We start from the raw sequence: 68,862 nt of genomic DNA, 5'->3' as shown, positions 1-68,862 counted from the left end.
CCCCTCCCCTGACCCCGCGACCTGTCCTCGGTCCACTGGAGAATTTCAGGTGATGGGGAGCTTTCGATGCTAACAAAGGGTTTAGGTACCTTCTGGCTGGACAACATCAAAAAGGAAGTTATTATTCTGAAGTGTCCATCTCTCTGGCCAACCACTGGAGTTCCCTGACCCTGACCCCAGGAGGGCAGGGCAGCGTCCCAGGGTCCTCAGCGCCTGTAGCTGCCCTGCCTCTGTCTGCCCTCATAGCCAGGCTTAGCTCCCAGAAATTGTGAGACTGCCTTGTTCTCTCCCCCTTCTCTTCTCCCTTTCCCTCTGGGGCCCCCTGTGACCCAGCTCCCGCCCCTCACCCCCCTGCAACCACACTGCCTGGGGTCAGCCACAGCTGCTGCTCTGTGGCTCGATCCCCTGGACATTTGTCATCCCTGTCTTCTCTCCTGTGGCCTCCTGGCAACATCAGGCTGACCGAGGAGAACCCCTCCCGGGAAGCCCAGAACCCCTTAGGAGGCCTCTTCCTGTGGCCTTTTTGATGCGAAGGCTCCTTGGGGTGCTAGGTGGCTTTCTTCTCATCCTATACACAACATCCTACTCTGAGCCTCAGTTTCCTCACCAGTGAAATGGGCATAATAGTTGCTTTTCCAAGGGATTGATGAAGGCATTACATGAGTTAATATACATTAGGCACTTAGGGCCTGATGCAGAGCGTGTTCAGTAAGTAAGCGCCAGCTGAGTATTACCAGATCCTGCAACATCTCCATGGATACGTAATAGGTTTCTCCAACATAAATTGGCCAAACTGAACTCTTGACTCCCCGCCCGCCCACCCCCGCAGTGGGCTCCTACCAGGCTTCCCGGTCTCCGTGAAGGACAGCTCCATCCACCTAACCCGAAAGCCTGGGAACCAATCTTGTTTCCACCTCTCTCTACACCCACACCCCTGGTCCAAGCGAGAACTGTGGTGCTTCCTCCTCCAAAGGTGCTTGAATCATGCTCTCCTCACCACCTCCCCAGCCGGGGCTGAGACACTTCCACCTGGAGGACTTTCTGCCTCCTTGCTGGCCTTCCTGCCTCCACCTGCCCCCTGAACCCTCCTCCATTCAGGTGCCAGTGGGATCTTTGCAAACCGTACATCGGATCACGTCACCCCTCCTTGCTCACCATCCACGGAAGCTTCTCAGCGCACTTAAGTAAAGAGCATGTTCCTCACCACCGCCCAGGAGGCTCCGGACCCTCTTGTGGGGTCCAGCTTCATCTCCCACTGCTCTTCTCGCACCCAGTGCGCCACCCAGACCAGCGCGAGCCGGTTCTCACCCCAGGGCCTTTCCCTGATCCCTCTTCCCCCCACATCTTCCTGCAGCTACACTTCCATCCTTCCAGCTTCAGCTATAATTCATCTCCTCTGAGAAGCCCTCCTGGACCCCCTGACTTTGGTGCATCCCCCTCGATCCTGACTCCTACTCACTCGCATCTTAGCATGTAGCCCAGTCTGCATTTCTGCATCAACAGCTTCGTCCTCTGCAGTATCAACCCCCTCTCACGCCAGCCCGTGAATTTCCCCAAGGCAGGAGCTGGGTGTGTTTTATCACCCAGGGTGCGCCCACCAGACAGTAACTGTTTCATTAGCTCCCTAGGCCTCAGCCAGACCTCCAGACCTCGGCTCTGCACCTCGTAGAAGTCTCTCGCCCTTTCTGGGCCCTGAGTTTGCAGTGCCGGCAGGCGGAGGGGTCTGGCGGGTGATGGATGGACTCCTCCTCGCCCCGAACCAGGGCGCAGCAGGGAGGGGAGGCTGCCCAGACTGGCCCTGCTCCCGCTGTGCGCTTCTTGGGCATGTTTCTTCTTGCTGACACAGACAGTGATCTGCAGGTATTCGCCCGTTTGCTGAGCTGAATTGAGTCAAACAGCCCCGTCCCAAGGCCCTGGAAACACAGATGCCGGCCCCTCCAGGTATGAGAAGGCTGCAGGGGAGCCCGTTCAAGGTTCCCCTGACTGGGGGTTTAACAGTTGGATGATTAAATGTATTTAATTATTGGGAGGTAGCCCCAGTGGGAAGTCAAGCACAGACTGCAAGTGGCAAGAGGCCTGGTTCAAATTCAAGTTGTGGGGAGGTGCTTTCCGGCCAACCCTGGGCCTTCCCCAGATCCAGCCATCTGGATGGGAGAGGTCTCAGCCAGGGCCTGCGGCCCCAGGGGGCTGAGGCCTGGGCCAGCAGGGAGGCTGGGCTCCTTCCGGCTCCACCGGGGATCCCCACCCCACTGAGGGCCTCCCAGCTGGCAGCGGTTTGTGGAGAAGGTGAGGCCAGACTCAGGGCGTGACCTGGGCAGGATGGCTGGCTCAGTTCCTGGTCTGGAAGCTTGAGCTCATGTGCTTGCCTCAGGCAGGGCTGGGAGAGGCTTGGCATTGCTCCAGGGAGCCCGGGGAATCCAGGCCTGACACTCCTGTCCCAACAAGCATGGGGCCTGTTCAGTGCCAAGCCCTGGCCTGGGCAGTGCTGGGGCCCAAGAATGACCCAGGCCCAGACTCCACCTGCTGGAGCTCTTGGCTAGCGGTGGGAGTGGGCGGGTGACAATGAGCATTCTTTCTGAGAAGGGCAGATGGGGTCCTTGAAGCTTTGACCCAGGCTGGAGGGTCAGGGGAGCGACCAAAGAATGAACAGGATCAACCAGGGAGGAGAGGTGGGGAGAAGCACAACCCGAGTGGAGGAGAAGCAGGAGCAAAGGCCTGGCGGTGAGACTGTGGCTCAGGTGGGGAGGGAGCAGCGGTCCAGCTCCAGGGGAAGATGCAGATGCGATCGGAGAGGCTGGCAGAGCCCTTTGCGGCCTCCTAAGCCCTGGCTTTGGCCTGAGGCCACAGGGGAGCCACGGAAGGACCAGATGTGTTTTGGAAAGAGGAACACAAGGGCTGTTATGGGCTGAATCAGGGACAGAAAACCAGAGGCCTGAATAATGTCTAGATGAGCCAGGCCCCACCTGCGTGTGGGGGAGGGGACACCAGGAAGGGGTGGCTGGGTTGGTAGAGGCAGTATGTCCTGGGTGTGGGGGTGCAGGAGGCTGGGAATGCCCACTTTCTGGCTAAAGTGACCCAGAGGATAGAAAAGCTCTTTCTAAGCTGGGGACCTAGGAGGGGGGCCAGTTTCAAGGGACAGAGGTTGAGTTCTGCTTAGGATGAGCAGAATATCCTGGGTGGCAGGGTAGGGGCTGGGGGCTGTGCCAGGGAAGGGTCTGGAGGATGAGGGACAGACGGGTCCGGAGCTGAGAGAGGCCAGGGCTGGGGGCGGCAGTGAAGCTGGGTGGGTGGTGCCTTCTCAGGCCTTTCCCCCCTGCTTTCAGGAGCCAGGGAACAGGCTTGGTTGGAAAGGTGGGGGGCAGGGGTGGGCAAGGGGAGCGAACAGCCCTGGGGGCATCCTGAAGCCCAAGAAGGACAGGAGTGGGGGACACAGGCTGCAGCCTCCCTCTCGGGGTGGACGTTTCTGGGGGGCATGCTGAGACTCCTTCCTCCTTCTGCAGCAGCGACCGGATGACCCTCCTTAGGTTAGCCTCTCTCCTGCCCTGTCCCTTCCTGTCCCTCACTGGGGTGTGGGGTTGTGCCCCAAAGCAGGACTTGTCTCAGGCTCTGCCTTGGAGATCCAACCTAAAGTCTAGTTGAAGCCGTGAGACTGGGGGCTCCTCCTGGGCGAGCGCTGGCTGGGAGCTGGGCCCTGAAGACCTGCCCGGGGCCGAGAAGCGCCCCCGCCCCCCATTACCTGCCTCTGCCCACCCTGCCCACCCTGGGGAGGGTTTGTGGACATACACTGGGTGAGCCGAGGCTGAGGGGAAGGAGAAGAGCAGGGTCCCAGGACATGTGCAAGAGAACTGGGCACTTTCCTTGGGAGTCTTGCTTTTTCTCATCGGGTGCAGCCAGGAGCAAAATGAACAGTAAGATCCCAGGCCGACGCACCTCAAAGGCCAGTGCAGAGTGGGCGGGGCGAGGTCAAGGGCATGACCAGCTCCTCCTGGAGGACTCTGGCCCCCGGCAGCCCTGGGAGCTCTGTGACCGGGCCTTGTACGGGGCATGCAGAGCAGCCGGGGAACAAAGGCCGCTGTGATCCAGAGTCACAGCTGATCTATATTGCTCTCTATTGCCCAGAAACATGAGCTCACTGCAGACAACCTAACAAATACAGACAAGCACGAAGGAAAAGATGACTAAGGTCATGTGTGCGCCCTCAGTCCCCGGGACAACTGCTGGAAACATGGAAGTGTTTATCCCTTCTATTTTTCCTATGCTCACATGTAAAACAAAACAAAACAGAAATGGGATTATATGGGTAATACTGTAACATTTTAATCACCTATCATAGCCTGACTTTTTTTCATGGCAAAGTGTGTAGACCCACACCATTCACTTGAAGGCCGCCGTAGTTGTCCACGTTGTTAACGGAACCTCAGGTCGGCCACAGCGGTGAGAGGTCTGTCGGGTCATCTCCGGTTTCCAGCCCAGAGGAGCCAGGGTGAGAGGGGGCAGGGGACTTGCCCGAGGCCACAGAGCTACAGAGGGACTCACAGCCAGGTCTCCGGAGCTGCTCTTAACCTTGATGTTGGGCCACCGGGTGGGTGCCCTTCCTGGGCCCCTCTGTGTGTTTCCACTCAGAAATTCTGCTGATTGGAGCCCCGTGGATTCATTTTACTGGTTCCTTTCAGGGGAAAACTTTCTGTTGGGGTTGGCGGGATAGGGCCGGGGCCATCCTCACCACTCCTTCTGCCCCTCCCCCACAAGGTCACTGAACCTCTTCCCTTAGCAGCTATGGGACGTTGGCCCGAGAGGGGAAGCGACTTGCCCAAGGCCCCCCTCCACAGAGGCCGCACCTGACTTGAGTCCTAGGGTCCGATTCCCCACCCAGGCCGAGGACAAAGCACATGGGATGCACGGACCATGGGGCTTAGAGGCTCAAGCTCCAAAGGACAGGGCCACGGCGGTCTTGGCCGCTGCTGCATCTGTCTCCAGCCCTGGCGCAGGGCCTGCCTCGCAGGAGGCATGAATGGATAAAGAGGATGAAGAGGCCCAGACAGGGAGGGAAGACTTCTAAATGGGGCCCAGGTGCACTGGGGAGGCAGCGTGGGTTTGGAAAAGCAGAGAGAGGAGCCGGCGGGCTGTACCGCGTGGGCAGATGCGGGGCAGCAGGGAGGAGAGAGGGTGTGTTGGAGGCAAGAACGAGCACCATGAGGGGACTGAACGGACAAAGGGTCCGGGAGGCTTTGAGTGGCCAGAGTAGAACCGAGGAGGCTCTCGCTCCAGCCTTTGGGGCAGTGCCCCAGCCACCAAGAGCCCTGCCTGGGTAATTCCTGAACGGGAACAGAAGGAGGAAGTCGCTTAAGGGACACTCAGCCAGCCGGTGAGTGGGCGGTGGGGCTTGGTTTCATTTCCAGAAGAGTCCTGGAGTTGCTGGGTTCTGCCACCAGCCCCCACCCCGGCCCATCCCCTGTTGCCTTGGCCCTTGGCTCAAGGGGTGGTGAACCCCACAGTTAGCGGCGGCCAGGAGGAAGGCAGTGAGGCCAGAACATGGGCAAGTCCCATCACATGGGAAAGCCCAGGGAGAGGGGCCCGATACGTCTCCTCCTCTAACAGGCCAGACTGTGAACTCCGGAGGCTGGTGGCTGCAGCTTCCACATCCTTCCTGGAAAACTCCTTCCCAGCCACGGCCCAACCTAAATGTCCCTTGTCGGGAAGCTCCCCAAGAAACCCCTGCCAGAGCAAACTTACCGATCGCTCCCTCTCTGAGCCCCTCAGGCGTGCAGACTGCACTTGCAGACAAAGGTAAAGAATACTGTTTATCGAGCCCTTACAGTGAGCCAGGCACTGTGCTGGATGCCTCACTGCCTTGACACCTTCCTGGACCCTCTCAGCGTCACCTACAGTCCACTGCACCCAGCAGCACAGTGAGGCTGAGCAAGTTCTCACGGGTGGCAGCTGGTGGGGCTGTACCTTCTGGATATGGAAGCTCTCTGTCCCTCCCTCTCAGGGTGCTTGCTTAAGCACCTGCTTCCCCTTCTGGTTTGAAAGCCCCCAGGGGGCAGGGTCTGCACCCCTGGACAGCTGGCCCAGAGGCAGTATGGATCTATGGACGCACCTTTGAACCCTTCCATCTGCCTTCACCGTGACGGTGACCCAGTCTGGTGCCTTGCATACAGCAGGTGTTTAATAAATCCCTGTGACATCGAGGAACCTTGATCCTAGTCCAGGCTGCCATACATTTGCAGTGTGACTTTGGGCAAGTTACTTCCCTTCCTCCGGTCCTCAGTTTCCTCACCTTTAGAAGGAAATGTTTAGGGATGGCTCTCTTGCCTTCCTGCTTGTCCTCAAATTCTCTTTTGCTCTGGAACAAAAATGGCATCTGCCCCATGACCAGTTTCCCCTACTATTAGCCTCTTACATGACAACTGATGAACCAGTATCGATATTGCAATTAACTGAAGTCCATACTTTATTCAGAGTTCCTTTGTTTTCCCCTAATGTCCATCTTCTGTCACGGGATCCCAACCAGGAAGCCACGTTGCATTTCATCATCACGTCTCCTCTGTCTCCTCTCGGCTGTGACAATGTCTCAGGCTTGCCTTGCTTTTGATGACCTTGACCACTCTGAGAACTGTCGGCTATTTTGCAGAATGATTCTCTATAGGAATTTGTTGGTTTTTCTCATGATTACCCTGGGCTGATGCACTCTGGAGAGGGAGACACAGAGGCAAGTGCTATTCTCATCGCATCGCATCAAGGGGATGTACTGTCACCGTGTTGTGCCCCTGTTGACCTTGGTCACCTGCTGAGGCAGTGTTTGTCAGAGTGAAGAACCACTCTGTACAGGTGCCCACCCCTGCACCCCCCATGCTGTCCTCTCTGGCAGGAAGGAAGTCATCACGAGCAGTCCATACCTGACTGGTGGGGAGTTCAGCTCCCCTTCTTGAGGGCAGAGTATACGATTAGCATTTTTTCTTCTTTAACGTCTATTTTTGGAAGTACTCCCACAAAACATTGCTTCATTCCGTCTTCCCAACAGGCCTGGGAAGTGTGGGAGATGGACACAGCCCATGAGGTGGGAGAGGAGGCTGGGGGATCACAGATTGGGTGGGGCTCTGTGGGTCCCGCCTCCCCCCCCCCCCCCCGCCCCGGACGTGAGATACGTGTGGACTGAGGCTCCTGGAAAGCCTGGGCAGGGCAGCACGGGGGAGCCTGAGTTTCAGACTCAGGAGGGCTTGACTTCTGCCTGGGTCTGAACCTGAGGTCCCGCCCGCCCTCCCTGTGGCTTGTCACCTGGCCTCCCCTCCGCTCCCTCCCCTGTACAATGGGGATACAGTAGCACTGACGTGTCGTGCTGGGGAGAACGACTGAGACGCTGCACACAGAGCCCCCGGAGCAGGGCACTGCCCAGGAAACTCTGCACGTGGTGGCCGGGAGCCGTGGCTACGATGGCTATTTTTACAACTGTTCTTTGAAGCTCTCCCGTGGAAGACTGTCTGCTCTCTGCTCAGCAGGTTTCTAACCCTCTCTGATCTGCGGGGTCACAGCCCCGGCTGCAGATTTCCGCCCTGCCCTCTGCCCTTCTGCCGGGCCAGGCAGATCAAGGGCACTGGCTGCTTTTATCTCTCTTCACAGACGCCCTGAGATCTGGTGGAAGGAGGCCTGGGCTGGAGCAGGCCTGGCTCTGCCAGCCAGTGACTCTTCTGGTGGCACTGGGCGAGTGTCACACCTATTTTCCTATACGCAGGTCTTTTTTTTTTTTAAATAAAGATTTTATCTGTTTATTTTTAGAGAGAGAGGAAAGAGAAAGAGAAGGAGAGAAACAGATGTGAGAGAGAAACATCAGTTGGTTGCCTCTCGTCAGCCCTCTGACTGGGGACCAAACCAGCAACCCAGGCCTGTGTCTTGACCAGGAAGCCAGCCGGTGCCCTTTCACTTTTGCAGGACGACACCCACCCAACCCAACCACACTAGTCGGGGCCAGTCAGGCCTTTTCTGCATATGCCATCCCCTGTTTTGTCTCCAGAATCTGGGGTGGGTAGAAAAATGTTTGGGCCTCAAGCTTCCCCTCTGTGAATTGGCCATGCAGCGCCAGGTGAGGCTGTGCTTGGGAGCTAGCGCTATCATCTGTACGTCATCACTTGGGCTTTACCTGCTCAGGTGCCCACTGTCTTTCTCCCTTTCCCGGTGAGCGGGCAGACGCTAGAGAACCCCTCTGGCAGCTGGCTACCCCTTCCGGCGGCCGGCCTCGGAGGGAGAACCTGCTTGCCCGCTGCTCCTGGCCCCGCCTGACCCTCAGGGGTCAAGGGATGGAGGCTTCTCCCGTGTCCTGCGTTTCAGGCCTTTGAGCGAGTGTGTCCTCACTTCCTGGAGCCTAGGTATGTGGCCACATTCTCACCCGCTGATGTAAGCCGGGACTCTGCTTCAGCTGGGCCCCAGCTGCGGCTGCCGTCAGTGAAGGGGCCTCCACTCGGCCCCTCCCTGACCCTGCATCTGCTTCCCACTCCGAGTAACACGTATCCCCAGGCCCTTCTCTGCTCGCAACCCTCTACGGCCCCCCCCCCCCCCACCCCGCCGCTGCCTCCAGCGCAGAAGCCAGGCCTGGCGTTTAAAGGACCTTCAGGGCTCACCCCTGCCACACTTCCCACCTCACCGCCCCCACTCCGGTCACCCATCAGGTTGTGCTCCTTTAGCACTGCTCTGGGTGTAGCTCCAAACACGGCTGTGTTTTTGGCCTCTGTGCCTTTGCTCATGCTGTTCCCTCTGCCTGGAATAACTGCTCCGACCGTTGTCACCAGAAACCACCTCTTCAGGCTTCTCTGCTCTCCACAGCCAGCCTCCTTTCCTCACCAGCCCCCTACTCCAACACACGTGCTCGGTCAGGGCCCCTCCTCTGGCGCCCCCGGCCCCCGTGCTTGCCACATCACTGCCCAGGACACTGGTCATGCTTCCCGGCTCCTCCGGGCTGCGAGCCACTCCAGCAGAGACCAGGTCTGGTTTGTTTGCTGCTGCTGTGTCCCTAGCACAGGCCCTCGCACATAGTAGATGCTCAGTGGGTGCCGGCTGAGCAGAAGAAAGAAGAGTAAGGCTTCGTCAGAGGCCCTGGGGGTGGGGAGAGTTCCAAGTGGAGGGACCAGCAAGTACAGAGGCCTCAGGATGGCAGCTGCTGTGACGGAGCGACGGCACAGAGGCAGGCTTGACAGAGCCGGGAAGGTGGCTGGGGCGTGCAGGGGAGGCCTGAGAGGCGGGCAGGGGCCAGGCCAGCTGATGCACTCCCGAGCCAGACCTCTCTCTGTGAGCCCTAAAGTGCAGTGCCTTGGAGGCGGCAAGCCCACTCCGTAGCCCCAGGCCAGAGCCTGCACATTCCTCCACTCCGCCCCATAGCCCTGAGCCAGGTGGCTGTGAATGCACAGCTCCCAGCGAATCATCTGCGGAATGGTAGGGCTGGGCTGGAATTTGCTGCTGAGTGCCTGGGGTGGGTCCAGCTTTCTGGTCACCGTTCCAAGGGCTTGGGGGTGAGCACAGCAGACAGACCACCGTCAAGCCAGAGCCCCCAGGGCCCTGGGTGAGGGGTAAGCGGCACCCCGGTTCCACGTCATGGGAACACACTTGCCGTAGGGTCTGCTGGCAGGTGTGGGGTCAGGCCTCACTGCCCACTCTCCGCCCTGCCCTCAGGCGTGGCTCTGATCCAGATGGGGGGAAGGAGGGAAGAGGTTTCTAGAGACAGACTACCGTGCACGACAGGTGTTCGCAATCCCTACAACGTTGACATTAGTATCTGTCATCTCCTGGGTGCTCTGGGTTGGGAAATTGTCCTTCCTGGCGTTCCAGGCCTGCGGGGGCTGTGTACCGCATTGGCGGTCGACAAGTGTTTGCTAGCTATTAATGATGATGAGTGATTCGCGGGTACTAAGCCATGAACTGCTATTTTACTACCCATGTTTTAAGCAAAATAATGCAGAGTCACTTCTTTATCAGGCCAGGCCACCAACTCTTGCATCTGCACGAGCCTGGGAGTTAACGGGGTTGGTGCCCCACTTTGTTGATGAGTAAACGGAGGCTCAGAGAAGGCAGGGTCACACAGTCAATGGATGAGAGTTGGAACTTGAACTCCTGTGTGTGGATCCCTGGTCAGAGTGTTCTCCCCAGCCGGCTGGGCAGCATGTGCTCTGTGCTGGGCATGGGCCAGGCCGTAGTCCCTGCCTTCAGGGTGAGGACAGACACACCCTGAATGGATGGGGACCCCTTGAATGGATGGGGTGTGCCTCCATTGGGGGTTTTTGCAGGAAGCACGTCCTGGAAGACGTGGCATTTACTCAGGACCTCGAGGGACAAGGGAGGGTTGGTAAGCTAGAGACAAGGGGTGAGCATTCCTGGCAGGGCAAAGGCCCAGAGGGATGGTTGAAAATAATGAGTATTTCCAAGGCTCAATAATAAAACCATTGTACTGGCCACATCCTCCTGGAGCGCGTCCTGAGAGCCTCAGCAGCTGAGACAAGCCCTCGGAGCCAGTGGTGGCTCCAGACAGAAGGCCGCATCTGTGCTTGCAAAGCCAAGACTTGTGCAGACGGCTCCCGCTGCTCCCGGGGAGTGCGCAGGGGGAAGAATGATAAAGAGGGCGCACACAGACTGCGCTCACAGACCTCGTTTCATCCTACGTGAGTCTTCTGAGGGCAGCACCGTGTGTGGCCCATTTTGCAGGCTGGCATACCAAGGCTCAGAGAAATGGCAGGCTCGAGGTCATGTATTCAAGAAGTGGCAGAGTTGGGACTTGAACTCAGGTCTGTGGGCCCAAAGTCTCTGCTTTTAAGCCCTCTGTCATCCCTGCTCTAGGAAACTGGGACTTTCGGTTGAACTCCTGGGCATAAATCTAGCGATGTGCAGGCAAATATTTAACAACCAGCTCACCGGAAGGGAAAAAACCCTTGGTTTGTGGTGTTTGCCGATTTCCAAGGTGTAAATACTCCCACAGCAGCTGATATCCAGCTACCGATCATGGAGGCCAGAGCTGGGAAAAGATGAACACGGTCCGCCCTTTTAAGTGGTAAGAGCCGGCTCCACCGCACCACCGGTGAGCATCTCAGACCCAGCGGCGGTGCGGCCAGTGAAGACCTTCAGGCATGTCTGAAGAGTGAATAAGGGTTGAGAAACCTGCTTCTCCAGCCAGGGGCCTGCCCAGAATCCTGGGAAGCTGAGGTTAATCTTTAAGCCAGCCTTACAAACCTGTCAGCCATGTCACCAGGTGAGGGTGGCCTGCACTGCTGCTGGCGGCTCTGGGACTTCCAGCAGCCCCTCCCCCCACCCTCGGTTGACTGAGCATCGTTCATTGAACGCAACCTCACATCTTGGGTCTGAACCTCCCCAGGAATCCTTCGTGACCACGTTCACTCCCGTGACTTGTACAGGGTGCAGCGGGCGGGCAACGAGCCTACCCGTGAATCCGGATCAGATGGCCCAAGGCCTCGCTGCTCTTCCCGGTCTCCTGGATGCTGCTTTATACCCCGAGGCCTTTGCCTCCCCTGTGCTAGGGTTCTCCTCCCAGCTCCTCTCAGGAGGTGTCCAGGCCTGGTGCCATTTGCCCTGCTGGGCCTTCCTTCGTTCCCCGTCGTCGGTGAAATGGGAGAACTTTCAGAGAAGGAAAGTGGAGGCAGGTGTGCATTTAAAGCTGGATTCAGGCCAGCCCTCCCGGGTGCCATGATTCCACGAGGACAGGGGAAGAACCGAGGGTGGTGGGGTGCTTACCCCCAGTACAGCAGCCTGGGGCAGGAGGCAGTGGTGTTACCTGGGAGACCCAAGTGAAGGGAAATCCCCACCCCCATCTTCTTCCCAGGTGGAGTCAGGTAGTGGGGGCGGAGGCCTTGTTGCTGAAGCAGCCTTTCCTCAGTGCCCACCCACTTCCTCTGATCAGCTCTGGGCCCCCTGCCTCCTGAGGTACTTGCCTCTTCATTTACTTAAAAGGGCAACTGTCTCTAAATGCCCACTTCAGCCCCCTCCTCCGCAATAATTTCCAGATCTTGCTGACTTGGATGGGCTGCCTTAGTGACTTAAAAAAAAAAACAACATTAAAATGAACACGTATCTAATAAAATAAATGTTTCTCTTCCCCACACTGGCCCTCAGGCTCCAGTCCCCAGTTTGGGAAACTAACGTCAAGGCCAGGTCCAAGGCCAAGGTCCTTGTAGGGGACCCCCTTTTCCACGCTTCAGTTTTCTTGTCTGTAATATGGAGGTAATTATTCCCTAGCCCAGCTGGTTGTTAGAAATAGATCCTAAAGTCTACCAGAGCTAGGTAGTATTGCACCTGGAAAGGAGTGAGTGCTCCATTAGCGCTGATATTATGATTACTATTACTAATAATTGCAGGAGAGGTGGATTTGGAGTAAACAGGGTGGGTGGGTTGGGGAGTTAGGAAGTGCATTTCGGCTTTAGGACGGATAGGGGTCCCCCAGGTATGGCTCTCTTACCCGGAGAGGTGGGGGGCGGGGCTCCTGCACACGGTGCCTCCGTCCCCCAATCCCTGGCCGCGCCTGGACCCCGGGCTCGAGTGTCAGGCCCGCGTGGGTCCCTTCCGAGTCACCGACGGGGAATCTGTCCCCCCAGCGCACGCTTCCTCCTCCCTCCTCCTCCCGGAGGCCTGCCGGGCCCCTCCTCCCTGCTCGTGCTCTCCCTCCCTCCAGTCCCTCCCTCCCCGGGCCACCGCCTCCTCCTCCTCCTCCTCCTCCTCCACCACCACCTCCTCCTCCTCCTCCCTTTCTCTCTCGATCTGTCTTTCCCCGCCCGGAATCCATTCCGGCCTGAGAGCCGGAGCGGCCTGGCCGCTGTCTGCTCGACCCCCGGCTGTCCCGCGGTCCGCCCTCCTGTGCCTCCTGTGCGCCTGTCTGTTGGTGCGCCCGCTTGCCCGCCGGCCCAGGTGAGTGCCCCCCTCCCGACGCCCCTCCCGCCCCTCCCGGGCCCCCTGTCCTGGGTGGCGTTGGGGAGCCCCGGCCGGGGGACCACCCTGGCGTCAGGTCGCGGGGCCGCAGGGGCTCCCGTCCACCTCTCCAACCCCCAGTTCCCCGGGCCGAGCCGCGATCCCGAGCCGCGATCCCGGAGTGCTGGGCGGGCGCACGGGGTTTTGCCCAGCGAGGCCTTTTGTTGTGATGCTGGGGAGGGGGAGGGGGCTGGGCGGGGGGCTCGGGGGTCCTGTCCGCGCGGGGACCTCCTCCGGCTCGCCCATCCCCTACGATCCCCCTGAGAGTAGCCAGCCCGGCCCAAACCCTCAGGCCGGGTCTAGGCCAAATCTGAAATCTGAGCCAGTCGGGCGCCACCTCTGGCCGCGGCAGCCGGGCCTGGTGCCCCTGGCCCGGGAGGGGAGGTGGAGAGGGGTCCCGCAGGACCCGGGCCTGGGGGCACTGGTGTGAGGATGCACGGCTGGGCACCAGAACCTCTGTCCTCGTGGGGCTTTGGGTAGGGCCTGGTGCCGCCGGCCTGGAAGCGGCTAGCCCACACTGTGCTTGGTTGCTCCTGCCCACAGCCCCCAGGCTCACCCCTGGGTAGGCCCAGCCGCCTACCTGCTCAGAAGTTGGCAAAAGTTTTGGGTTTTCGCCACCAGGCTGGGTCCACCTGCCTGCCTGGACTGGGGTTGGGGGTGGGTGTCCCTGCTGTGTGTCAGACAACTGCCTTCCGTCTCTGGGCTGGGAGCTGGCAGGTGGGCCCGGCTGGGGTTGGGGGGCTGGTGGAAGGGCGGGGTGATCAAAAGGAGCTCACCTGTGGGGCATCGGTTAAACCTCTGGGGCCTTCATGCCGACTTGAGCGTGGGCAGAGCATGTGTGGCCCGGGTGAGGCTTTCTGAGCTTCAGGGACTCTGTACAATCGGAACAGTGGTCCCTGGGTGACCTGCGGTGGGTCCAGGCCCAGCCACAGTGCATGGAGATCAGACTTGGTTTCAGCAGTGGGCCGGGCCAGTCCTGGTGCTGACTGGCCTCTTCTTGGCCTCCTGGCCGGGGAGACAAGACAGACACCTAGGCTTCTCAGCTCACTGGGTGACTCGGGCCAAGGGACTGTCCTCGGAGTCCCCATATGTGGAGCGGGAATCCTCAGGGAAAGAATGTATGTATTTCTGCATGTAGGGGCCTCACATGTAGCAGGTGCCTAATAATTGAGCGCTTCCCTGGATAAATTGCCTACACTGGGTGGGCGGTGAGGTTGCTGGCCCTGGTGGGGCTCACCTCCAGAAGAGGATGCATTGGTGCTGGAAAAGCCACCTCGGAACTCCTTCAGAGACAAATGGCTCCAGCACAGCCTTGCCACCCAGCAGCTGTGTGGCCTTTGGCAACCTGCTGGTGCAGACTCTGGCTGCAGTTTAAAATGCGCCGATGAGAATGACAGGTGCTAACATTTCCTGAGCATCTCAGGAACACTCGGGACCCCTGTTTATCCTCGTTTTGCTGATGGAGAAATGGAGGTGCAGGGAGGGGAAGTGACTTGACCAAGGCCACACAGTTTGAAGCTGGAACTAGAACCTAGACCTCAGAGACCCTATTCAGGCTGCCTTTGCACCCATCCAGTGTCGGGCGGGCGGCAAGTTTGCCCAGTGCGGGGCACCGGCACATGGTCGGAAAAGACTGTGCTGATGAGTGACTGCATGGGAGCCACGAGGCCGTTTTGGCGATGTGGTGGTGTGGTGTGCCTCAGTGATGTGGTCTTTCCATCCAGGGAAGTGATTTATAGTGTGTCACCTCTCTCGGCTGCCTGGCTGCCTGCCCGCCCGCCCGCCTGGCTGCCCAGGCCCTCCTGTGTGGCCCCTGGGCCTTTGCTCCTGAAGGTCCCTGCCAGGGGTGCCCTCTCCTCTAGGAGCTGCTTATCTGCTCTTGCTCTTTAAGGCTTGGCTTAGGGCTCACCTCTCCCAGGAAGGCCCTCCTCCACACCCCCACCCCACCCCCACCTCCATCCCTACCCCCAGCTTTCTCCTCCTCTACCCTAGTCTCTTCCTGGAGCACGGATTCTCCCTAACTCAGTTCCTGCCTTTGCTTCTTCCCTGATTGTGCCTTGGGAGCCAGCGGGGAGATGACAGCTCAGTGACCTGCTGACAGAACCCCCCTCCCCAATCTCCCTGGCCCTCGCTTGGCCCTGTTGTCCCAAACCTGCCTAGATACAAGCGCCCATGTCCATTGAGCACCAGGAGCTTATCTTTGAAAAAGATTTTATTTCCAGAGAGAGGGGAAAGGAGAAAGAGAGGGAGAGAAACATCAGTGTGTGGTTGCCTGTCCCATGCTCCCTACTGGGGACCTGGCCTGCAATGCAGGCATGTGCACTGACTGGGAATTGAACCAGGGACCTTTTGGTTCATAATCCAGCACCCAGTCCACTGAGCCATGCCAGCCAGGGCTGTCTGTACCAGGAACTTTCCACTCAGGCTGAGCAGTGTGGTGATGGGGTGAGCAGTGGGAGCTGCCAGGAGATGTCGGGAGGCTTCCAGGAGGTGGTGCCGAGGGGAGCAGCTGTTCGCAGAACAGAGAAGGGGGCAGGGTGCTCTCTCTTCCCTTCTGCTGAGATACTTCCCAGAGCCCCTGGCATTGTTGGCCTGGGTGACTCCTTGCTGGGGAACTGTGAACAGATCCCTGGCTTCCCAGAAATTTGGGCCTAGAGGGTGAGCCAGATAGCAAACAAGTTGCCAAATAAATGGCTATATAATCACAGATGTGATAAGGGCTCCGAGAAGGAGGTGTGGGATAGGAGGAATCTTGAAGGAAGCGCGGAGGAGCTGGCCGGGCATGGAGCTAGGGGAAGGGCTTGCCGGCCAGCGGGGACTGCACGTGCAAAGGCCCCGAGGTAGAGGAGAATGTGCTGTTGTAATGGGAAAGCCTGTGAGTCTGGAGGACGGAGTTGGGGGGCTTGGGTGAGAGGTGAGATGAGGGGTGTTGGCAGCAGGGCTGGACCATGTGGGGCCAGGTGGGCCATGAGGAGGAGTTTGGCCTTCGTTGCACACAGGGGGCTTATTGGTGACCCCTGTACAGACAACTCTGTGCTGGAGGCCAGGGGTACAGAGCTGGCTGAGGAATCTGGTAGAACTAGATCTGTGGGCTTGGGGGCCTAGATCAGGTGTCAAGAGGCAGAGGAGGCATTGGAGGCTGGGCTTTGAAAGTGGAGTAGGAGTTCACTAGCAGGAAGGCAGAAGAGGGCCAGAGCCAGGGGCCGGGGAAGTGCAATGCAGGGTGGCTGGAAGCTGGGAGTGAGGCGGGGAGCAGGGAGAGGTCAGCTGGAGACCAAAGGTGTGGGAAGGGCTCAGAGCCAGACAGGTCAGGGTTCAAGCTCTGACTGTCTTCACTTGCTGTGAGTCTTTGGGTCCTTCATCATATCTGTCTGAGACATAGCTTCCTTCTTAAAAATGGGGACAGTAAATACCTCCGCATCACATGAGGGCTGATGGAGGGCTGCATGCCCAGTGCCTGGCACCGGTAGGCACTCAGCAAATGGGACCTGGGTCAGGTCGCTGGCCCCGTGGATCTGGCTTCACCAGCCGTGTGGCGAAGGCTCTGAGTCGGTGCTCTGATGGTCTGAGGGTGCTGGTCTGGGCAGGACTGGCCTGGGAGAGGATGTGGGCAGCCAAGGCCACGCATGTGCTGGGTGACTTTAGTTCTGCCCTGCCCTCTCTGTGTGAGGAGGCTGTGCTGGGGAGGTGCGTCTAGCTCTTCCCAGCTTCCTGAAAGCCTGCCTTAGATGAGATCGGTCCATTTTTCAGATGTCAGTGGACCCAGAGAGGAGAAGCCACTTGACTGGTGTCTCCCAGTTGCCCAGTGACAGGGCTGAACCTAGGCTGTAGGGCTCTGGACTCCCAGTCCGGCCCTGGCAGCCCCCAGGAGCCCTGCATGTCCCTGTAGGCCTTGCAGCCGCAGCGCAGCGCCTCCACCCCCTGCTCCGGGCCATTTGATGGAGCCTCATTTCCTGCCCCTGTCGTGTGGCCCCCACACCTCTATCTCCCTTTGGGTTCCCATAGCCCTCTACTTCCCTCCCATGGTCCCCACCCCCTTATCTCCATGGTATACTGTTCTGGTTTCCACTTGAGCCCCAGAGGGAGGCACTTCCTCCGGACACCTCAGTTCCCTCATCTCTGAAGTGGGATAGGATGAGTCATGGCTCCCACGATGCCCCGGGAGGACTGAAACAAAGCACTAAGTGCATTAACTGCGTACCTAGGGGTGGGGAAGCACCAGACACGCACTCCGGTCCTTCTTCCTCTGGCAGCTGACACCCCCTTCCTGTGACTCAGTTTTGAACCTGTGTAATGGGCATGAGGTTTGCACCTAGTATGAGCAAGGGGAGAAGGGAGTGACTGTACCTTAGTGGCTGGTGGCTGGCCCTGTATCACTGTTCTGGGGGAGGGTGGTCCTGTAGATACCTCCCCTGTGTTCAAGACCCTGTTCCAGCTCAATGCCCAAAGGCAAATTACGTAGCCTCCCTGAACCTCAGCCCAGCCCCTCTCCCTCTGAAGATTAAATCAGCTAACGTCTCCCAGCAGCTTGATTCTACTGGATACTCAGGAAATGTTACTTCTTTTTTTCTCCCTTCCCCTCCCTCATGGGGGCTCACATATCCAGTATTGGGATAGCCTGGGGCTCAGATTCTTTAGGCCAGGTTGCTGTGTTGAGAAACATTCGGAGATCCAGCTGTGGCTTCACGGGACAGAGTGCTGTGATAGATTAGTAATGTCTGCCTTGGGCAGAGGACTAGAGAGCATCCTATGTGTGCCATAAGTTTGTTATTCCTGATTTATTCTGACCTTCTCCTCACATGGGGGAAATGAGGCCAGAAAGACCCAGGACACATTTTCAAAGCTGGGAGAAAATGCACATATCTTGCCTTTTGATCCTGGGCTCTCCGCACCCAGCCAGCCTGCGCCTGCCCCCAGTTCAGCCAGGGCGGGGTGGAGGCAAGGGGTCAGTGGCTGGGGAGGATCCTAGCCCTGGAAGCCAGAACCTCCATTTCCCCTCCAACCTGGGCCCCAGCTCCTCCCCTCCCCCTGGAACCACCCCGAGAAATTCCAGAGTAAAATGAGAAGCCAGAGGGAAGGAGAACTGGATGATCTCGGCCAAGTCCCTTCCTACTTTGTTCCTCAGTTTCCTCATCTGCACGGTGAGGACCCTTCCCTCACTGAGGCTCTGTGGTGGGGACCCTAGCCGTGGCCTTCTCCAGGGGCAGCCTGGCTGAGTCCTCTTCTTGGATGCCACTCTGGGGCTGCTGGCAAACTGGGCAATGGGTCCTTTGAACCCTCAAGCTCCTGGGGCTGGGGGATGGAAGCTGGGGTCGGGTGGTGTCGGGAAGCTCAGCTTCCACATTCAGGGCTGATTATCTTCTCCTGCGCTTTGTGCAAGTCTGTGGCCTTGACTTTTACTGTCTGATGTCAGTGTCTTTGCATTGTGCTCTCCCGGCCCAGTCATAGCAAGGTAACTCATTCTGTCCCATTGGGTGGGCAGAACTTTTGTTCCTGTTACGTAGAAGAGGAAACAGAGGCTCAGAGAGGCCAAGGGCCGGGACTGTGGTCACCCAGCATGGTGAAGTGTGAACCCAGACTTCTAGCTTCTTGGTGATTTGTGACAGCCGATCCCCACTGAGCACGCACCAGCTCGGCTGAAATGTGTCCCCAGGTAAGGGTGGGTGTGTTGCTAGGAGCAGGTATCCTGACTCTCGGGGCTTCCAGCTCTGGCTGCTGGATCCCCACTTGGATCTGGAGTACTCCGATCTCCAGGGACCCCTCCGGTCTCAGGACGGCATATCAGGGTGCTCAGTGGATGGTTGTGGCATAAAAGGAGTTTGGAACTAGCAAGGCCTTGGGAGCTGGTTGGATCTAGGTTTGAATCCTGGCTCTGCCACTTGTTTGCTGTGTCTGGTTGTGGGAGAGTGATTGCTCTGAGCCGTAGTCTCCCCATTTGTGAAGTGGGGGTGACGGTACCAACACCAGCTTTGCCAGGTGGTGAGAGGGCCAGACGAGCGAGCGTGCGTGCGTCGGCTCTGCCGCAGAGCCTGTACAGGTAAGTGCTTAATATTCCTGAGTGCCTGTGACTATGAAGGTGACCCCCTGATAAGGTGGAAGCGCTGGGCCTCTGCAGGCCAGCAGGTCCCAAGGACTGAGCCTGGACACCTCTGTCCATGGCGGGCTTGTCTTAGGGGGCAGGGCAGAGGGAAGGTTAACTAGAGACAGACAAGTTCGGTGGCCGCATGGATTGGAAGCCACCAGCTCCATCTAGCCTCTCTGGGCCCAGCTGCCGCCTCAGCCCTTGGCCCCTGTGACTTTTCAAGGCCTCCCAGTGCCTCCATCCTCAGCCTTCAATCGCCTCCCCGCACTGCATGCGCCCATCTCTCTCAAGGGGCCACTGATTGAGCACTGGGTACTTTGCATCTTCACCCACTTGGCTTGGGAGGCAGCCGAGGCTCTGAGAGAGGCCAGGACGGGCCCAGGCTCCAGAGCCAGGGCTCCTGGAGGTGCTGCTGGTCTGGGCCAGGGCTCTGCCCTGTGCCCTGCCCCCCATCATCTCCCACGTTTCCCTCTCCCCAGGTGACCCATTAGCCTTTCCGGACTCTGGCTGTCTTCCTGCGTGTCCTGGGATGTCTAGCCTCCAGGTCTTTGCCTCTGGGGGCCCCACAGCCTGTGTGCCCTTCCTCTCCATGCCCTGCTGGCGACTAAGCTGCCTCTGCTCCCAGCAATTACCGACCACACTCTGCCCCAACCTGGGCCTGCACTGCCCTCCTCTGCCCCCCACATTGCCCCTCCTCTGCCCTCCCTCATGGCTGCAACATGCTCTGCCTGAGGTGGTCAGCCATAGGGTTCCTTGGGTTCTGCGGGAGTGTGGCGATAATCCTCACTCCGAAGGGTGCCACACTTTAGAGTTTATGAAGCATTTTCTATAGTCATCTCTGAGTATCTGCAAGCAGGGCAGAGAGGGAGACAGAACCGTCATAACAGCCTTCACCGGGCAGATGAGGAAACCGAGGCCCCAAGTCAGGGTCCTGCCAGGTGTCCTCCTTGCTGGGACAGACGGAACCAAACCTTCCGCTCCCACCCCCGTGAGCCCTCAGCCTCTACAGGCAGCAGCCCCTCTCTCAGTCTCAGGAAGCCTCAACTTGTTGTGCAAAGGAGGGTCTGGGGGTTCAGAGAGGTGAACAGACTTGCCTGAGGTCACGCAGCCTGGAGGGCTGGCAGAGCTGGGAGGGTTCCTTGTAGGCATTCGAGAGGCAGGCTGTGCCCACATCCGCACTGCTTCCCAGTGTGGGATCAGATGCAACTCTCCCCCGCCCCTCCGAAGGAATAGCCCTGGGCTCCTTCACTAGTCACTGAGCACCTGGGGCCGACCCTCACAGCACAGCCTCCCCGCAAGGCAGCAGTCCGCCTCCAAGTCACCAAAGGGGAAACTGAGGCTCAGGAAGCAAAGGGGCCTGCCCAAGGTCACCCAGGGCATGGATGTGGACCCAGAGCCTTCCTGGCACCGCAGGCCTGCCCCACCTCCTCCAGGCTGTCTTTCTGTGCCTCCTGCCTGACCCTGGCCAGGCTTCCAGCCCCTCTTGGCATTTCCCTCAGGGCAGTGTGAAGGCCAGGAGACGTCTGGTAAGCTACCTCGGCTCCTAACCTCGGGGTCTTCTCCTCTACCTCCAGCTGCTGTCATCCACTAGCTGTGTGGCTTAGTGAATCAGCTCACTTTGCTGCACCTCGGTCTTCCCATCTGAAAAATGGGCTTAATGGCAGTCTCCATACCGTGGGCTTGTCCTAGGAATCAAGCGAGGTATGGTGCAAGGCCCTCCCAGCAATGCCAGTGTATAGTAAGCTCTGTCAAGTGGTGGTTGTTATTTTATTATAATTCAATCAACCCAAAGACGAGTGGAATGGTGAACCCATTCTCCAGATAGGAAAACTGAGATTCAGAGAAAGGGAAGAAGGGCCACCAGGCCACAGTAGGTGTCACAGCCAGAGGTTCCCGGGGCACACACACCCGACTTTCCAGATGGGGAGACTGTCCCCTCCAGGGACCTAGTTCTCTCATCTGCGCATTTTGTCAAGGAGACAGTTCCATCACGTTGTACCAGTGGCTCCTCACTCAGTAGCGCCCTAGGGTGGGGGTTGGGAGGAGTTAGTGGCTCCCGATCTGCCCAGGTGGGTGGGACCGTGCCCCGTGTACTTTGTCTCCAAGTCCCTGAGTCTGGGCCTGGTTGGGGGCTGAACTAGGCCCCGCTGGGCTGCTGGGTGCCCTGTGGCTGCTGGCACCCAGGTAGGTCACCTACCACGTCACCCGGTCCACCTGCCTCCTCTGCTGTGTGCCTTGGGCCAGTGGCCTCTCTTTTTGAGCCTCAGTTTCCTCATCTGTGAGATGGGCACAGGAGTCTTTCCCTTGCAGGGAGGTTGGGAAGGCTCGATAAGCTCATTCTGCTCACACGCTTGCCGATGCCAGGCAGTGGTCAGGGTACGAGGCTGGCAGGGTTCTGACTCGAAGGAGGGGACTAGCAGTCCAGGCAGAGGACCCACGTGAGCGAGGCCCGGCAGTGGGACAGTTTGGGGACCCCCCTGTGGTTGGGTGGAGGTAAGTGCGAGAGGACCCTGCACCTTCCGGGACGTGGCCTGACCCTGGGGGAAGTGGTCAGGGTCCCAGTGCCGGTGGCAGTGAGGCCGCCCTCCCTGCCCTCCAAACGGTGGATTTCCTTTCTATCCTTGCGAGTGGCCACCTGCCGTCCCCACCCCCATGCCCGCCAGGTGTTCCCGAAGGCCCTGGAACCAGATGAGCCACCGTTCTATTTGGGGACAATTCTGCTGTTCCCGTTTCTTTCCTGTGCCCTAGTTTTAGAAACGACGTGGGTTTGGTTACCAGTTGGCCATTTGCAGAGGCCCCCCCACTCTGCCCATACCTTAGGTCTGTGGGCGAAGCAGGACTCGGTACGGCCGCGGGCAGCCGATCCTGGCCTCTGCCCCTGGGTTCTCTGGGCAGGGAGCTGGCGGCTGCACTCGCCATGACCTGCTGGTGATGTCTGGTCCTTCTGCTGGGTACTGGGGATCCCAGAGGTGCACTCTGGGAGCAGCCTGCCCCGTGGGGAGCCTGACACAGATGCTGATCATTGCCCTGCCATGGGCAGGTGCCCTATGAACTGTGGCAGTCCATTACAGTGCCAGAAGGGCGTCCCAGAGGAGGTGATATTTGGCCTGGGACTTAAAAGGTGAACTGGAGCTCAGGAGGAAAAAAGAGTGAGGTCTTGCCGGGAGAACGGGCGGCAGGCGAAGATGTGGAGGTGGGAAGTAGTCTGGAATGAGCAGGCACAGCCTGGGGAGGGGGCGGTGCAGCTAGGAGATGACTAGGTTGATGGGCAAGGACTGCAGCCCTTGCCGGGGCTGCTGGGAGCTGGCCAGGCCTCCTGCTGAGGTCCCTGCTGAAGGTGTGAAGAGAGGACAGAGGGAAGGATCAGGCTGGGCTCAGATGCTCAACTACTGTTGCCAAGTGATGGCAGCCCATGGAGGGATCAAGAACCCCCACTTGGGCCCTGGCTGGTGTAGCTCAGTGGATTGAGTGCTGGCCGGAAACCAGAGGGTTGCTGGTTCAATTCCCGGTTGGGGCCCATGTCTGGGTTAAGGGCTGGGTCCCCTTGGGGAGTGAGAGGCAACCACACACTGCTGTTTTTCTCCCTCTCTTTCTCCTTCCCTTCCCCTCTCTCTAAAAATAAATAAATGAAGAAAGAAAGAAAGAAAGAAAGAAAGAAAGAAAGAAAGAAAGAATAGGATTTTTTTTTTTTTTTTAAAGAAGGACCTTCACTTGGGGCAGAAGGTAGGGCCTGGTCTGGGGATTTGGAGGGAGTGGGTCAGGGAAGACTTCCTGGAGGAAGTGGTACTTGTGACGTACCTGGAAGGATGGGATGACTCTCTGAGGGGAGGTGGAGCTTGAGCAAGGGCCTGAAGGCATGGCAGGAGCAGCTCCTGTGGGAGGAGTGGCAGGGATTTGACCTGAGAGGTGACCAGTGCCCGCCGGCGGAGGGCCTTGAGGGCCCTGAGGGCCTGCGGGGTCTACAAGCTGTCCCGGGGCAGCGAGAAGAGACTCCCAGGTAGGACTGATTTGCCTGACACCGTGGGCAGGGTAGCCACCCCACTGGCAGTGTGGCTTCGGTGAGGTGGCTGTGGCGGCTGCATGGAGAGCACACAGATGGGTCTGGAAAGAAGGTGGGTGCTAGCCAGCCAGACACATGGCAGGTCTGGGGTTGCAGGGCGAACAGCAGGGCGAGGGTGGGCTGCCCCTCCCCGCTCGTGTGTGGTGTGTCTGCCGGTATATTTTTTCCCCTGCAGATTCCCAGCCTAGCAGGAAGTGCTGGGGACTTGTTGGGGCTTGGCTGGCGGATTCCAAAAGCGCCTGGGACGTGGGCTGGGTGTGGGGCAGGGGCGCTGGGTTCGGGCTCAGCCTCCTCCCCTTGTTAGGTGACCTCGCCAAGGCAGGTGTCCCCCCGTTAGAGTGAAGGGCTGGGCATGGTTGCCCACTCCTGCCTCTAGGAAGGCCCCTCCGTCCTCTCAAACCCAGAGGGTTTGAGTCCAGACAAGGTGAGGTGAGAGCTATAGTTGAAGACTCTGGTGCCAGGTGGGCCTGGATTTGAATTCCAGGTTTGTTCTTTGCTGCTGGGAGATCTTGGCCAAGTAACTTTGCCCTTCCGAGCCTCGGGGTCCCCATCTGCAGAAGTGGGGGTCACCCCAGAGCCTTGCTCCTAGGGCTCCCAGGGAGGACTGTTGAGATTTCAGAGGGCTGTGCCCAGTACCATGCCAGCTCCTGTGATCGGGCTTTGGAACTATCGGTGCAGCTTATTGGGGGTTCTGGGGCTTGCCGCGCAGCTGAGGGTGGCTTCCTGTCTGCCCCAGGCTCTCAGCACTGAGGACAAAGCCCCTTTGTGGTGGGACAGATGGAGCCTGGAAGCCCCCCTCCTAGTTCCCCCTTTGGGACTAGAGGGCCGCCTGCCCCTCCTCCTCACCCAGTTTCCCTGGGGGAAGGACTGAGAGGATGGGAAATGAGAGTTGGGTCGTGCAGGAGGAGTGGCCAGGCTGGCTGCAGCTGCTCGGGCCAGAGCCGGGCTGGTGAACTTGGGAAGGCCATTTCCTTCTCTGGGTCACCTTCTCAGGGCCACGGGCATCTCTGGAAAGTCTCAGGCCATCGTGTGCCCTGTTCTTTATCCATCTACCCACCCACCCACCCATCCACCTACCCACCCACCCATCCACCTACCCATCCATCCATCCACCCATCCATCCATCCATTCACCCATCCACCATCCACCCATCCATCCATCCACCCATTCATCTACCACCCATATGTCCATCCATCCACCCACTGACCCACCTACCTATCCACCCACAACCCACTCATCCATCTGTCCATCCATCCATTTGTTCATTTGTTCATTCATTCATTCATTAGCAAGTACTCCATGCTAGATCCTGTGTTCTTGGCCAGTGTCCATTCTGACCAGATGGTGCCCAAGTGTCCCAGCTGTTAACTACGTTGAATATTACACCCACTACAAAGTATTCATCTGTGAGCATGACAGAAGTGGCCCCTGTCCTCATCAGAATGTACTCATACAGTGAATTATGTGTCAGACCTGTGTTCGTGCTAGGAAGGAGAAGTTGAAGCTTCTCACTTGGGCTGGGGGAGGTCAGAAAGGCCTTCAGTGAGGAGGTAGCTTTTAAAGTGAGACTCTTAGAGCAGAGCTGTCTGGGTGTGTTGCCATTTAAACAGGTGGTCAGGCAAGGCCTCTCTGAGTAGGTGTGAGGGATTAGGTGCGTAGATACCCAGAGGAAGTGTGCCCTGGGTGGAGGAAACAGCATGTACAAAGGCCCTGAGGCTGGGGTGTGCTGGGTCCTCAGGCAAAGGGCAAGTGGCCGGTGTGGAAGCAGAATGAGAGAAGGGGGTGGGGCTGGTAGAGTTCACTGTATGACCTTGGAGGCCCCTGGGAGGACTTTGTCCTTAGTCGGAGCGTCGGGGCTGTGAGGCAAATTAAGCAGGAGTGACTGGTTCACACTGACATTTCTGAAAGGCTCTCTGACCCAGGTGGCCAGCTTGGAGGAAGAGGCTGGGCCTAGACTAGAGGGTGGCCATGATGGGAGAGAAGGAAGGGGGTTTCAGGATATGTTTGGAGGTGGGACTGACAGGGCTTGGGACTGGGTTCCGTGGGAGATGGGAGGACCATCCTTCCTCTGGGGCTGCTGGTAACGAGGGGCCGAGGCCCTGCCACCGAGCAAGGTAGGCTTCCAGCTCACGGTGTCTCCCCGCGCCCCTGGCCCATCCAGAGGCACACAGGCCCTGCAGCTTCCCCACTTTGTCCCAAGGGCTGGACCACCTCCTCCAGCTCCTGTGGCTTTGAGCGATGGTACACCTTGGATGAAACTGGCAGGATCCTTCCCATTTCACAGATGAGAAAACTGAGTAATGGTCCCCACTTCACAGTGCAACAGGGAAGACCAGATGCAGCAGTGCGTGCAAAGCGCCAAGCCTGATGCCAGGCTTACGAGTGTCCGGTGATCAGCAGGCACTATTGTTGTCTCTGTGGCGAGGGAGGACCCGAGTGCGAGTGTGGTCTCTGGCCCCGCCCACCTCTGGAGCTGGGCTCTGGGGCAGGGCTGGAGAGGCCTAGTGGCCTCTTGTAGATGACTGAGCACCTTGGGTTTGAAGGCCCCTGGAACACCACCTTCCACATGGGGAAACTGAGTCCAAAAGGGCACAGGGTTGGCTCAAGGCTACGCGGCACTCGGGACAGAGCAGGGTTTTTCACCAGGCCTCCTGCTGCTTGGTGCCGCTCCAGCGCCCCCACTTCTGGGCCCTGCCCTGCCCTCTAAGGCTTCCAGACCGTGGCTGGATCCTGGTGGGAAGGGATCGTGCCCTCTACCGTGCAGGCCAGGACTTGAAGGCTGGAAGGGAGTCCCATTCCTGGTGTCCTGGAAGACACCTAAGAGGTTTCAGGGGCTGGAACTGGTGGGAGCTCCATGGTCCACTTGCTTAGCTTTTGCCCTCCCCAGAGGCTGTGGGTCTGGTCCCTGGCACACCCCTCCATCTCTCTGCCAGTGCCCGCTGGAGCCTGCAGCGTCCTGCCCCGCCACAGCCACACTGGCAGAGCCGGTTTGAGGCCTGCCAGCCCCTAGCGTGCTTGCAGCGTGAACATGGGACCAGACACGTTCTGGCGCACAGACGGCCCGGCTGGCTCGTCACTCGTCCTCCCTCATTCAGCAAACATCCCCTGGTCCCTGGTCTGGGTCCCAGCTCCTGCCGGGCGGGGCTTGGGGCCTGGAGTCATCGCAGATGGGCACACCGCTGTGTGTGTGTGAGGGCGGTCAGGGGCTCTGCCGCCGGGCGTGCCAGGCAGTGGCAGGCGAGTCCCGTGGTTGGGGCATAGGCTGAGGTGGGGCTGGACAGACCCAGGTCTGAGGCCTGGACCTCCTCATTCTGTGGGTGGGTGGGACCCACCCCTCCATCCCTCTATCCTTCCCTCCACCCACTCCTCCCTCCCTCCTTCCACAGATGTGTACCGAGCACTGCTGTGTGCCGGACGACATCCTAGAGCAGGGCGTCCCACCTTGTGGCATCTCGGGCCACACTGGAAGAAGAAGAGTTGTCTTGGGCCACCCATTAAATACATTGCGACACTGAATCACTCAAAAATCTCATATAACGTTTTAAGGAAATTTAGGATTTGCCATCGGGCCACATTCATAGCCATCCTGGGCCGCATGTGGCCCGTGGGCCGTGGGTTGGACACGCCTGTTCTGGAGGCTGAAGGTGCAGCAAAGAACCGACCAGACAAAAGCTCCTGCTCTTGCAAAGCTGCCATTCTAGGCGGGGAGACGTAAACACAACAAGTGAGGACACTGTGCACTCGGCCTGTGAGAGGGTGACAAGTGCCACAGACCAAATGTGACGGGGAAGGGGTGGGAATGCTGGCTGGCGCAGGAGGACGGATCATCATGAGGGTGGGCTGAAAAGAAAGGCGCCTCCCAGAAGCTCCCCTCCAAGGGGGGAGGCGGACTGTCGTTGCTCCCGAGGGAAGGGAGTGTGGGGAGAAGGAAGAGCCGGTTCCAAGGCCCTAAGGCAGGGGGGTTGGCTGGCGTGTAGGAATCCAGGAGGCCAGGGGAACAGAGGGAGCGAGGAGCAGGATGGAGGGAGAAAAGGGCAGAAAGATTGGGGGGCCAACTAGGGAGGGCCTCTGGAACGTTCTGATGTTGGCTTTTAACCCTGAGAGAGATGGGGGCTGTGGGAGGGCTCCCAGCACATCTGGCTGCCACGTGGAGAGCAGACTGGGGGGCGGGGCGAGGGCGGAGGCAGGTGGGTTGCAGGGGTAGTCCAGCGAGGGGAGGGGCCCACACTGATTTGCCCAGGCTGGGGAGTGGGTGGGGAGGAGAAGGGGACCAAACATTGTCTTTGCGTTATTTCATTTAATCATCTTTTTAAAACTCTTTATTATGGAGGCATATTAGTGTGCTGATCCCCCACAAACCCATCACTGAGCCCCAAACACCACCAACCCATGGCCTGTCTGCCCCACTGCCCCATCCTGTGTCCTTTTAAAGCAAATCCCGCATGTGGTATTTCATGTGTAAATCTAGAAGACAAGGGCTCCTGTTCAGAAACCAGCCCCCAAACCGTAATCCATCTAAAAGAAATGAGCGATACTTTCTTAATGCCAGCAAGAACCCCCTCCTCCCCCAGTATATTTTGAGGTGGGTCTGGGCCTCCCTCTCTTCGCCATTCAAGTGAGGTTCACAAAGACCCCTCCTCCCAGGCTCCTCAGAAGATCCAGGTAATATGCTGAGCACAGGGCCTGGCATGCACACAGTAGGCACTCAAAAAATAACAGCCGCTACCGTTACGGATGGACGGCAAACTCGTATGAAACATTTGCGAGGATCTGGGCTTTGTTATCAGTGTTTCACGAATATGCATTCATTTACACCTCACCGCAGTCCTTGGAGGTGGGTTGTTATTCTTACGGAATGGAGGCACAGAGAGGAGAAATAACGTCCCAAGGCCACACAGCTAGAAAGGGCCAGAGCTGGGTTTTGAACCTAGGCAGTTCTGCTCTTAATCCCCAGGTGGTGGGGGCTGTGTGAGCCCGTAAAAAGGGGGCACTTGTCTCAGCTGGCGGGGGGGGGGCAAGGTCAGGCGTTGCCCAGGGTGCTCTGGGGCTCTCGGGTGGCGGGGACACCGACTCGGGGGAGGGATTAGCGTGTGCCAAGATCTGGAGGCTGGAGGGTGATTATGAGTTGAAGGGAGGGTCAAAAGGTAGGGAGGAGAGAGCACGCAACACTCCCCCTTCAACCTTGGCCTTGACCTTGTGAGCAGCAGGCAGGAGCTTTAGTGGTTTTGGCCATCTTGCTGACCACTGTCCCCAACCTTAGGCTCAGATGCTCTCTTCCTCATAGATCTGCCAGAGACCCCCTTACACGGATGAATAGAGGGAAGGCTGGATTTTCTTCCCAAGGTCGCACATCCTGGGCCCCTGTGGGCTTTCAGTGTGGGGGAGGGGAGGTTGAGCTCGGGCTGATTGTGCGGAGGGGCCTGGCCCCCAGCTGCTCCTGCCCACCAGTGTCCCTGAAGGGAGTTACTGTGTGTGTGGGGGGGAGGAGGAGGGGGCACTGTGTGTTCTCAACGGCGGAGACGCAGCCAGAGCTGCTGGCAGGAAACAGAAGGCACTGTGGGCAGGGGCCGGCTGGTGACTGTCCCCCCAAGGCCCATCAGGCATCAGCTAGTGGGGGTGCGGCAGCTGGGAGGACCCAGGAGAGATGACCTTGGGGAGGCTGGGAGGGAACAAAACTAGTTACTTCATTATTCCCTGTGGTCACCCCCTGATACTGGGGGTCTGCTAAGGAGTCATTGGCACGCCAGGACCTCTGTCCAGGTGCAGCTGCCGAGGCCCGAGAGCAGGCATGAGTTGCCGAAGGTCACACGGTGACCCTGGTGGAGGCCTGCCACCCAGCCCTGTGGTGGGCCGCCCTCGTCAGGTCAGGCCAGGCCAGGCCAGGCCAGGCCAGGCCAGGTGGTACCTGGCTGGGTCCCCGAGACCTGCCTGCCTGGCCCCTGGGTTTGGGGCCAGCACCTCCTCTTCCAGCTCCATCTCAGCCCCTCACTTGGAGCCTGGTGCTCCAAGATCTTATCTTTAGCCTCAGCACCCACATCCTCATCGGAGGGCTGGCCTCTGCCTTGGTGAGGCTTGGGCACACCCCTCTCAGACCTCCTCACACCTGTCCCAAAGGCCAGCAGCAGTCTGGTAAGGCTGGGACTCACTTAGTCCGGATCTCTCACTTGCTAAGTCCCTGCACACCTGACTTTCCCACCTCAGGACCTTTGCATGTGCTGTGCCCACCTCCTGGCTTGCCCTTCCCATGCATCCTTGTAGATGCAGTGGAGAAAGGATGGGCTTTGGCATCCCTGGGATCTGGGTTGGCATCCTTGCCCTCTGCTGCCTGGCTGTGGCAGTCCCTGGTGCCCCCTTGTCCTCAGTGTAAAATAAGCATGGTCGTGGCTTGCTCCAGGGTCATTGGGGGCATCGAAGGGGTGGCATACAGCCCAGGTGGGAGGACACGAGGGGGAAAATTGTGAGTCTCAACACCCTCATGAGCCTGCCCCATTCCCCCCGACCGGCCTGCACCCGAGCAGTGGACAGCGCTGAATCTGGGGAAGGGGGCTAAGTTGGCCCTGGACCCTACCAAGAAAAGCCCAGCCTCAGGCTTCTTCCAGGGGCCCCTCTTTAGGGAGACGCTCAGAGTGGGAGGGACTTGTCACTCAGCTGCTAAGGGGTGGGATCTTAATCACATCATTTAACCCATCAGTGCTTCAGTTTTCCCCATCTGTAAAATGTAGATGCTAAATGAATATTAGCTATTACTCCTGTCATTATTCAACCCCCCCCCCTCCCTTGAGCAGCAGTCTTTTCTATATTAAAAGCCACCTGTAGACTCCTCCTGCTGGCCACAGCTCCTCCAATAGTATCGTCGTATCCTCTTTTGCTGTGACTTCCTACAGCTATCACCGGTCATTGGCCTCCTCCTCCTACGGGGCCTGGGCGGCAGCACCGTGGGCTTCGGAGCGGGAGACACCTACCGTGCACCCCACATCCATCGGGGCTTGTGTGGCTGTGGTGTGTCAGTGCCCTCCACCCACCTCGTCCTCCTCTGGGGGCTGCAGTGGCAGTTATGTGGATGCCCTGGCTGGGTCTGATGAGCTTCTGCAGGGCAACGAGAAGGTGACCATGCAGAACCTCAGCGACCACCTGGCCTCCTACCTGGAGAAGATTTTTGCTCTGGTGGTGGCCAACAGGGACCTGGAGGTGAAGATCCGTGACCGGTACCGGAAGCAGGGCCCGGGCCAGCTGCAACTCTGGCCACCACTGCCAGACCATCGAGGAGCTGTGGGACAAGATTCTTGTCACCACTGAGAATGCCAAGAGTGTCCTGCAGATCGACAGTGCCTCTCTGGCTGCAGATGACTTCCGAACCAAGTTCAAGACGCAGCAGGCTCTGCATGCGCGTGAGCGTGAAGGCTGACACCGAGGGCCTGCGCAGGGAGCTGACCCTGGCCAGAGCCGCTCTGGGGATGCAGGTAGAAGGCCTGAGGCAGGGGTGTCCAACCTTTTGGCATCCCTGGGCCACTTTGGAAGAAGAACAGCTGTCTTGGGCCACACATGAAATGCAGAAAGATTAACAAAAACTGATGAGCAAAAGAAGAAAGATCTGTGTGGTTCCTCATATCATAACCCTAATTATACAGTGGCCCTTTTGATAATCTTTAAAATCGTCGAGCAGGTCCCAAGTTTGAGATCACTAAAATAGAAAAATGTATATATCTAACTAATAAAACTAAGTAATATTTTAAGTAAGTTTACGATTTTGTGTCGGGCCGTATCCTGGACTGCGTGCGGCGCACAGGCCGAGGTTGGACACCCCCGGCCCGAGTGAGGAGGCGGCCTGCCTGAGGAAGAGCCACAAGGAGGAACTCAGTGCCCTGAAGGGGCAGCTGGGTGGCCAGATCAGTGCGGAGGGGGATTCTGCTCCTGGCATTGACCTAGCCAAGGTCCTGAGTGACCAGAGAAGCCAGCGTGAGGTCCTGACTGCGAAGAACCGGAAGGACGCCGAAGCCTGCTTCACCAGTCAGACGCAGGCGCTAAACTGGGAAGTCGCCGGCCACATGAAGCAGATGCAGATTAGCAAGACGGAGGTCACGGACCTGCACCACGGCCTGCAGGGGCTGGAGATCCTAGAGATTGAGCTGTGGTCCCTGCTCAGCGGGAAAGCTGCCCTGGAAGGCACGCTGGCCGACACGGAGGCTTTGGAGCCCAGCTGGCACAGATCCACACGCTGGTCAGCAGCACTGAAGCCCAGCCGAGTGACGTTCCAGCTGACCCTGGAGCACCAGCAGCGCACAGACATCAACACACAGCAGGAGCAGGAGGTCGCCCCTACTGCAGCCTGCCTGTGGGCTAGGATGCCTGTCTGCCTCCAAGATGGCTGGAGTCCAGCAGCCTCCTGGGCCTCCTGCCTCCTGCGGAGGGATGGGTGCTCCTGGGTGATGCATGGGAGGGGGGACCCTTACCCCTCGCTCTTCCTCTGACCTGTCAATAAAATACCCCCCAAAAGTCACCTGTAGAAAAAACACCCCAGTTGAGGAAATAATTCTTTTGAGAGTCAGAGGGAAGAAAAAGGGAATCAGGTGAAGATCCTTGCCCATGGGGAGCATCCCTTCTAGTGTGGGAGGTCACAGGACAGGCAGGAAAGGGACGTAGCCCCCATCTGTGAAATGGGCCCATGGGGCAGTGCCCTCTCCCGTGTGGCTCCGGCCCCAGCTTGCCCCTCTGTGGGCGGGGCCAGTGCTGGCAGTACCTGCCCCACAGGGCTGTGGTGAGGAAGGGTGGGGCATCAGTGGGGGACTCAGCCTTGGAGGTTTAGAGGGGTCCTGTGTTCACTCCATAAGTGGTCCTTCTTGGGCTCAGTGGCCTTGGGCCAGCCACTCTCCCTGGTATGCCTCCATTTCCTTGTGTGGAAAATGCACTGGCCAAGGGGCCCTGTGTAGCAGTCCCTGGTGTAAGGACACCCAGGGAGAGCCTGCTGGGACCAGTGGCCTTGGGGAGAGGGGCTGACAGTGGCCTGGGGCCAGCAGAGCCGGGATTCCCAGCTGGCTGGCTCCCTGCTGTCGTGGGTAGTGGCCTGGGCACCTGACTTGACTTTCCTGAGCCTCCTTCTGACTCCTCCTCTGAAAGGTGGGGCTGATTGTCCCTGCGTAGCAGGGTCCTGGCGGGAACTGGGGAGTTGAACGGTGACAATGGGAATAGGGCTGTGAGCAGCAATAGGAAGGGCCCATTTACCAAGCATGGCCTGTGTGTCTAGCACTTCACATGGGTGACCTCGTTGGCCTTTGCAGCTGCCCAGGAATGACTGTGGGCGACTCTACGGTACTGAAGGAGGTTTTGGTCGACTTTCCCAGACTCCTCCCATGGGTCACAGCAGGGACGCCCCAACCATGATGCTACACCCTTACCTGGCGATGCCATTCCTCACCTGGCTCGGGAAGGTGCCTGATGGGGCCCTCCTGCTCCCCTCTCCAGAGGCAGAACAATGGCTGCCAAGGGGCTGTGTCCATCCCCACCACCACTTCCTCCCTCCTCCACCCCCATACATTCCTGCCACAACCTCCACCAGCCACTCTTCCCACCCCTGGGAGACGTTGTTTTCAGGAGACATTCCTGGACTGACTGAGAACACCTTGCACCTGGGCCCTTTGGAGTGGGGTGTGATCACTGATACAGGCCTTGCCTGTGACTCTCTTGGGGGATGGGCCCTGGGGCACGAGGCTTTGAAGCCTGGACAATCCAGGCCCGCCTGGTGGTGGTGTCTCTTATGAACTGGGTGACCTTAGGCAAGCAGCTCGACCTCTGTGTGCCTCACCTTTGTCATCTGCCAAGTGGGGCTGTCCACGTAGGGCTGCAGTGGGGTCACCTGGGCTCGTGCATGGTGTGCACTTCTTCACGGGGTGCCTGGCACACCGGAGTCCCTCTGCTCATCAGTGAGATGTTGTTATCATCTGAGGACCAATTGTCCTTCCTCTTTGTGGACCCCCAGTTTAGAGAGCACCTGTACCTACCTTTAGCTGGGTGCACATTGGGAGGACCCCCACAGGCTTTCTCTTCTCTGGCCTTTGGGACTAGGAGAGGGCAGAGCTGAGAGAGGCTGCTTTTGGAGGTTGCACACCTGCTGTGTGACCTCAGGCAGCAGCTCTCCCTCTCTGAGCCTTCTTTTCCTGGTTTCCTCTGTGAGCACCTGGGCCTGCAGAGGCCCTAGACCCTATTCTCATTGTCCCCATCACCGTACTCTCCGTAGTTCCTCCCTTGGCTGATCCAGCCAATCCTTCTTTTGTTGGTCTTTCCCACTATAATGCTTGGCATATAGTAGGTGCTCAGCTAAGCTTTGTTGAAGGAGCCAATCGGTGCACAATGACTGAATCAATACCCAAGGCTTTCCTACTTCCAGGACCTTGGCCCGGAGCACCATACCCAGTCATTCTCTCTATTTGTGGAACTCCTTGTCCTTTAGGCTGCCTCTTCCAGGAAGCCTTCCCAGTTTCTCCCGGTTGGAGGGAATTGCTGGTGCTCTGAACACTGGGTCTGAGACTGTCTTGTGGCACTTGTCACAGTGCCCCTTGGTGTACGCAATACCATATGAATAACCAACTAGGACCGTGCTCTTACCAGGAGCCACACTCGGTGGGGGGCCCTGGGCCTGCGATGTCTTATTGAATCTTCCACAACAGCCTTGCAAGGTCTACATTCTTATTACCCCTCCCTTTGCAGAACTCAGGCTCAGAGAAGGAAGTGACTGCCCCGCCATGAGAGAGTAAGCCAGGATCTGAAACCAGGTAAGCCTGTATTTTTTCTTAAAAAGGAAAGAAAATCCATTAATACACACAACAGTAAAAAAATAATTCAAACAGGACAAAAGAAGATAGGGGAGAGTAGCTCTCTCTTGTGCCCAGGTGTCCTTGCCAGAGGCATCCGCCGAGAGGCGTTTCTGCTGTATCTTCGAGGGAGATCCAGGCATATGTAAGCATTTATGTCAGAGTTTTAAAACATGGTAGCACATGGCAGACCTGTGTCCCCTTGTCAGCGAACTTGGGAGCCCACTTTGTGCCGCTTCTTTCTTCTTCACGGTTGCGTAGTACTCGTTGTGTGGATGGGGAACCTGCTTCATTTAATTAGCGAGGGATACTTGGGTTGTTTCCAGTCTTTGCTTGTTGTAGACAATTCTGCGATGAACAACCCCAGTCATATGCTTAGCATTCATGGGTGCGAATGCCCTTGGGATTAAGCCCAAGTTGCAGGTCTTAGGGTGGGTGCAGTTGTAATTTTGATGTACATTTTGCCAGAGTATCCGTCAGGGAGGCTGTGCTGATGGACCCTCACGCCACACCGTCTGGTTCACTGCACTCTCACCAACACGGTTGCCATAGCATTTTTGGGTCTTTACCAATCTAATAGATGAACTGTGGCCTCTGGTGTAGTTTTTTTCATGAACTTGATATTTTTATTAATTAAATTTTTAAAAATCGAATTTATTGGGGTGACACTGGTTAATAAAACCATACAGATGTCAAGTGCACAGCCTTGTAGCCCATCGTCTGCACGCTGCGTCTTGCCCACCCCCCCCCCCCCCCCCGCCGTGGTTGGTGACGTGGTTTTTTGTGTCTGGCTTCTTCCACTCAGTGTAATGTCCTCAAGGTTAATTCACGGTGTGGCATACGTCAGTGCTCTGCTCCTTTTTCTCGCCAAATAATATCCTATCACATGGGTATAGCACGTTTTATTTATCCATCCATCAATTCATGGACATAGGGGATATTTCCACTTTCTGTTTATTATGAATGATGCCGCTGTGAGCATTCGTGTGCAAGTTTTTCTACGGCTATCTTTTTTGGTTTCTCTCGGGTATGGACTTAGGAGCCTACCTTCTGGCTCCCGTGGTAACTCTGTGTTTAACTGTTGGAGGGAGCGCCAGACTGTTTTCCAGAACAGTGGCTACACCACTTTGCATCCCCATCAGCAGCGTGTGAAGCTCCCAGCTTCTCTACACCCTTGCCGACAGCCTGCTGTCTGTCTTCACTGTAGCCGTCCTGGCGGGTGTGCCGTGGTACCTCACTGTGGTTTTGATCGGCACTTCCCTAATGATGGATGACACTGAGCATCTTTTCATGCCGCCATTAGCCATTGGTATGTCTTCTCTGGAGAAATGCCTGTTTGAATCCTTTGCTCATTTTTAATTGGGTCATTTGTCTTTTTGTTTTTGAGTTGTAAAGGTTCTTATATAAATTCTGGATACAAGTTCCTTATCAGATATGTGGTTTGCAAATGTTTTCTCACATTCTGTGGATTCTTTTTTGTTTTTAAAGGTTTTATTTATTTAGTTACTTATTTATTTATTAGAGAGAGGGGAAGGGAGGGAGAAAGAGGCAGAGAGAAACATCAGTGTGAGAGAGAAACATATCGATCAGTTGCCTCTCCTACACATCCTGACCAGGGACCAAACCCACAACCCAGCCATGTGCCCTGACCAGGAATCAAACCCCTATCTTTTGGTTTGTAGGACAACACCCAACCAGCTGAGCCATACAAGTCAGGGCTCTGTGGATTCTTTTTACTTTCTTGCTGGTGTCGTTTGGAACACAGAAGCTTTTGATGCTGATGAAGTCCAGTTTATCTTTCCTCTTGTTGCTTGTGCTCTAAGAAACCATTGTGTTCCAAGGATGGGACATCGATGCCTGTATGTTCTTGGAGGAATTTTAGAAGTTTTACCTGGTATGTTTAGGTTTGTGATGTATTTCGCGTCAATCGTGGTGTAGGGTTTGAGGGAGGATCCCGCTTCCCTGTTTTGCGTTTGGATGTGCGGTTGTTCCTGCACCGTCTGTTGAAAAGACCGCTCTTTCCCAGTGGAGTCGTACAGGGGCCCGTGTCAAAAATCACTGTAAATGTGAAGGTTTATTTCCTACCTCTAAACTCTGTCCATTGATGTGTGTCTGTCCTCATACCAGTACCACATGGACTTTTTTAAATTGTGTTTTTTCCATTGCAATTTAGCCCCTTATACCCCTGCCACGTCCCCCTCCCCAGCAGTCACCACACTGTTGTCCTGTCCATCCGAGTCCTTTTTCCCTTTTCAATCGCTCCACCCCCTTCCCTCCCAACTCCCCACCCCGCCCTGCACTGGCTGTCTTCCTGCTCTCCGTGAGTCTGTCTCTGTTTTGCTTGTTAGTTCAGGTTGTTCATTAGATTCCACATATGAGTGAAATGAATTCGGCTGAGTAGAATTCCACTGTGTAAATGTCCCATAGTTGTTTTATCCACTCATCTACTAATGGACACTGGGGCTGCTTCCGCATCTTGGTGATTGTAAATAACACTGAAATGAACATTAGGGGTGCTTATGTTCTTACGAGTACCACACAGTCTTTTTTTTAAAAGAGATTTTATTTATTTATTTTTAGAAAGAGGGGAAGGGAGGGAGAAAGAGAAACACTGATGTGTGAGAGAAACATTGATAGGTTGCCTCTTGCATGCCTCCCAACTGGGAACCTGGCCTGCAACCCAGGCATGTGCCTTGACTGGGATTCAAACCATTGACGTTTTGGTTTGTAGGCTGGCACTCAGTTCACTGAGCCACACATGCCAGGGCCACGTAGTCTTGATTACTGGAAGTTTTTTTTTTTTTCTACATAATCTTTTTTATTTATAATTCTTACCTGAGGACTTTTAAAAAATTGCTTTTAGAGAGAGGGAGGGGAAGAGGGGGGAGAGAACGAGAGACAGAGAAACAGAAACATCGATTGATTGCCTTCTAGGATGTGCCCCTACGGGGGATCCAACCCTCAACCTGGGTATATGCCCTGACCAGGAATTGAACCTGCGGCCTTTTGGTCTACAGGACAATGTTCCAACCAAGTAAGACACACTGGTCAGGGCACCGCAAGTTTTCAAATTGAGCAGTGTTGTTTTTCATTCAAGATAGCTTTGGCTATCCTGAGTTCCTTAACTTTCTGTATGAATTTTAGGATCAGTTTTTCAATTTTTACTGAGTACCTAGCTGGGATTTTGATAGGGATTGTGTCGAATGTGTGAATCAGTTTGGAGACTCTTGCCATTTTAGTAATGGTGAATCTTCCAATCCATGAACATGGGATGTCTTTCCATTTATTTAGGTCTTTACTTTCTTTTAATGATTTTTGTAGTTTTCAGAGTTTAAGTTTTGTACTTTGTTTTGTTAACCTTATTCCTACATATTCTTTTGATATTGTAAATGGCTTTCTTGATTTTATTTTTGGATTGTTCATTGCTAGTATATAGAAAAACAATTTGTTTTTATATATTGATCTTGTAACTTGCTAAACTTATTAGTTCTAATAATTTTTTTCAGCAGAATCCTTAGAAATTTATTTCTATAGAAGATCATGTCATCTGCAAATAGAGATAGTTTTACTAATTTCTTTCTAATCTGGACACTTCTTATTTCATATCCTTTCCTAATTGCCCTGGCTGGAGCCTCCAGTACAGTGCTGAATAAATGTGGTGAGACTGGACATCCTTGTCTTGTTCCTGACCTTATGGGAGCCCTTCAGTGCTTCACCATTAAGTTTGATGTTAGATATGGGTTGTTCATAGATGCCCATAATCAGGTTGAGGAGATCCCATGTATTTCTAGTTTGTTGAGTGTTTTTGTCATGAAAGGGTGTTGGCCTTTGTCAAATACTTTTTTTCTGCATCTCTCAAGATTATTATATGTTTTTTATCCTGTATTCTATTGGCATGGTTGTATTACATTAATTGCTTTTCAGAAGTTAAACCAACCTTCTATTCTTGGGGTCATTTTCCTTTGGTTATGATGTATAATTCTTTTTATATATTACTGGATCCAGTTTGCTGGTATTTTGTTGAAGATATTTACATCTTATGTTCCTAAGAGAGAGTGGCCTGTAGTTTCCTCATGCTGTCTTTGCCTGGTTTGGGTATTAGGGTACTACTGGCCTCATAGAACCAGGGGGAAGAGTTCCCAAGTGAAGGAGTGGTATTATTTCTTCTTTAAATGTTTGGGAGAAGTCACCGGTGAAGCCATCTGTGCCTGGATTTCTCTTTGTGAGAAGTTTAAAAACTATGAATCCAATCTCTTGTTTTAACTTTACTCCGATTTTCTGTCTCGTCTTAGTTTTGGTGTAGTGTGTGTTTTTGTAGGATTCGTCCATTTCATCCAAGGAATCTAATTTGTGGGTGTGGAGAGTCCATGGCGCTCTCTTCCAGCCTTTTTTTCTGTAAGGTTGGTAGCATTATCCTCTCTTTCATTCCTGGTTTTAGTAATTTGAGTCTTATCTCCTTTTCTGTTGGTTGGTCTAGATAAAAGTCTGTCCATTTTGTTGATCTTTCCAAAGAACAACCTTTTTGGTTTTGTTGATTTTCTCTATTATTTTTTATTTCTATATTTCATTAATTTCTACTTTAATTTTTCCTTTTAGTTGCTTTGGGATATTTTTAAAAGTATATTTTATTGATTATGTTATTACAGTTGTCCCATTTTTTCTCCCCTTTATCCCACTCTGTCCCACACTGTCCCTCCCACCAGCATTCTCGCTCCTTAGCTCATGTCCATGGGTCGTACATATAAGTTCTTTGGCTTCTACATTTCCTATACTGTTCTTAACCTCCTCCTGTCTATTTTGTGCCAGTTATGCTTCTTATTCTCTGTACCTTTTCCCCCACTCTCCCCCTCGTCCTCCCCATTGATAACCCTCCAGAAAGGATCTCCATTTCTGTGATTCTGTTCCTGTTCCAGTTGTTTGCTTAGTTTGTTTTTGTTTTTTAGATTCAGTTTTTGATAGTTGTGAGTTTGTTGTCATTTTACTGTTCATATTTTTGATGATCTTCTTTTTCTTAGGTAAGTCCCTTTAACATTTCATATAATAATGGCTTGGTGATGATGACCTCCTTTAACTTGACCTTATCTGGGAAGCACTTTATCTGCCCTTCCATTCTAAATGAAAGCTTTGCTGGATAGAGCAATCTTGGATGTAGGTTTTTGCCTTTCATGACTTTGAATCCTTCTTTCCAGCCCCTTTTGGCCTGCAAAGCTGATGCAGAATTCAGCTCTATCAGATGCAGAATTCAGATGAATTCTATCAGATGCAGAGTTCACCTCCTCATCACTTAGTTCTTTTTCTGGAGTTTTGATCTGTTCTTTCATTTGGGCCGTATATCTTGGTCTCGGCACGTCAGTCTGGATGAATGTTTCTTCTTTAACTCCTTGGTTGTGGGACTTCCATACAGTTTGATTTTCTGGCAATTCTGGTTCTTTTATGGTTTTAAATTTGTCGTTGTCCTTCTTTTGGTTGTGTGGGGAAGCAAAACATATCTACCTACAATACACCTCCATCTTGGCCAGAAGTCCTGCTTTAGGATTTGTTTGCTCTTCTTTTGCCAGTGTCTTTTATTGATTGATTGATAGATTTTAGAGAGAGGCACAGAGAGAGAGAGAGAGAGAGAGAGAGAGAGAGAAACATCGATTTTGTTGTTCTGCTTTTTATACATTCTTTGGTTAATTCTTTTTTTTTAACATATCTTTTTTTAAATGCAAATACTGTTCTGATCACTCATGGTCCAAGAACGTTCAAATAATAAACCAAAATGAAACAGATGACTGGTCTTCAAACATTACGGCCAACGATGCCCCGCTTGCCCGTGATCTCGCCGACGTAAAACCGCATCTGCACCTCAGTGGCCACCAGACCATTCGGCAGCGCTTCCTCAAGTGTGAGCTGCTTGAAGCCACCAGTCAGAGCGCTGTGGGCTCTCTTTTCACAAGCTCTGAGTAGCTGTAGGATCTCAGCAGGGGTTGGAGGAGTCAGCTCAACCTTGGCATAGGGCCAAAATGTGGCCCTTTGAGACTTTGAGTAAGTCCAGCACTGTTTACCAGTGTGGGGGCCTTCAGTGCAAGGTGATGGACAAAGTGGGCCATGGTTCAAGGGTGGAGATTCTCTTCGGTTGATTCTTGTATGTGTCCTGACCTGGGATTGAACCTGCAACCTTGGCTTGTCGGGATGACACTCTAAATCTTTTGCCATTGTCTTAAAGTGGAAGGGTATATTACTGATTTGAGACTTTCTCCTTTTTTCCAATGTAGGCTTTTACAATAATAAATTTCCCTTAAGTTTTCTTTTTTTGTATCCCATACATTTTGATATGTTGTGTCTTCATATTCATTCATCTCAGAGTATTTGCTACTCTTTTTTGGTGATTTCTCTTTAGATTCATTGGTTATTGAGGAATATATTAATTTTCACATATTTATAATTTCCCAAATTTCTTTGTTATTAATTTCTTAATTCATTCCTTTGTGGTCATTAATATACTGTGTATGATTTCACTCCAGAATTTATTGAGGCTTGTTTTATGGCTTAGCATATGGTCTATCCTGGACCATTTGCACTTGAAAGAATGTATAGTCTGAGGTGGTTGGGTAGCTTGTGTAGTTTTTATGTGCATTAACCTTCTAAGTATGGTCGAGCATGTTGTCATATGTTTAAGAGTCATTTGGTTTTTGCTGTCTGTGGTTATTATTATTTTTTATTTTGTAGGAGTGACAATATAAAGGCAAAAAACTTCTTGTTCATTGTATGAGTTATAAATATTTTTTCTTAGTTTGTTGTTTGTCTTTTGAATTTATGGTGTTTATTGAGCCATGCAGACATTTTAGATTTTTGCATAGATTGATTTATCATTTTAAGAATGATTCTAAGCCCTGGCTGGCGTAGCTCAGTGGATGGAGCGCTGGCTGGGAACCAAAGTGTCCCAGGTTCGATTCCCAGCTAGGGTACATTCCTGGGTTGCAGGCCATAACCCCCAGCAACCGCACATTGATGTTTCTCTCTCTCTCTCTCCCCCCCTCCCTTCCCTCCCTAGAAAGAAATAAATAAAATCTTAAAAAAAAAAAGAATGATTCTCATGTTTTGTACCATGTTTGGAAGTGCTTTTCCTAGTCTGAGATTAGAAAATTTATTCTCCTGTCCCCTTTTTAGAGCTTTATAGTTTTGTTTTTGTGGGATTCAGAATGATCTGAAATTTATAGGCATATGGGGTGAGGCTGAAATCCAACTTTATTTGTTTCCTGATGGCAGATCACTGGTCCCGACTCTAGTTTAAAAATAGCCCATCTTTTTCTCGCTGGTATGACATGCTGCTTTTATTACATGTTAAATTCCTGTGTCTTTGGGCCAATTTGGGGGGCCCTCTTTAACTGTTCCCTTGATTTGTCTGTTTCTGTGCGGCTGTCACACAGTTTTAAGGACTGTGATTTTACAGTAATTTTTACTCTCTGGCTGGGCTATTTCCCTCTCATTACTCTTCTTTCTAGGATTTTCATGGCTACTCACATACATTTACTTATTAACTTTAAAATTAAATTTCCTAGTTTAAAAAAATCCTGTAGGGGTTTTATTGGTATCAATGTTTAGATTGATTTAGGAAGAATTGATATTTTTATAGGGCTAGGCTTTCTTTCATTTTATTTTCTGATTGCTGTTGGTATATAAATACATTGTTGATTTTGGGATATTGCCTTTTACTTTCCTACAACTTTACTTAATCAGCTTTTTCTTGAATAGTTTTGCAGCAGATTCTCTTGTATTTCCCAGATCTGCACTGATAACACCTGCAAATCATAATACCTTCTCTTTTCTAATTCCATTTTATTTCTTCCATTTCTATTTCTTAGCTCATTGCATTGGCAAGTATCTTAGAGTAAGGTGAGTTGGTGGACATGCTTGTCTTTTCCGAACTCTTCCCCTATCAGGTGGCTTTTGTAGGCCTGGGCTCCCAGCAACTCCTCCATACCATCCCTCTAGGGCCAGGCACAAGGCTTGGCACATAGTAGGAATTTTGGAAGTCTGCCTAATCGTCAGAGTGATTAGAAAAGGGAGCGGGGTCTAAAAAAACCCCAACACAATGATGGTAAAAATAGCTAATACTCATTGAGCAATTCCTATGTACCAGGCACTTTGTAGCTCATGTTTCCCCCACGACAAGGCCAGTGGCCTAGGAACAGTTATGCTGATTCCTGGATGAGGGGAACGCTGAAGCCCTCTGCAGGCTGCATGGCTAGGAAGCGGCCAGCTGGCCTCTGATTCTGGCACTGGGGCTGCAGGCCTGTCTTTTGGACTCCTTCATGATGCTTCTTCTTCCCTGGAGGGTGCAGCGGCATGGGTGGTGATGGCGGTGGGGTGGGGGAGGTGCCTGGAGCACTGGGGTCTGTCAGCACACTGACTGGGCCACCAGAGGTGCATCCTGACACCATCTCCTGAACCTCGAGCATCCTGTTTCTGCTGCACTCACTTGCTGTGTGGCCTCAGGCTTCTGGCTTCTCCTCAAAGTTCTGGCTTCTTTGAACCTTAGTCCCATCTACAAAAGGGGTGTAGTTCTAGTTCCCACTTCACTGTGCTGTCAGGACAGTTGAGTATTGACTGCTTGTCAAGTTCTCAGCTCTATGCTCGGCATTCAAGGCCCTGCTACCCAACTTCTGCTTCCTCTTATGTTGTCGCTTTTATTGCCTGTGATGGTAAAAACAATACTGTGCCTTGTTTACTGAGCACTTATTCTGTGCCGTCTGCACATGGACTCTGTCACTTAATTCTTGGATGTCAGGTTTCTTAGTACCCCCATAGATAAGGGGGTACCTTAAAGATGAGGAAACTGAGAGGTGGAGTGATTTGTCTAAGAAGATTTGGCTAATAAGTAGTAGAGCCAGGACTGGAACCCAGGCCTGACTGGAGTCCTTATTCTAACTCCTAAGCTCTGGGCCTCCCTTCCACCCTTAGAAGAGGTGGAAGTGATGTTCTTCAGAGTCAGGAAGGAGGGAGTGGGTATGGCACGACTAAACAGCAGTCTTTTCTGGACTCTTCTGGATGTTGTGAGCATCTGTGTGTCTGGAGCAGTGTGGGTGGGGGAGGTGAGAGCCAGCAGGGCGCCCTCTGCAGGTGGGAGCTGTGGGCAAGGGGGGCAGCAGCTCCCACTCTGCGGAGTTGTCTGTGGTTTACAGAGATGCCCCTGCTGGGAGGAGGGTACACTGGAGGGCCCACCCCTGCCAGGATGAGGGGGGCCTGGCCTGTGGGGATGGAGATAGGGTGGGAGAGGATGCATTTGACAAAGATAGGGGGAGGATGGGAAACGAGCCCTGACAGCAATGTTGCGGGGGCGGGGGTGGCCAGCCTTAGGGAGAGATGCCAGGTCAGGTTGGGACCCGCTGAGCATGAAGCACTGGGGACACGGAAGGCGCCACGCTGTAGGGCCGCATCCTCACACCTCTCCTGGGAGTGACAGCTCAGGCCCTCTGTCTGGAGCTTGTGGTTGGGAGCAGCTCTCCAGAGGAAAGGGGCCCCCTTCCTCTTGGAACCTCAGGCACCCCAGTATGGAGCCCCTGCCACTTCCCCTGGGGCCCCCAGGGTCTATTTCTGCCTTGGAGTGTGCAAGTGGTGGGAGAGATGTGGGGTTGGCCGTTCTCAAACGAGCAACTCACGGTGACTGGGCGTTTGGGCCCTGAGACGGGGCCCTGCCCTGAGAAAGGGGACAGAGGCCCAGGAGGACAGGCTCTCCCGAGGTCCCACAGCCTGGTAGCGGCCCTGCAGGGACCAGACCCCACCCCAAATGTGCCTGTCCTTCCTCAGCCACTCTCTGCTTTGTCAGAAGCCCGGAACTTCCAGCTTTCTTTCAGAGTGGGGCTGACTGCCCTGCCCACTCGGGGCGCTGCCTGCCAAGGGCGCCTGGCTGTTCCATGAGACCGCGGTCCCGAGGGCAGCAGGTGGGGTCCGTGAGTTCCTCCCCAGGACCCCATGAGCAAGCCCCGATTCCTGCCGGCCATTGCATTTTCCTGCTCCTACTTCTTTTCAGTCGCACCCTTGCTGTGTGATCTCAGGCACGTTCCTCAACCTCTCTGTGCCTCAGTTTCCTCGTCAGTAAAATAGGGACACAATTAGTGTCTGCCTCCTACATTATTGTGGGGATCGATGAGTCAGTATTTACCAGGTGCTTGTAGCAGGGACTGGCACAAGGTCTGGGCTCTGAGAGGGTTTGACTATGATACTTGCAGAAATGATACTTGTTCTCTACAACTCGAAGTTGCAGGAGCAAAGCAGGATGCAAATCAGGTGTCTGCGCTCTTCAGTCTTTTATCTATTCTGCAGATATTTCCCGGTCACCTTGTAGGGAGGGGCCTTGCTGGTCTCCGGGTATATGGAGATGGAATCTGCTCTGGCCCCGGCTGCAGGGAGCTTATGGCCCAGGGCACTCCATGGACCCCAGTTTACAGCCCCACTGCATGTGACCCCAGAAAGAAACTGTGACCGTGCACTTGCCTCACTGACTCTCCCGCAGCCCCATGGCGTGGTGCCGTTGTGACCTCCAGCGACAGAGGAGCAGCCTGAGGCGCGGGGCCCCATGCCACCGTGGCAGGACAGAGATTCAAACACAGGGCGTCTGCTCCAGGAGGCCGGCTCTAAACCTCCACCTGCCTGCCTTTCCACAGACACCTGCTACTTGTATAATTGAGATCAACCACAAGGACCACCCCCCCACAAGAAACCAAACCTCACAAACCAGCCAACATGGCAGTGAGAGCCCCGGGCCACCTTCGCCTGGCTTTGAAAGGCCTCTTATGCTTCTTCTGATGCTCCCATGGGGAGTGGTCTCCTTGGTTAGTGTAAGAGCTTAGGGGCCAGGAGCTGTCTTTTCCCTTCATCCCCTTCCGAGAGGGAACATACATCAAGCTGGTGCTGGAAGAGCCTCCAAGGCCCAGTGCTGACTCTCCCTCTCCCTCCACAGCACATCAGCCACGTACCCTAGCTCCTGTTCTTGGTTACTTCTGGCGATAGGGAACTCACTCTTCACAATTTAGTTCATTGTAAAGAAAATCTGGGCTCTTAAAAAGTTCCTCATTTAAAAAAATTTAATATATTTTTTACAATTTTTATTTTCCCTCAAAGTCCCACAAACAAGTCCCCTGGTCAGGGCATGAGCCCTCTGAGGCAGGGCCTGGCCAGCCCCTCTCTGTGTCCCGCCGCAGTGACTGACAGAGGCCAGCTGCACAGTGGGCGCTGCAAATGCGGTGCCAGGGAGCAAGTGGGCTGGGGGTAGGCTGCTGGGGACTCAGCCTCCCGCAAGCCTGGGAATGCAGGGAACCAGGTCGTGAGTCCCACAGGACGCCAGCCATAGGAGTGCCGATGGGCACCATGACCTCAATGGACTGGCTTGCCACAGAAATTGTCCATTCCTGTCCCCAGGCCCCCTGGTCCCTTGGGAGGCCCTGTTGATCCTTTGGGCCATTGAGCAGGTCTCCCCAGGGCCTCCCCAGCCCTACATTCTCTGAGCTGGATGGACCCCAGGGAGCATCAGGCCACACCTCCATTGTGTAGCACCGCAGGCGCAGGCCCAGAGGGTGCAGGCACTGGCTGAGGTTTAGACAGGGAGTGGGGTCACAGGGCTGGGCTACCAGTGCTGCCTGCGGCCCGCCTGGTCAAGGGGGCTTTTCCCCATCCAAGGGCTCCCAGAGGAAATTCTGGACTGACTCCAGGGCCGGCGGCACTCCCGGAGAACAGCTGGAGCCCACCCAGCTGCGTGTCCAGAGTCACACGCGATCAGTGAAAGCCGACTTGGCAGGTTCCCAGCACTCTCTCAGTTTGCCTCATTCGGTTATCACAGTGACCCCAGCCCATTCAGAGGAAGAAATGAGGGGCAGAGAAAAGTTAGGTCGTCTGCCTGAGGTCACACAGCTGATGGGGGCACAGCCGGCCTCTGCGCCGGAGAGTCTGGTTCCAGAGCCCCTCCTTAACAGCCTGGCCCTGTCCAGCCCTGCTCACGCTCGTAACCTGCTTTGGGAGGGTGGAAGGGGACGTCAGGTCTGGAAGCTCTTGTCACCAGGCCCGCCAGCATCAGAGCCCGACAGATCAAGACCCACGAGTCACGGTCACGGTGACTTATCTTTCTCATCACACCCTCACCACGGCCCTGAGAGTGTGCTCTATCCCTGCTCTGCAGATGAGGACGCTGAGGCCCAGAGAGGGGAAGTGACTTGCCTCGGGTCACGCAGTGGGAAGAGGTGGAGCAGGGCCTCTGTCCAGTCCACGGCCCCTGACTCCGCACCTGGTGTTTGCTGAGACCTCAGGCTGCCTCCCAGGTCCTTCTGGGACAGCCCCTGCCTTCCACCAGGTGAGGTGATGACCCACCAGGGCTGCCAAGATGAGGGAGCGGGGAGGGGCGGTGGGAGCCGGGGCCAGCGAGGACCGGCGGGTGGGGGAGTGGGAGGCAGAAGGGCGCGGCAGGGCAGTGGGCATCACTGGGGAGTTTGCAGCTTGGTGTTCTGTGCTTCCTGATCTCTGGACCTGCCAGATTCTGACTCAGAAATCTCTTCGTTCAGCTGTTTATCGAGCACCTACTGTGTGCCACACTCTGTGGTGGGTACTAGAGAGACGAAAAGCCCATGACAATAATCATATAATTGCACAAATACAAAGTTAAGTGAAAAGTGGGTCATGTGTTACTAAGGAGAGGCACAAAAGTCACAGGGACTTAAACCAGTGAAAGGATTTGGGGAACACTTCCCAAGGAGGTGACTTATGAACTGCCACCTGAGGGAGGCACGAGTTACCCTGGTAAACTGGTCACAGAGGAGCATGCAGGCAGAAGGAACAGTATGTGCAAAGGCCCTGGGGCTGGGGTGAATTCCCACCCATCTCTCTTTTCAGCTGCTTGCTGTATCCCTAACTTGGTCGCCAACTTTTAACATCTCTCCCCCTGGTATTAGACAATTTCAGTCAGTCATGTATTCACTCAACAAACCCTCGGTGAGCCCTCTCCTACGTGCTAAGTGCCTGGGATATAGACATGACTCAGATACTGTCCCTACCCACAAGAGCCAGAAAGAGTGACTCAGAGGGATGTGGGAGAGGCTAGAGCTTCTGATTATGAGGTTTCTTTTACGCTTGGTCCTGTACCAAGGAAGCGCTTTATGGGCGACATGATCATTCCCATTTTACCAATGAAGAAACCAAGGCTCTGAAAGGCTAACTTGCCCAAAGAGGTTAGTACCCCTCTTTGGGCCCCAGATTCCCCATCTGTAGAATGGGTTGGGGTGGAGGCTGTCTAAGGGGCCCAGGCAGCCCTGCCTGCTCCCAGAGTCCCTCCTCCTTCACCCCCAAATCCTCTCTATTCTCTAGCCAGGACCATGGGCAGCAACAAGAGCAAGCCCAAGGATGCCAGCCAGCGACGCCGAAGCCTGGAGCCTGCTGAGAACACCCATGGTGGTGGCAGTGGGGGTGCCTTCCCCACCTCCCAGACCCCCAGCAAGCCGGCCTCCGCCGACGGCCACCGAGGCCCCAACACGGCGTTCTCCCCTGCGGCCGCTGAGCCCAAGCTGTTCGGCGGCTTCAACTCCTCAGACACAGTCACCTCCCCGCAGAGGGCGGGGCCCCTGGCTGGTCAGTGGGCCTGGGAGAGAGCGTTCCAGGACGCCTTTGTCCTTCCTGGCCAGGCCCAGGCTGCTCTGCTGGGAGGGCTGGGTGTCCTGGGGCAGCGACACCCCCTCTCGGGGCTGCTGTCTCTTTTGCTCACTAAAGGGGAAGGGTCTATGGGTTACTTGGCCTTGGGGACTCTGGAGTTTCCTGGAGGCCGTGGGTGGGAAGGGCTTCATAAACTGGAAAGTGTGTCGCACAGTGCATCAGATGCAGAGTTTAAAGGGGCCCAGAGATAAAGGACTATAGGGGGAAACTGAGACCCAGAGGTCCAGGGGCCTGCCTAGGGCAGCACAGGGACCAGGTTGGAGGCTTTGCTCTTTGCTCTGGTCAATCCAGAGACGGCTCAGGACAGGCGGCTGGTGTGTGGCAAAAGGGGCCAAGAAGGGCAGGGTTGTGGGGGAGGTGGTGTATGGGGGTGTTGGGAGGAAGAACCAAAACTCCTCTGCAGAGGCCCTCCTGTTGCTGAGGTGCGCCCCTGCGCCCTCTGCTGGCACTTTGGGGGTATAGCAGCCCAGGCAAGGGATGCTTAGAAAGCGGCAGGTGTGGTCCTGGAGACACAGACACAGGACATTCACGCAAACACTTGTGTCCTCACCCAGCACAGTCACATGGAGCCACACACTCATGGCTACACACACAGAGTCAGCAACTCATGCAAAGACACCCATGCAAGACATGTACGTGTGCTTAGCCGGGGACTCTGTCGTAGACACACGCGGACCTCGCACACAGAGACGCTCTCAGGGACACCGGGGCCTGCACGCCCTAGGCACAGACCCACGCGCAGCACAGATGCACACAAATGTAAGCACGTGTGCACACGTGGGCTTGTGGTCCTGGATGAAGACACACGTATAGTCCAAAGCCCTTCAAAGACACAGGACGCAGACGTGTGCTTAGGAAATGTACTCACGGATACCCACAGACTCATGGGCATGTCACACATGTGCAGTGAGAACACAGAAACACGCAGAGACAGAAGGATGATGCTTATGGGCCCCCCGGACAGAGACACACGCCCAAGGGAGATGACAGACCCACACACACACCCATTCATTTGTCCAGGAGACGTTTGCGGCACCTGTGCTGTGTGCTGGGCTCTGGTGCGAGCACACAGCAGGTGTGCAGAGCAGACAAGACCCCCGCAGGGGAGAGAAGCAAAGCAAGGCGCGTGAGCCATGCGGGGTGTTGGAAGGTGGGGACTGAGCAAAGGAGCAGAGTGGCAGGGAGGGAGTTTTGGCAGATTGGGGGGGTGAAGGTTGTAATTAAAACGGGGGACAGAGAGGGCCACTTTGAGGGGACGGCTGCCTACTGCTAGGCTCTCCCCAGGCACACGGAAGCTCCCAGAGAGAGAAGCGGAGCAGCCTCCTCCGGGGCGGCTTCCGCTGCTCACTGGTCCATCCCCCCTACCCCAGTTGCTTCTGGAGCGCCTCTGTGTGTCAGGCTCTGGGGACGAAACAAAGATGCCCGCTAGTGGGGGCGTCTGGCTGTGTGGGGAAGACAGACGCGGGCCCAAGAAGCCGGCATCACCCAGAGCCCGGGGCGGGGCGGGGTGGGGGGGCAGTCAGGCGCGAGCAGCTGCCCGTGCTCCTGCACGCCCTCACCGGGGTGCTCAGGCACATGGGTGCATTGCACGTGCACAGAGGCCACTGCTGGGACTGTGACTGTGCCTCTGGGCTGGGCCGTGACATCCTGTGGGAGACCCATCCCCAGTCCCCCAGGGCACAGCGTCCTTCTGTCCACCCGTCTCCCCAGAGTGGTCTCTGCCATTCTGATATGCCCCTCCCCCTCCGCAGGTGGAGTGACCACCTTTGTGGCCCTCTATGACTATGAGTCCCGCACGGAGACCGACCTGTCCTTCAAGAAAGGGGAGCGGCTGCAGATCGTCAACAACACGTGAGTGCCCCCTTCCCTCCCGTCCCTGGAGACTCCATCCCTTGGGCCCAGTCTTGGGCCAGAGCCGCTTCTGAGCACGAAGGGCGGCAGGCAGGGCCGAGCGCCGAGGCTGGCTGAGGGCCAGGGAGCTGCCCCGGGGCCTGCGGGAGTGACGATGAGGCACGTGGTGGTGTATGGGGCTCCGGGAGGGTGCCTGGGACAGGGGCTTGGGCTCAGTGACTGGTCGATAGGACACAGCAGCCCAGGTCCCAGGCTGCAGAGGGGCATGTGGTCAGGGCAGAACTGGGCCCTGACCCCGAACAATGAAAAGCACAGCCTGAAATCGGGGGCAGTGCCCACAGAGATGCCCTCATTAGCGACCTGAGGCTAGAGAGCCTGGAGCAGCCGAGTGAGCCAGAGCATCCAGCTGTGGGGAGAGGAGCCCACACTGAGAGGAGTCCATGTGGGGCCCCCAGTGGGAGAATGTCAGGACTGGGCGTGTGGGTGAGATGGCAGGACCGGGTGTGGAGGGCAGGACTCCCCAGTGGATGTCTGGGTCACCTCCAGGGACCCCGGCCTCAGGGTGGGGCATCCTAGAGCCATGCTGGCCTATGGGGGCCCATGCCAGACTCTGGGGCCTCTGCGGGCGGGGGAGGGGTGGGTGGGACTCCAGCCATGGGGTGGGGGGGTCCTCCTCCTGCCCCCCCTTCTTTCCCTGCATGGAGCGCAGGGGGAGCAAGGTGCAGCACCTGTCATGGGGGGTCATACGCCCAGGGGTGGGGGCCGGCGGAGGGTGTCAGGGTGGGCTGGGTGGGGTTTGCTCGTGCAGAAGTGCCAACAGGGCAGGGCGGGGCGGAGCCTGCAGCTGCTGCATTGGCTTGCTGTCCCCCCTCCCCCGACCCCTGCAGCCTGGGGACCCCTCCCCCCATTCCTGCCCGCGCTTGCTTCCTCCAGCCCTCTCAGCTTCTCCCTCTCTCTGCTTCTCTCTCGCTGGCCCTTAGGAGGAAGGTGGATGTCAGGTGTGTACCTACTTCGTGGGCGGGTTGGGCGGGGCGCTCTGCCGGTGGGGGTGGGGCTGCTGTCTGCATGTGGCCGTGTCCCTGCCTGTGGTCTCTGGCTCCCTTGGCTGCCCACTCCAGCTCCCCAGCTTATGTCACACCCCCAACCAGCAGTTTAACCAGGTCCTGACCTTCCCCCCAGACTGAGAATGGGGAGGGTCCTCCCATCACCCCTGTCGTTTCCCACCACCCCCCCTCCTGGCCACCCTTCTAACTCACCTGCCCTTCATTCTGACTCATCAGCCCACGTTGAGTGCCAGCCACATGCATGGTCCAGGGCTGGGCCCAGTGGGTCTGGGTGGAGAAGGCCTGGCCCATACCTTCCTGGAGCCAGAGCGTGGCCAGGAGCCAGCCCCAGGCCAGGCCAAGTAGCAGGCGGAGGGTGGGGCCAGGGTCTGCCAAGGCATTTGGGCCTCTACTGTGTGCCCCCCTCTGGTGGTGACCCGGGGACCGGGAGGTTCAAGCAGGTCTTGGAGGAAGAACAGTGAAGTCACGTGGCACGTGGAGGTGGTGGAAGGCAGTCCCTCGCAGAGGGTGCCGCACTGGAGGGGCTGGGTGCCTTTGGGGCTGTGTGGAAGGGCAGGAAGGTTCTAGAGGGTAGAGTAGAATGGGTCCGTGAGTGTCCTCGAAAGCCTGGCTAAGGAGGCTGGACATCTCCAACCTCTCTGAGTGTGTCTTGCTTGTTCACGCCTCCCTGCCCTTGTGCATGCTGATCCCTCTGCCTGAAACGCCCTGTGTCCCATCTCTGCCCGGCACACTCCTGTTCCTCCCTCCAGACCCAGCCGGGGTCTGCCTTCTCCGGGAGGCGAAAGGGGAGAGAGGTGCCAGGCGCCGTGCCAGGCGTCCGTAGCCTCTGCCCTCGAATTTGCTCAGCAGCAGTCCCGCCAGGGCTATGGTGGTGCGGCGAGGGGATTTCTCCCTTTTACAATTGAGGAAACTGAGGCTCCGAGATGTGCAGGCCCTTGCCCAAGGTCACACAGCTACCAAGCAGCAAAGCCAGGGCTGGAACTCCGGCAGCAGCTGACTCCAAGTGCTCTCCCTTGGGGGAGGGGCTTTCCCAAGGTCCCGCCCCCTCACGTGTCCGAGGCCTGGTGTCAGTCCAGTCCTCGCACGGTCTGGGCTGTCTGCATCTGCCCACCTCACCCTGGGATGGGAGCACCTTGAGGGCTGCTCTCAGGTCTGCCACAGTCTGGGTCCCCCATCACCTAGTGCTCAGCACGCGGGGGGCGCCCCGCTGGTGCAGGTGGACAAGATGAATGAACAGTAACGAAACACCACCGTTTATTGCGCTTTGTGTGTGAGCCAGGTTTCGTGCTGAGCGCTTTGCGCTGCATCATTTTATTTATACTTCACCACAGCCCTGGGAAGTGGAAACCCATCTTTGCTCCATTTTATAAACAAGGAAACTGAGGCCCAGAGAGGTGAAATGACTTGCTCGAGGTCCCACAGTTATTGGTGGCAGAGCTGGGAGGGGTAGGCATGGCCCACAGCCCTTGTCGGGGTGGGCTCAGTGGGGGTGCAGAGCAGCCAGGAGGAGCAAAGGCCCCTGCAGGGGAGGGTGCATCAGGTTGCAGGCTCAGAAATACTGGGGGGAGTCGCAGCCAGCAACCGTGGGAAGGGCATGTCGGGCTGGGTCTCAGATCTAGCGCAGGGGCGGCTGTAGGGAAGGCTCTGGAAACCGATTCTTCCACTTTCGCCCAGAGTTCGAGATCCGCCCTCACTCCTCTTTTGTCCACCCCTTCGCTCCCTCTGTCCTGGGGGGTGTTTGGCTGGCCCTGGGGCTGCCAGGAGGGCCGGCAGGGATGGAGTCCCGTCCATGGGCAGACCTGGGTGGCAGTGAGGGGCCCTGATGGGAGGGGGGGTGAATCGAGAGTCCCTCCTCTCACCACAGTGCTCGGTCGCCCCTTTGCCAGAGAAATTGGCCTTAGAGGAAGAGGAGAGATAAAGGGACTGGGGGCGGGGGCGGGGGTGGGGGCAGGGGTGGGGATTGCTCATTGGAAGTTGGGCCATCCGAATGTGAGGTGTTCAGCTCTCATACCCCACTCACATGCCCTTGCATCGGTATTGCTTTGAGCTCATCATTGTCTAGCCCCCGTGCCCCCTGCCCTAACCCTGCACTGCCCCAGTGAGGGAGGGACTGCCTGAGTCTAACCTGCAGCTGGGCTGGGTGTTGTTGGGGCGCTGGAGAGCTAAGGGGTGAGCCTGTTTGCTGCTGGGGTCTGGCCAGGGCTGGCTGGGTCGGGGTCTTCCCAGCAGGCTTGAGACCCTGCCCCAGGTCTTCATGCCGTACAGCCCTGAGTCCTGGCACGCTGCGGGTCTGCAGCCCCAGGCCTGAGAAAGCCCTCCGGGCCCGAGGTCCGACTTTCCCGAGCGCTGGCCGTGGTGTCTGAGTCTCCGGGGGCCTTCTGGGTCTCACTCTGGGTTGCTCCCTGAACTGCCCCTTCCTCCCACCCAGGTTCCAGCAGCTTCTTTGCAGCAGCTCTCCAGCAGGCACTAACCTCTGCCACCTTGCCCCAGGCACTCCCCACCGTGGGGCAAGGGATACCTTCCCGCCCTCCTTACTCGACCTGCCCTGGCCTCACCCTGCCCTCTCCCACGCGCTACGTGCCCAGGCCTCAGGGCTCGGAAACTTGCCCGCGGGGGCCATGCCGAGCTGCCCAAGCCTGCCTGCCATCCCCAACATGCTTCTCGGACCGGTGTGCAAGCACTCAAACGGGTGTAACTTCCCAGATCCCAAAGCTGCCACAACCCTGGTCCGCATACCTGCCGGGCCAGTTCAAAGGTTAGGGTCCAAAAAGAGGGTCCTGAAGCTCCGACAGGCGAGGTCAGCAGCCTGAGGTCACACAGCTTGTGAACAGCTTGTGGATTGCAACATCACAGCTCAGGGACATCCTGTCCAGGGCTTACTCCTCTGGCCACCGGTGGGAAGGTGAGGGGTCAGGCAAGGAATGTCTTACTCTTTTCCTTCTCCCTTTTCCTTACCCATCCGATAAGGACGAGGCCCAAGGCAGGTGCTTATAGATTAACCTGCCTTCACTTCCGAGGCTGACTTGGGTTGGTGTCCCTTGGCTGCCACCTGTGACAGGGTTGCATCTCCCAGACCCTAGTCTTGGGAAGATGGTGCTTGGTAGCTCCATCTCACAGGTGGGTAAAGTGAGGCTCAGACGATCATTGTAGCAATTAGTGGACCTGAAGCTGAGGCTGGCTTGATACCGACTGATTCACATTGCCTCGAGGGAGATTCCGTGAAAAAGGAAATGAAAAGTATAATTTCCTTTTCATACGTGAGGAAACTGAGACCCAGAGAGGGTAGGGTACTTGCCCAAGATCACACAGCAAATCTTTATTGGAGGTGGACTGAGCTGCTTTGGTTTTAAAAAAAATGTTTTTTAGGGAGCGGAGAGAGAGGCACTATTGAGAGACAGATTCAATTGTTTTTCTTTATTTTAGCCAAATCAAGATATTACACATTGAGTTCCTACTATGGTAGGTTCATACCAGGTTCATACACATTGAGCACCTACTGTGTGCCAGGATCTGTGCTGGGATTTTATATCCGCAGAGGGAGGCATGGGTATCCGCATCCTACGGATGAGGAAACCGAGGCGGGGCCAAGGTCGCACAGCCTGCACTTGGTGAGCCTCAGGGTGCCCGGGGTGGCCGACTCGGGCTCTCAAGCTCTCAGACGCCTCTCAAGCTGGGGCCAGGCCGGAGCCGGACCTTGAGTCCTTCAGTGAGATTGCGGTGCCCCACCCTCCCTGCCCTGGTGAACCGAAACTCCCAGACCGGGCCGGGAGCCCGCACTCACGTAGAGCTAATGTCCGGGAGCTGGCGCCTGTGCTGGCCAACGTCTGGGTCATGTCTGCAGAACTGAACCCCCATGGCTTCTCGGGGCCCTGTTTGGCTGGCCTCTGCGCACAGGCTCTGCCGGTTCTCCACTCTGAGTTGGTGGCTGGGGATTCCCTAGAGGCTGGTCAGCTTGCAGACTCTGGCTTTGTCAAACTGTGTCCTTTTGTAGCCTCTGACCCAGATCTCAGCCCAGGCCCCTGCCCCCAGCCCCGCGGCCTCCCCCTCCGACTGCCCCTGGCTTCCCCCTAACCCTGAGGGCCTGGGGAGGCTGCAGGGGTCTCGGAGGCCTGCTGCGTCTGGCTGCGGGCACCAGCACCTCGGTTCTCGCTCTTGCTCTGCCAGCGGTCTGCTGGGCGGTGGTGGGCAAATCCCTGTCCCTTCTGTGCCTCATTCCCCCCACTGGTGAAAGGAAGGCCTTGGACTGGAAGGTCTCAGCTGTTTCCTTGCTTTGTAGCTGTGGGCAAGTCTCAGCCCCTCCCTGTGCCTTAGTTTCCCCAACTCTATAAAGGAGTACTGCGTTACTCCAGCCTGGGTGCTGTGTGTCCTTGGGCTGGTCCCTCAACATCTCTGAGCCATTTTCTAACTGGGAGGCTGAGGCCTGCCTTCTTCCCTCTCAGGGTGGCCTTGAGAGTCGAGTGGGACAGACACCCCTAGGTGGGTGCACAACAGGAGGTGGATGGAGGTCCTGGGCATGCGAGGGCTCCGATCCTTGAGGTGGGCCCCACCCCCTTACCCTCCCTCTCCTGTGGAAACTCTCACATGAACTGTGTCCCTGCCCGAAAGTGTCAGTGACGGCACAGCAGACTCTGCCGCCCAGCCCCTATCACACTGCCCTCACCTCAGTCCATCTGGGAGGACCTGACCCCTTCTGGTTCAGCCTCGCCCCCTACCCCCCTCTCTCAGCTACACCCTAGTCTGGGTGCTCACCTATACTCCCCCAAGTGCTTGGAGAACTCCACTAGCCCCATCCTCTCCTGGTTTCAACTTCTCCATCTTCCAAATGGGCTGAAGGTCATGGGTTGGGGGAACTCAGAAGAGCCAGGAGCCGGGGTGCAGGTTCAAATCCAAGCTGTGTGGCTGTTGGCAAGTGCCTTTCCCTCTCTGGGCCCAGCGATGGGGAGGGGAGCACATCTTGCTTGCTGTGTGTCTTCTCAGGGTCGTGGTGAGGTCCGAAGGCATCCTTGGATTGGGAAGCTCAGCGAGCCCTCAGCCCTCTTACCTGGCAGCCAGGAGCCTGGGCCTGGCTGTGTGACCTTGAGCAGAGGCCTTAGCTTCTCTGGCCTCAGTCTTCCCACCTACACTGGAGGAATGGGTGGAACTGGACCCCATTTCCCAGGCAGCCCTTCCCATGGCCCCCACGCTCCTCATGGACCCTCTCCCCATTCCCATTGGTTGCTTTGGATGCGAAACCTCTGTGGCTGCCCCCCGCCCCCCGCCCCCAGCACCGCCTGGCTGCCCTGCTCTGTCCCTCACTCTTTCCGCCTCTCACCACCCCCATCTCTGCCTCTTCTTTCCTGTTGGGCTCTCGCTTTCTCCTCTCTCCTCTGTGTCTCTGGACCCCCGCTCCAGCCAGACCTGGTTCACATTCAGATGGCTGCAAAGGTACTTCCCCCCCTCCCTGCTCCCACCCAGGCCCGGGGAACCCCACGGCGCGGGGGGCGCCTCCTGCCCTGCCCCCTGTCTCCTCTTCCTCCTGGTGGGGCACTTAGTGCGAAAGTGCCCTGGGCACTGGGGCTCTGCCACCTTAGCCACCTTCCTACATGATGCGCTGTGTGATTTTGGGCAAGTCCCAGCCCCCTCTAGCCTCAGTTTCCCCCATAGATGGGCACGCTGCAAGTGGAGGCCTGTAGTTTTCAGCCAAGGAGCCTTTAGGTGTGACCTGTGATTTGTGACAGAGGCAAGCACTGCTCTGCTTTGCAGGGTTGGTGCACAGAGTGTCACCGGGCCCCAAAAGGGCTACCCCTGCCTCCACCCAGGTCTCACGAGCTCCCAGGATCGGGCTTCCGAATCTCAGGGCTTGGGGAAGCTTTGAAGGTCTGATTTGACATCCGTCTCGGGCAGGAACCTTCTCTCCCGTTGAAACTTGCTTTCTGCTCAGAGGCAAGGAGCCCTCTGCCTCACTCCCACGGCAGCTCTGGGCATCTTCAGATGGCTGGGTCTCTCTGAAGGGAAGCAAGATGACTTCCCGTCCCAGGAGTCTGTGCCTGTGAATTCAGGCCTCGGGCCGACCCAGGTCAGCCCTGCCACAGCCCTGGACAAAGGCCGTCTGAGTCAGCTTTGGCCAGCAGGCCTCTGGGCCAGGGAGAGGAAGAGCTCCAGGCCGGCGTGGCCTGGCAGGCTGTGAGTGCCCCGTCCCACGGCTCCCGAGCTCCACCTGGCCTCCAGGGCTCCCGGCACAGCACCCCTGAGGACTGTGGGCACCGGGCCCGCCGCTGATGACCCCCTTCTCCCTTGTTCCCTCCCTCTCCCCCGCTCAGAGAGGGAGACTGGTGGCTGGCCCACTCGCTCAGCACGGGACAGACGGGCTACATCCCCAGCAACTACGTGGCGCCCTCCGACTCCATCCAGGCTGAGGAGTGAGTATGGGCTCTGGTCTCCCGCTTGCTCACCGTGGCTGCCAGTCCAGAGCTTCTCTCTGGGGCCGGGGCCGGGGCCGGGGCCGGGGCCGGGGTGGGAGGTCTGGCTGCCCAGGGCCCCGGCCGCATCCCCGGCAGAGACGCTGCGTGTGGGCAGGGACCTGGGCCACCAACACCAGCCTCCTCCCTCCCGCCCCAGGTGGTACTTTGGCAAAATCACGAGACGGGAGTCAGAACGGTTACTGCTTAATGCAGAGAACCCGAGGGGGACCTTCCTGGTGCGAGAAAGCGAGACCACGAAAGGTACGAGCACTCCCGCAGGCCAGTGGGGGCCATCTTTCTGTGGGTTGTTTGAGCTGGGTGTGGCAGAATGAATAGGAGTTCGGTGTATGGAGTGAGGTGGTAAGAACCCTCCAGGCAGAAGAAATGGCAGGGTCAAGGGCAGAGAGGTGCATCTGAGGAGCACTAAGTTATCATGGGTGGCCAGAGGTGCAGCAAAAGAGGACACTTAGCCTCTCGGGCCTCAGTTTGCTCATGTGAGGAGTGGGCACAGGTCGTCAGGAGGACTGAGGGCCACACAGCAAAAGGCTTATTCCCAGGGTGGGTGCTGATCCAATGGGCTTCTCCTCTTCCCCTTCTCCAGGGGCCTCTGAGGCTGGACCGGGTCCTGGGACCTGGCTTTGCCCTTCCCCCCAGTCCTAGCCCCTGTTCTTTTGTCCCATCCCCCTGCAAGAGAATGTGTATGTATCACCCGTATCACCGCTTTCTCTCCAGCCCCTCTGCAAGTGGGTTGCGGGCGCCCCATCACCATGGCAACGAAGCTGGGCCACTTCCTGCGGGCCTGGGGCTCAGCAGGAGATGGGAAAGCAGATCATGCATGTCACGCATGTGCATTTATGAGCAGCCGTGTGGCTGTGCACGCCATGTGTGGGTCCAGGCCCGTGTGTGCACGTGGGGGTGGGCCTGCCTGTGTGTTGCTGTGTGGGAGTGAATTGTTGTGGGTGTGTCTTTGTGCCTGAGGGCCTGGGAAGTGTGTACCTTCAGTGTTGCACGTTCGGTGTGTACAACCACGGGGCACAGGCAGGCCTGTGTGTGAGCCCGGAGCGTCAGGGGTTGGCTTCAGGCTCAGGCCTGTGGCTGCTGTGTGCCCACTCCTGGGTCATCTGCAGCCAGTCACGGTTGCCCCCGGCAGCTTTAGGGGCCTGCGTGCTGGTGCCAGTCCCAGCTCAGTGCCTGACTGCTGGTGACCTGACGCCTAGCTGCTTTCCCTCTCTGGGCCTCCTTCCCCCTTTTTTACACAGAGTTTTAACCCCTGCCTGAGGACTGTCCGGAGGGTCTGTGGGCCACGGGGCCTGGGCTTCCAGCACGCCACCTGTGCGCTGCCTCCCACGAAGGGCTTTGTCTGTCCCCTGGAGCTTCTGCCCCACTGCCCTGCCCCTGGGGCTCAGCCTCGTTCCCAAAGCCGCCGTCTCTAGGGCTCAGGTTAACAGAGGCTCCTACCCGAACCTGCTGGGCAGGAGGAAGCTCTTCCAGCCCCAAGCTTTTCCGGGCTCAAGGAAAGCAGGGAGGTGGCCATTATGGCTGGCCCAGCTGAGCGTTAGCACCTGCAGGTCACACCCGGCACCTGGGCTCCTGCCCCTGTCTGGCCCAGCCTCAGCCAACCACCTGCTCCTGCCTGGGCCTGGAGTCTTCAGGAGGTGGTCGGGCACAGACAGTGCTCCTGAGGGCAGACCCAGAGAGGGGAAGCAGTGTCTGGGGACACACAGCCACTTGGAGCCATTCCTACATGTCCAGCAAACATTTATTGAACACCTACTGTGTGCTAGGCCCTCTTAAGTATAGTGTTATTGAATCTTCCCAGCAGCCCTGGGAGTAGCCCCATTGTGCAAAGGAGGAAACTGAAGCCCAGAGAGGGCAAGCGACTTGTTCAGGTCACACAGTAGGGACACTCAGGCTTCCGAAGTCTTCCAGCCAGGCGCCCCTTTGCTGACCGGGCCCCGTCTCAGTGGCTGCCCCAGAGCTGGGTGCTCAGAGATGGGCCGGTCCACACCTGGCACTGCCCTGGGCCAGGGGCTGCGGACGGGGCGTCCCTCCCCGCTCCCGTGTCTGACGGAACTGCGCTCAGTGCTGTGGCCTGTGGGGGCGACCGGCTGGCGTGGTGCTCACGGCTCCTCTCTGGCCCTTCCCTGCAGGTGCCTACTGCCTCTCAGTGTCCGACTTCGACAACGCCAAGGGCCTCAATGTGAAGCACTACAAGATCCGCAAGCTGGACAGCGGCGGCTTCTACATCACCTCTCGCACCCAGTTCAACAGTCTGCAGCAGCTCGTAGCCTACTACTCCAGTGCGTGTCCCTCCAGCCCGGGTCTCCAGGGGATGGGCAGCTGGGCCAGGGGAGAGCTGGCCGTCTGGCCTGGGGCTAGGCCCTCTGAGGGCACTGGCAGGGGGTATCTCAGGCTCGGCTGCTGACCCTGAGGAGGGGGCTTTGGGGCCAAAAAGGGCAGGAGCTCCAGTTATGCTGAGGATGTGTGGCTCCTGCCCTCCTCCCCCCTCTGTTCCCTGTCCTTCTTTTTTTCGTCTTCTTCCCCAATCCCTTTTTCCTCCCCCCTCCCCTGCCTTTTCCTTCTTTTCTCTCTGTGCTCCCTTCCTTGTTTCCCCTCAGCCCTCTCCCCCTTCTGCCCCTCCTCCTTTTTCTCCTCCTCTGCAGCTGGCTGGTGAGGAGGGGGCTGCCTGGAGGAGTGAGCAGGGAAGGGAGGGGCACAGGCTGGTGTCATTTGTCTCTGCAGTCCTAGTTCCGGTCTGAACTGGTTACTGGGAGTGGAGGAGGGGGCAGCCAGATTGCTGCAGGGAGAGAGAGAGAGAGAGAGAGAGAGAGAGAGAGAGAGAGAGAGAGAGAGAGAGAGAGAGAAAGAACACTCGAGTGTCAGCTGGATCCGAGGGAGGCAGAGGGGGCAAGGGCTGGTGGTGCTCACCTGCGCAGCCCCTGCGTGCTGCAGCGTGGCTGTTCAGTCTGCGTGCCGAGGGCTGCCCGGGCAGACTGAAGTGACTCAGGCCCGTGTGAACCCAGGTGGCGGGTCTCTGTGGGTGCCTGTGTGGTCGTGGTGTGTGGCTCTGGCCTCTGTGTGCGGATGCAGCCTGTTCTGAGAGCGTGCTGCTTCCCACCCGACACGTCCTCCTGTCAACTGCGCCCCCAACTCCCTCTAGGGTCTGCCACTTCTCCGTCCCCTCGGCCACCACTGCCATTCATTCTGAACCCTGTTTCTCCAGATCAAACCCCTCCGGGGGTTATCCTGGACTCTCAGGATAAGGACCCCAGTGTGGTCTCTGAGGCCTTGGGTAGTCTAAACCTGAGGCCGCTCTTCCCCCATTCACTTCCCGGTAGCCCCCCAGCCTCCTTCCGGCCCCTCCCCCCCAGCAGCTGTTCCTCCCTAAAGGCCTTTACGCAGGCACGAGACCCTGTGCCTTCTGGTTGGAGTGCTGCTCCCTTGTTAACCACTCACCCTCCTGCAGATTCAAGCCCAAGTACCGCTTCCTCTGGGAAGGCTTCCGGGACTCCATCCAGCCCACCCGCTGTTGCATGCACAGCCCTCCTCTGTCACACATGTGGTTTTGGGAGTTGATTACGGGAAGCTGGGCTCCCCCGGGCCAGAGGCCAAGGTTCCACTGGACTTGTCCCCCACTGGGTCCCTGGCACCCACCTAGCTGGGCACTCCTTAAAGTCTGGCGAATGAATGAATGGGTGAGTGAGCCGGTGAGCAGATGCATGAGGCAGCATGACCCTGTGTGAGGTGAGGGGCACACACACAGTGTGGGTGCTCGGCCTCAAGGACATCCTGTGTGTCCCCAAAGTGGGTGTGCATGTCACATGCAGGTCCGTGCACACGCACCCCAGGCCCGAGCCCCACTTCCCTGTCTCCCTCTTCAGAGCATGCCGACGGCCTGTGTCACCGGCTCACCACTGTGTGCCCCACATCCAAGCCGCAGACTCAGGGCCTGGCCAAGGACGCCTGGGAGATCCCCCGGGAGTCGCTGCGGCTGGAGGTCAAGCTGGGCCAGGGCTGCTTCGGAGAGGTGTGGATGGGTAAGTCCTTGCTCCTACGCCTCGGGGCAGACCCAGGCAGGTGTCCACCCCGTCTGGCAGCTCCAGGCCCCCTTCACCCTCCTCCCCTTTTCCTCCCAGGGCCTCCTGCGCTTCTGTTAAACAGTGGGCCCTCTTTTAAATATGGAGCTCCCCCAGTGGTGGCTGGCACAGATGGGTGTAGCCCCCTCACGCCTCTGCGGAGGGGCTGGGCATCGCATCTCCCTGGTGACCTGCCGGGTGGTGTGGCCCAGCTCACTCTGAGTCTTGGTCTTCCCAACTATAAAATGGGGCAGGGGGTAATAGGACCCACTGTGGGGCTGTGCGAGAACACCGGCCCAGCGTGCGCTCTTACACTAGCTCGTGGCCCTGGGGAGAGAAGCCCCGCTCTGTGGAGGGGGTCCAGGCAAGGGCAGGCCTGGCATGTTCCGGGCCTGTTAGCAACCCCTGTCTAACCCTGGAGAAACCGCAGGGCCCTTCTGGGAAACAAGCACCACGCTGCCCTGACAAAACTCAGGCGCCCGTCCGCCGGTCTCTGCTGACACAGGAGTCGCGGAGGGCATGGGGAGGCAGGCAGGTCAGGGGTGAGCCTGTGGCCCCAGGGGAGGGGTCACAGTGTCCTGTCTTCGAGGTGTTTGTCCGAGCCGCGGTATTCCCTTGGCATTGCCGTCCCTGCTTTTCCCCCTCCAGAGGGAGAGACGATGGAGGACAGCAGGGAGGGTCCCCAGGTGGAAGGCACTGCGGGGGGCGGGGGGTGGGGGAGGCCTGAAGGCTGGAGTTCAGGCCACGCCGGGAAAAGAGGCGTGTTGTGTTGGCTTTGAGCTGGGCAGCGGGGAGAGGGACGAGCAGCCAGCTCCTAGGCACGCGGGTGAAACGAGGATGTGAGCGCGGCCTGCAGCAGTCCACGCACCAGCTGTTCTGCGGCTGCAAGACTCACATGCAGCTTGGGTGTGCGGTCGCCAGTGGGGGAGGTTCTTCTGCTTCCCTGATGCTCCAGGCAGCCTTGGGAAGTGCCGGGTGCCTATCCCCAGATGGGCTGTGCTGGGAGGGCTTGAGCCCCAACCCTCAGGTGGAGGCCCAGAACCTGGGAGGAATGGGCCCCAGGCCACTCATCAGAGAAGCCTCAGCCCCGGTCCATTCATTTGCTAGCACCTGAGGCACCTTCTTTGGGCTGCTGGGAAGGAACGTGATCACCCAGGAAAGAGCAGTTGAGTTGGAGCCTTGGTCTCCCACCCCAGGCCAATGTGCTGCTTTTTGAGACATTCCTAATGGTCGTAGTTCTGATGGCAGCTGCTCTTTCCTGATCACGTGACAGAGACCCCTTTAATCCTCGTGGTAGTCCCGGGAGCAGCGTCCGGTCCTTGTGCCCATTTTACAGGGGGGAGCCCTGAGGCTCAGAATGGCCAGGGAGGCCAGAGCTGAGATCGGTCCCCGGGCAGATCCTGGGTCCCTGTGGGGTGGGAATGGGGGGCCTCCACTGAGGCAGCCTTTGCCCCTGCCCCACACAGGGACCTGGAATGGCACCACCAGAGTGGCCATCAAAACCCTGAAGCCAGGCACGATGTCTCCAGAGGCCTTCCTGCAGGAGGCCCAGGTCATGAAGAAACTGAGGCACGAGAAGCTGGTGCAGCTGTACGCAGTGGTGTCTGAGGAGCCCATCTACATCGTCACGGAGTACATGAGCAAGGGTGAGGCCTGGTCACCGACGCCGGGCTGCGGGCCACCCCTAGCTGGGCGGCTTCTGAGTGGCGGTGCCCACCACAGAGTGGGTGGGGGGTGCTTTCCTGCCCCCCAGACCTAGAACGGGCCTCTTTAAAGGCGGCATGGACTAGAGCCAACTTCTCATGCCAATGGAAAGTTAAAACGAAGGTTGTCTTTCTTGTTTCATTTTATTTTTAATGATTTCCCACAGTGCATCTTGTCTATGATGCTGGCTTTCTAAATGGCCCCGTTTGCCATTTGGGGGCAGAAAGAGAACTCCCTCCAATCATCTGAGCCGAGCCACATCAAGTCTCTAGCTTCACCTTTACTTAATTTTAAAACTAATGAATTACTTTTTAAAATTCTCCTTTTTGGAAGCATAGTTTATATATTATGAAACACACATACCTTAAGCATCCAGGGCAATGAGTTTGAGCAGCTGGACTCTTGGCATATTCCTTACCACCATTGGGACATAGGAGGTCTCCATCCATCCCGACAGGCCCCTGCTCCCCTGTGCAGGCGGTATCTTCCAGCCCCAAACCCAGGCAACCCCTGGCATGCTTTCTGTCATCCTAGATTTGTTTACTCCATAACTTCATTTATACAATCTTTTATATCCAAGGTTCTCCCTTCTTGTATGTGATCAGCAGTTTGTTCCTTTTTTATTGCTGAGTAGTATTCCACTGATGGAGGGACCATCGTTTCTGTTCACCTGGAGGTGAATATCGCATGGTTTCTTGTTCTGCTTGCCTTTGAGTGATGAATGTCGAGTGAGGCTTTTTTCAGAGATGGGTTCACATAAACTCTGCAGTGCCGGTTGAAGTGAGGCCAGCACCCCCGCAGTTGGACGGGACCTGGGAATCGCTGTTTCCTGGCTCAGGGAAACAGGGAGGGCGCTAGAGCTGCTTTCTCTCTGCCCAGGGAGTTTGCTGGACTTTCTCAAGGGGGAGACAGGCAAGTACCTGCGGCTGCCTCAACTGGTGGACATGGCAGCTCAGGTGAGTCGGCCCCTTTTACGCCCTTGGCTTTGAGCACTGAGACCCACATGGCTCAGCCAGTTCTAGCCTCTTGAGTGCCCCCTCCTGGAGCTTGCTTTGGTGCCTTCACGCTCACCCATCTCGCCTCACGTATCACTGGGACCACTTATAGTGCTATAAGCAGTGGTTCTGGGTGGAGGGAAGAGCCCTTAGTGGGGCAGCAGGATTCACGGACTTGCTATGGGTCTTAAGCCTCAGTTTTCTTCTATGTGAAGGTCATTTATTCACTCAACAAACAAGTACTAGTACGTTTTGGCCCAACAACCATTTTTTTTTTCACTTAATCCTTATCACAACCAGGAGAGGTAGGAACGGCTATTATTCCAACTGACAGATGAGAAAACTGAGGCTCAGAATGGGCATTTGGGATAGCAGGCACGACCTGGCACCCATCTGTGTCTCTGGAGCGTCTGAGGCCTCTTTTTCGTTGTCACTCCACTTCTCCGGCTGCATGTCATCTTGTGCCTTCCCTTTTCTCTCTGCCCTTTGTCCTGCGTTCCCTCCTGCTGGGCGCCGGTCCTTCCTTTTGGTGCCAATACCATTGGATTATATGAAATTGGATTATAATCCAATTTCATTGTCTGAAGAACTGGGAAGGGCAGGGTGCTGGGTCGGCCCTCTGTCACGGGGATGACCCCAGCCCTGGGTGTTGCCTGCAGATCGCCTCAGGCATGGCATACGTCGAGCGGATGAATTACGTCCACCGGGACCTGCGTGCGGCCAACATCCTGGTGGGAGAGAACCTCGTGTGCAAAGTGGCCGACTTCGGCCTGGCTCGGCTCATCGAGGACAACGAGTACACGGCCCGGCAAGGTGCGCGGGCGCTGTCCGCCGTGGGAAGCCCTGCTGCTTCTCTGAGCCTCGGCGTCCTTAGCTGTCAAGTGGGGATGGGAAAGGCACCTACTGACCTTTCTTGCTTCTGCAGGCGCCAAATTCCCCATCAAGTGGACAGCTCCAGAAGCCGCCCTCTACGGCCGGTTCACCATCAAGTCAGACGTGTGGTCTTTCGGGATCCTGCTGACGGAGCTCACCACAAAGGGGCGGGTGCCCTACCCCGGTGAGAGGCTTCGCCACAGCCCGTCTTTGGTCCCTGAACCCTTCCGCCCCGGTGACCTTAGACAAGCTAGGCCCCCTCCCGGGTATCAGTTTCCCCGTCTGCATAACAAAGAAGTTGAACATCTGACTCTAGGTTCTCTCTGGTCAGGGCTCCCAGCCTGGGGAAGGGGTGTACCCACTGTTCACCCCCACCCTGTCCTGGCGGGAAGCCCTCTGTTGTCCCCACCAGCTCCCCTGTCCCCGAGTTCCTTTCCGGAGCCAGCCTTCTCACTCCTCCCTCTGCCCACAGGGATGGTAAACCGTGAGGTGCTGGACCAGGTGGAGCGGGGCTACCGGATGCCCTGTCCCCCTGAGTGTCCCGAGTCCCTGCACGACCTCATGTGCCAGTGCTGGCGGAAGGAGCCGGAGGAGCGACCCACCTTCGAATACCTGCAGGCCTTCCTGGAGGACTATTTCACGTCCACGGAGCCCCAGTACCAGCCTGGAGAGAACCTATAGGGAGCAGGCTGCAGGGCCAGACTGGCTTCTTGGCTTGGATCTGGGGCTGGGTGGCCCCCAGGATGGGGTGCCGCTTCCCTCTGCCTGTCTGCTGTTGATCCTCTCCATGGGGCTGAGTCGCCAGTGGTGAGGCCTCTCCCTCTTTTGTGGCACGGAAGGGCTCGGGGCCTGGGGCAGCCCTGAGGGCGCGGCCACCATGTCCTGGCTCCTGCTCCAGCCACACGCCTCCTCCTTGGGCCCCTCCCGGAGCTCTGCGCACCCCGGCAGGAGGACCCAGGAAGAAGGGCTGGAGCCGAGGGCTCCCTTTTCCCAGCCTCCACCTACTCTACACATTGGCTCCTTCCCGCTTCCGTGCCACCCTGCTCTGTCTCCAGAGCTGGCTGGAGAGCCTTTCCAAAGAAAAGCGATAGGCCCTTGGCCGCCAGCCTGCCTGACACCCTGCCCCTGGCCGCCCATTTCTGAATCACTTGTTGGTGGAGGCCGCTGGGGCCAGACCCCTCTGCCATGGCTCCCGGGCAGGGCAGGCCGAGGCCTAGACTGACGCGATGGTGGGTGGGCTGGGCACCCCCTCAAACCCTGCCCTTCTTAGGTCCAGGGGACCCTTGGGGATAATCAATTCCATGTCCCCTGTGACTCATGGGGAAACGGAGTCTGAAGAAGCAGTTCAGAGTAGAGGTGGGATCAGAACCCGGTGCTCCCTCTGTCTTCCTCAGGAACCAACAAAATTGTCCTCAGCGGCATCATGGACAGACTGTGGCTGCCCAAGGGACAAGGGGCCAGAGGATAGGTTAGAGACAGCAGAGATCCTGCTGCCATTTCCCGTGCAGTGGGGCTGCTTTGCGGGGAGAGAGCGGAGGTATCGCTGGGGCTGAGCTAGGAATGAGGGGTGAAGGTGCAGGTGTAAGAGGCAGACTTCAATCAGAATGTGGGTGGATTTTGACCTTCAGGTCTAGCCAGCCATGAAAGGGGATGAGTCCCCAGGTTCTGGAAGCAATCAAGCAAAATAGAAGATCTGAGTGGTTGGGAAGCTCTGGCCCTGACCATAGGAGGGAACCCGAGGTCGTCCACCCAGTTTGTCCTATGTCATTTCAATGCCTGGCCCCTGCTCTTCTCCCCAAGTGTCACCCCCTCACCCAGGAGCAAGGAAAGGAGTATGCAGGCTGGGGTGAGCGGAGAGGAGGGTGTCCACCGCCACACACCAGGACTGGCTGTGTGACCTCGGGTGGACTTCGCTTCTTCTCCTGGCTGCAGCGTCTGCCTCCATAGGTGGCCGTGGCCACCTCTGCACTTGGTCCACTCCTGTCCAGACCCTGTGGCCTCACATCACACAGTGAGCACAGCCCGGGGCGCAGGAGACCGTGTGTGGGCCCTAGCTCTGCCGTTCCGGGTGTGTGGTGGCTGTTGCCTGGGCCTCAGTGCGCTCCCCTCCAAGGGGGTGGCCGACAGTTGGCGGGCAGCTGGCCAAGGGCCTCCATGTGTGTGTGTGTGTGCACGTGTGTGTTCCCCATGTGTGTCCATATTTAACATGTAAAAATGCCCCTTCCTCTGCCCCCCCCCCCACATCCAACACTTCCCCCGCAGCCCCCTCACAGCAATAACATTCCTACTGCCAGGGATTCTGGAGTCGGCCGGACCCTGCCGCGGGGACGGAGGCCAAGCGGTGCCTGCCCGTGGAATTTCAACTCCCCTCTCATCCTTGTCTGTGACCCCGTCCCCTCCTGTCTGTCCCGGTGACGTCCAGGCTCGTGGGCAACAGCGAGCTCTCACATCCCTTCCCAACTGCCCAAGGCCCTTTGTAGAAGGTGTCCTGATACTGTCCTTTTTTTACAAACAAACAAACAAACAAATAGTGTTTTGTAGATTTCAGATGACTATGCAGAGGCTGGGGGGCCCCAGCTCTGGGCAGGGCCTGGGGGTCCCACATTCCATGGCCCAGGCTTGGGTGGGGAGGGGGGAGAGCCAGAATTGGTTGTAAATACTTTGCATATTGTCTGATTAAACACAAACAGACCTCAGAGTTCAGCCAGTGGTTTATTGAGCAGCTACTGTGTGCTGGCGAGGGAAGGGGGTGGGAGGTAAGGATAGGCTGCGGTCAGAGGGGATGTGGTGTGGGCAGCTCTGGGGCCTGGAGAACTTCAGGCCTGGGCATGACGGGATTGGAGTTTGCCCAGGTGTGCACACCTGGGCCTGCATTCGGGGAGTGAGCATGTTTGGCAGGAGCCTTGCTTGTTGTGTCTGAGATGTACCAGGTGAAACCCAGGTGTCCTCAGGTGTAAGCAGTTCAAACTCATGCCCTGGGTGGATGGTGACTGTTGACAGTCTGGGGGAGGGGTGGGGTCGTGGGGAGAGGTGGCTGTGTGTTTCCCAGGAGCACCGGGCTGGGTGGGAGGTGGGGTGGGACCAACTGAAGCCCTGGGCTCTCCGGAGAGAAACCCAGGACCCTTCCTCTCCTCCCTTCTCTCCCACCACCCATGGGCACAACCTGGGAAGGTCGTTTGCAGCAGTCCCTATGAAGACGTTATTTTCCATCAGATCACACACCTATCTGTGAGCCACCTCTGGCCGTAATAACACTGTAATTAAAAACAAATCTCAAAATCAGGATATTATTTTGTTCAGTACCATCTTCACAAGCCTGAGACCCCATGGGTGTGCTCATGACTTGGGAGCACGAACAGGAGCTCCCAAGGAGCATGGGTGGGAGTTTGGGGTGGGGTCTTCTGTTTGTTCATGGGGGGGTATGTCCTAGGATGTGTGTGCTTTTGTGTTCATACGGGTGTAGAGGGGCCTGTTTGCCCCCGGGTCTGCATGTCTGTACACACACGTGTCCAGGTAGTGCGCCAGCCTGTGGGCTTCTGGGGTGTGGGTGTACCTGGGTATTAATGGGGTATAAAGTGAGCGTGCATGAATTTGTGTGTGTTGCCTGGACACAAACCCAGATCCATCCAGCCTGACCCTGCGGGCTCCTGGGCTGTGGCTCCAATGTGTGTGACTGGTCCCGTGGACGAGCGTGGGGCAGCGTGTGTCTGGGTGGACCTGGACGGGTTCAGAGTGCACCCGGCAAGCAGGAGACTTCCGGCAGGGCCCCCTTGCAAGCGGGCTGGTGATGCACCCTGGCCCTGGCAGGGGCGGAGTACTCAGCAGCGCCTCCGCGGTGGTCAGAATGCGCCTACGCAGCCTCCGTGTCCCCAGCAGGTCTGTGTGCTGGAGGCACCCCCGGGAAAAGCCCTGCACCCCCTTTCTCTCCGCTGGCCCCCTGTGTCTCTCTGTGGGCCTTTCTCCGATCCTGTCTCTCTGTTTCTCTTTTCCTCTCCAGCTCTCTCCCGCCCTCTTTTCATCTGTGTGGCCCAAGATCGCTGTCTTGACAATTCTTTGTGTTTCTTTCTATTCCCTGCCTTAACCTGCCTTTCCCCCAACACCTTGGTCTTCCTCTGCGTGTCTCTGTGTGCTCTGACTTGCTGTCTTTGTTTCTCTATGTGTCTGTTTCTCACCGTTCCTTTCTTCTTCTCTGTGCCTCGCTGCCATCTCCTCTGTTCTCTCTCCCCCTCCCTTTCAGATTTTCTTCCTTATCAATATCTTGATGCCTCTGACTCCCCCCCC

At 56.9% G+C, this 68,862-nt stretch overlaps 1 protein-coding gene and 2 pseudogenes across 5 annotated transcripts; 2 read left to right on the top strand and 1 right to left on the bottom strand.

Moving 5' to 3' along the window:
- The first annotated feature begins 12,715 nt into the window (after positions 1–12,715).
- SRC (SRC proto-oncogene, non-receptor tyrosine kinase) lies at positions 12,716–67,279 on the top strand. Of its 5 annotated transcripts, none has more exons than XM_045832904.1 (15): positions 12,716–12,894; positions 33,798–33,862; positions 46,059–46,229; positions 47,237–47,497; positions 49,330–49,429; positions 50,410–50,427; positions 56,793–56,891; positions 57,091–57,194; positions 59,084–59,233; positions 60,815–60,970; positions 62,476–62,655; positions 63,593–63,669; positions 64,368–64,521; positions 64,634–64,765; positions 65,054–67,279. In XM_045832904.1, exons 4-15 carry the CDS (start codon positions 47,245–47,247, stop codon positions 65,260–65,262), a joined length of 1,632 nt encoding a protein of 543 aa, XP_045688860.1. In that variant the 5' UTR covers positions 12,716–12,894; positions 33,798–33,862; positions 46,059–46,229; positions 47,237–47,244; the 3' UTR covers positions 65,263–67,279. The 5 variants fall into 5 exon arrangements, with proteins under 5 accessions (XP_045688860.1, XP_045688863.1, XP_045688864.1 ...); XM_045832905.1 differs by lacking the exon at positions 12,716–12,894 and adding an exon at positions 22,937–23,033; XM_045832907.1 differs by lacking the exon at positions 50,410–50,427.
- LOC123815018 lies at positions 29,471–31,564 on the top strand (annotated as a pseudogene).
- On the bottom strand, positions 39,683–39,993 carry LOC123814831 (annotated as a pseudogene).
- Positions 67,280–68,862: the final 1,583 nt, after the last annotated feature.

This window comes from Phyllostomus hastatus, unplaced genomic scaffold, assembly GCF_019186645.2.
Source record: "Phyllostomus hastatus isolate PE091 unplaced genomic scaffold, TTU_PhHast_1.1 phas_contig_17, whole genome shotgun sequence".
In the NCBI taxonomy this organism is placed as follows: Eukaryota; Metazoa; Chordata; class Mammalia; order Chiroptera; family Phyllostomidae; genus Phyllostomus; species Phyllostomus hastatus.
This window is presented reverse-complemented; position numbering and strand designations above follow the sequence as displayed.

Coding starts and splice junctions, on each gene's coding strand:
- SRC (XM_045832904.1), top strand. CDS start 47,245: ATGGGCAGCAACAAGAGCAAGCCCAAGGATGCCAGCCAGCGACGCCGA. Junction 56,892..57,090: donor GACTCCATCCAGGCTGAGGA/GTGAGTATGGGC, acceptor CTCCCGCCCCAG/GTGGTACTTTGGCAAAATCA. Junction 64,766..65,053: donor GGGGCGGGTGCCCTACCCCG/GTGAGAGGCTTC, acceptor CTCTGCCCACAG/GGATGGTAAACCGTGAGGTG.